Consider the following 72,089-nt stretch of genomic DNA (forward strand, 5'->3'; position numbering starts at 1 on the left):
GCTGCGATACCATAATATAAAACAAATTCAAATTTGGGCGGTTTGTTTAAATTTTGCATGCATATTAAAATCCAATCTAATTTGAAACTTAGTGTTTTGGATAACATCAAACCAATGAAATGCTCCAATGTTTTCAGACATGAAAACCGCCCGTTCAAACAGTTCGGGGGAGAAGAATAAAGTACTGCCAAGCACCAACATAATAACCAGCAAAATAACTCAATGAATAGCCTATAGAAATCTACAGAGAAACTTCGAAATCCAAAGATTATAAAGTCATATGCCATCAATTAAATAGAGAACTGATCGAACCAGTATTGTAGTGTACACAGGAAACTGTACTTTCAAGAGAATGGAACTGTATAAAGTTGTTGTTTAAAGTTATCTTTTGGACCGAGAGAATATGTTCGTTTTTCTTTAATATATCGTGTCAGGGATAGTTTCTTTTTGCCACTTGAAAGTTAACACAATTTCAGAGCGAGATGCATTTGTCTGGGTAGCTCGTTCAAATTAGCAGAGTGTTTTACCCCATGTCATCATAGTTCGCCAGAGTGAAAATAACTGCCACTTATCACGAGACTGCTATTCAAAACACACTCTATCAAAGGTACCCCTTTCATATGAAACACCTTTTCAGCAAAAGAGCAAAGCTGAACAAGGGAGAGTTATATCAAGAGAAATACTGGCACGGGAGATGACAGCCATTGCATGGCTTTAGATCATAGAAAACGGAGCAATACCGCGCAGAACAGGCCCTGCGGCTCTTGAGGTTGCGCCGACGTGTGAATTAATATAAGCTCATCCCACTACACGATCCCATCACCAGCCGTATGCTTATCCAAGGATTGTTTAAATCTGCCTAATGTGCTTGAGTTAACGACATTGGCAGGGAGGGCAGTCTACGCACTTCTCACACTCTAAAAACGAACCTACCTCTGGCATCTGTCTCAAACCTAGCGGCAATTTGTAGTTATGTCCCCTCGTACAAGATGACATCATCATCAGAGGAGAAAGACTTTCATTGTCTTCGCTATCTATCCCTGTGATCATCTTGTATGTCTCTATCAAATCCCTTCTTAGCCTTCTTCTTTTCAATGAAAACAGACCCAAATCTCTCAGCCTTCCCTCATAAGTCATTTGCTCCAGACCAGGCAAAATCCTGGTAAATTTCCACATCCTCCTTGTAATTGGGCGACCAGAACTGTACACAAAATTCCAAGTGCGGTTGCACCACCGTTTTGTGTAACATGACATTACGTCTCCAGAACGAAATCCCACTGTCAATGAAACTTAATAGAACGTATGCCTTCTTAACAGCACGATCAACGTGGGTGGCAACTTTCAGCGATCGATGAATAATGGCTCCAGCATCCCGCTGCATATCCACATGTCCAAACATCTTTCCAGTATTCTGTTACCCTGTTATTTTGCCCAAAGTGCACCATCTCAGGATTAGCTGCATTGAACTCCAGTTGCTACCTCTCAGCCCAGATAGGCAGTTTATCCAATTCCCTCTGCAACCTGCAACGTTCCTCCACACTGTTCACGATTACACCGACTTTACTGTCATCTCCAACATTATGAATCGATCTATGAATCTAAGTCATCTATAAAAATTACAAACCACAGTGGTCAAAAAACAGAACCTTGTGGCACACCTCTCGTAACCGGACTCCAGTCTGAATACTTTCCGTCATCCAACATTGGCTGCTACCTTACAGAAAACTAGTTCCAAAGCCAAGATGGTAAATCATCCTCAATCCCATGTATTTTTCCAATTGCCTACCACATGGAAACTTATCAAAGGCATTACTGAAGTCCATGAGCATCACGTCAACTGCATCACCCACATCTACATGCTTGGTCATCTTCTCAAAATACTCAATGAGATTTATGAAGCATGACCTGCCCTTGACGAAACCATGGTGACTGTCTGTAATCAAATCGTTGCTTACTGGATGATTATAAATCCTATCTCTTATAATCCTTTCCAAAACGTTTTCGAAAACAGACATAATGCTCGCCGGACTATACTTACCTGGGACATCTCTACTGCCCTTCTTGAACAAGGGGACAACATTTGCAATCCTCCAGTACTCTGGTACTAAACATGTGGATAATGACAACTCAAAGAACAAAGCCCAAATGCTCCGCCATCTCCTCATTAGCTTCCTCGAGAATCGTCGGATAAATCCCATCGGGACCAGGGGACTTGTCTACCTTCACTCTATCTAGAATTGATGTCAACTCTTCCTTACTAATCTCGATAATTTCTAGTCTGATATTTCGTGTCTCATTCTTCTCCTCAACAATATTCTCATTTTACCTTAGTGAAATCAGATAAGAAATATTCGTTTAACACCGCTCTAATCTTCACAGAGTTCCACACCCAACTTGCCACTTCTGCCCTTGACTGCCTATATTGCTACGCTCGTCATTTTTTTTTATTATCACTCACATACCAATAGAAAGCTTTCAGGTTATCCTTTACTCTAACTACTAAAGACTGCTCATGTCCTCGGTTTGCTCTTCTCAACTAAATCCGTCTGAGCTAATCTGTAACTCTCTATCGCCTCAAGTGAACCACCTCGTCTTATCATCACATAAGCCTCCTTCTTCTACTTAACAAAAGCTGCAATTTCTGTGGTAAACCACTGTTCCCTTACCTTATCACTTCCTCCCTGCCTGACAGGGACATACCTGTCATAGACACGCAAAACCTATTCCTTAGCTCAGCTCAACATTTCCATTGTCCCTATCCCCTTCTTTTGCTACCCCATTGTGTTCATTCTATGTCTTGTCTAATCGTGTATAATTACCCTTGCCCCATCGACAACTCTTGTCTTGTGGCATGTTCCTAAAACTTTTCATCCCTAAACTCAATGTTACTGAATTCTGTGAACTTAGTTGGTGCAATTTTAATACGGGCTTGTATTGCAACAGTGTATTGTCATAGACTTGGAGATATAAACAAACCTTGAAGAGAGAGGAGGATTTGAGATGTAAATAGTCGTTGATTCATGGTCACATTTACTGTAAAAGAATGAGTTCATTTCTTTTCTTTAAATTGTGAAATTTGCACGTTGTCTGTCACTCATACTTTAAGGGATTACAAGGCGAGGTGAACCTTGTGAGGTTGTCGTTTCAATTCGCAGAACCGTTTACACTCGTGTCTTAGTACCTGGATATTTTTCCCTCCCCACTTCGGTCCGCAGCTCCGTTTCTCTCTTCATTGACAGGCACCCTGCCCTACTCTGTCGTTGGTATCACTCGCTACCTCTGTGTCTCCTTTCCAGGCTCACTCGCTCACTCTCTTGCTCCCGATATCTGTTGCACCATCCTTCGCTCCATCCTGGTCTCACACGCTCACTCCCTTCAATGATACCAGTCTTGCTGGCTTGCTCCCTGCCTCCAGGTTGCGTTCACTCCCTTCCTCCATGCCTCGTGAACAGTCTTGATCGATGCGTCCCTCCCTAATTGTCTCGCTCACTCGCTACCTCCATTTTATATCAATACCATTCTCGTTCGTCATGTCCCTCCCTCAATGCCGGTTTCATTCGATTTCTCCCTTAATTGATATCAGTCTTGTTGATGCCCCCCTCCATATTAATCTCTCTCACTTTCTCCCTCACTTCTAGTCTCTCTCTCTTCATCCCTTCCATCATCTCGGTCTCCTTCACTCCCTTCATTCCTTCATCGTGGCCTTGTTTGACTCCCTCCTAGTCTTTGAGGATGAAGTGATGACTGCAGATGCTGGAGATCAGAGCTTAAAATGTGTTGCTGGAAAAACGCAGCAGGTCAGACAGCATCCAAGGAGCAGGAGAATAGACGTTTCGGGCATAAGCCTTCCTGAAGAAGGGCTTATGCCCGAAGCGTCGATTCTCCTGTTTCTTGGATGCTGCCTGACCTGCTGCGCTTTTCCAGCAACGCAATTTCAGCTCCCTCCCAGTCTTGCTTTCTCCCTCATTCTATCCTCGTCTCACTCGCTCCCTCCTTCTCTTAATCCTAGTCTTGCTCCCTCCCGATCTTCCTCTTGGTATCGATTGCACGCTCCTTCCCACCTTCCTTACTCACTTCCTCGCTCCTTTGCGCCCTGCCTCCTACTTTCACTCACTTTCTCCCTCCAAGTCTCTTTTGCTCCCACCCTCCCTTATTGTTGTGCTTTATTCCCTCCTTCGATCCCAGTCTCATTTACTCTCACCCTCCCTCGACCCTGGTCTAGTTTGATTCCTTCCTCTCTTGATCAATGTCTCACCTGTTCCCATCCTCCCAGTCCGATTGCTTCCTGACTCCCTCCATGCCAGTCTCTCTCGAACATTTGCTTACTCCACAGCGGTCATGCTTGCTCCCTCATTCAATTGATCCTGGTCTCCCTTGGTTCTTGCTTCCATTCCTTCAAATCTCCTTTCTCCCTCCTTCTGTTTCCCGACCGCTCGCTCCCTTAATCCAGCAAACATTGGCTCACTCGTTGCCTACGTCCCAGTCACACTTTCTCGCTGTCTCCCGATCTCGATCTTTGCCTTTTTCCATCAATCCTGGTCTCGTTTGCTCCCTTCCTCTATCCATACTAGTCTCACGTGTTTCGTCTATCCCTGCCCCTTATACACGCTTGCTCCCTCCCTCCCTCCAGGTCAGCTTCGTGCCTTCTCTCCCACATGGTCTCGCTGACGACATAGATCCGTTCACTGTCACTCCCACCCGGTCTTGTTCGCTCCCCTGTGCCCGGACTTGCTCACTCCTGTGGTCGAACCCAATCTTGTTCGCTCCCTTCATCCCTAGAGTTTGGTCTTCCTCCCTCTCTCCCTTGATCATGTGCTCGCTCTATTCCTTCATCCTGAACTCGCTTAACCTATCCCTCCCTCGATCCGTCCTGTTCTCACTCACTCACTTCCTTCATTGTTCTCTGTGTTGCTCGCTGTCTCCGTCCCTGGCTTGCGTTCACTCTCTTTCCCTCCCTGTATTGTTCAAGGTCAATATCGCTTCCTCCCTTCTGCTTTCCCAACCATTGCCGCTCAATCCCTGCGTACCTTCGCTTGATACCTCCATCTCTCTTTCAATATCATTCTCTCACGTCAGATCTCCGTCAATCCCAGTATTAATCGATCTATTCCTTCCCCCATCCCAATCTTGCACGTTCCATCCATGAGTTCCCGTCTCACTTGCTTCTTCGCTGCCATGAATACAGTCATTTTCGCTGCCCTTTCCCCTCCATTATTGTCTCATTCAGTGGTCTCATTCGCTCTCTCCCTCCTTTGATCCCGGTCTTGTTCCCACCCTCCTTCCATCCTGGTCGCTTTCATGCTTTCCTCTCTTCTGGTCTCACTCGCTGCCTGAAACTCACTCTCTCCCTCGCTCTATCATGGCCTCATTCACAGCCACCCTGTCGGTCTTGTACACCACCCGTCTCCCTTTTGTGTCACTCGCTCCTTCCTTGATTCAGGCATCGCTCCCTGCTAAGCACCCTACTGGTGTCAATCACACCCTCCCGCACTTTCACGCTCACTCCCTCCCTCATAGTCGTGTTAGCTCCCTCTCTCGACTCTGGTCTTATTTGCTCCCACCAATTTAGTCTCACTCGCTCGTCCCTCCTTTGCACCCCCTTCCCTCCCTCAATACGAGTCTTGTTTGCAACCTCCCTCACTCGATCATGGGCTTGCTCACTCCCTTCCTTCCTATCAGACTTGCTCGCCCCTTTTTAATCCCTGCTGGTCACATTCACTCCCTTCATATTGTTCACGCTTGCTCGTTCCCTCCACTTTCTTGGACGTGCTCACACTCTCACTCCATTGATGCTGACCTCACTTCCCACCATTCACGTCTCGCTCTATCCCTCCATTCCAATCTCGATCACTTGCTCCATTTCACTCTTGATCCCAGTGACATGCGCTCGAACCCTTTATCCCGCTCTCGAGCACTCCCTTTTTCTCCCTTCAGTCCCAATGATTGCCTCCCACTATCCCGGTTTCGTTTGGTCCATCCATCCTATTGGGTCTCACCTGCTCCCTCTGTCTTGTATTCGTGGTCTCACTCGCCTGCTCCCTCCAGCAATCTAATTCTCTTTCGTTTTATCCCTCTTTCAATCCCAGTTTTATTTGCTCTCTCTCTTGACCCCTGATTCAGTACCACCCTCGATCACAGGCTTACTCTCTACCTTCCCCCCGGTCATATTTGCTCCATCCCTCGAAGTCTCACTTCCTCCTGCTCACTTCCTCACTTCCCAGTTTCGCTCGCCCATTTGCTCCATTGATCCCAAACTTGTTCACACCCTCCCTCCCTCTATCACTGTCTCACTCGCTCCCTCAATCCCTACCTGTTGATCCCCATCTCGCACACATTCTGTCCCAGTCACGCTCACTCCCTCCATTCCACATGGTCTCGCTCACTCGCTCAATCCCGGTCATGCTTCCTCACCCCAGTCTCGTTTACTCCCCCATTAATTTCGCTCACTCGGTCCCTTGATCCTGACTTGCTCCCTCCCTGCCTCGACAATCCAGGCATCTCTCGCTCCTTCCTGGTCTCATGCACCCCTTCCATTCCTCAATCTTGGTATTACTTACTCACTCCCTTCCTCTGTCATGTTCTCGCTGACTCTCACCCTCCCTTATAACCTGTCTCAATTGCTCCCTTCCAAGCACCCTCTCGCTCTCTCTCGCTCACACCCTCCAACCAATCCAGTTGCTTTTTACATCTTTCCCTCCCTGTCCCCCTTGTTTCATCTCTCCCTCTCGTTGTCACTTGCTACCTCACTCCTTTCCACTAGATCGCTTTTGTTCGCTCCCTCCACCCCTCTTGATCTCTCTTGCTTAATTGCTTCCTCCTTCCAGATCACCCATTCTCTCTCTTTGCCTGCGTTGGCCTGACAAGCACTGCCAGTCTCACTACCTCCCTGCAGCCCGGTCTCACTCACTCCTGACAATCCTGATTTTCCTCCCTTCTGCTCTCTCGGTTTTGCTCACAACCCAGCTCCCTCCCTCTCAGTCTATTTCACTCTCCCCCACCCATCGTGGTCTCCCTCGCTCCCTTCTTCACACTATCCCTCCCTCCCTTCCCGTCTCAAGCTTTCCCACCTTCCCTTGATGCCTTGTTTCACTCACTCCCTCTTTCAATTAGATCTTTCTCGATTTCTCTCTCTCGGTCCCACAGCCTCTACTCTTGCAGTTTCGTTCACTGCCTCCATCCATACTGGTTTCACACACTTCCATCTTCCATCGTGGTCACGCTCCCCCCTCCCTTGAGATCTCACCCTCACTCTATACCTGCCTCCTTGTCTCACTCTTTCCCTCACTCCCTCCTCGTTTTGCCTTTGTTTTCTATCTCCAATCCTGCTGGTCTCCATCTCTGTCTTCCGCTCTCATTTGCTGTCTTCCGGTCGTGCTCATTTCCTCCAACCCAGTCCCCTTCTCTCCTTCTCGGTCTCGCTCACTCCGTCATGTTCTCACTCCCTCCTAGCCTCAGTCCCGACTATTTTCGCTTCTGCCCTCTCTCCCATCCAGTCTCTCTCCCTGCCTCTGTCCTGCTCACACTCGCTTCCTTCCTCCACGCTCGAACTGTGCCTCTCTCCAACCCAGTGGTGTTCTCTTCTTCCTTCCATCCTTTTTTTTTCTCGATCCTTGTCTCCCGACCACCTTCACTCTCACTGTGTTCGTCCGTCCCTCCATACTGGTTTCTCTCGCTGTGATCCGGGTCTTGCTCTCTTTCTGCATCCTTCACTCACTTCCTTCCTTCCTCCCAGTCTCACTTGCTCCCTCCATCCATCCTCCCTTCCCTCCCACTCTGGCACCTCACTCCTTCATTTCCAATTCCACTCCTTCTTTGCATCACTCCATCTCTTCCGGTCTCGCTTGCTTCCTCTCTTCACTCCATCCCGGTCTCACTTGCTCCCTTCATCCTGGCTTTACTCACTCCCCGCCTTTATCGATCTTCGTGTTATACCCGTCCTGCAGCTAACCCGGTGTCACTGGCTCTGTCCCTCCCACAACCGCGATCTTGCTCCGTCCTCTCCTCTTTCAATTTTGGTCTCGCTCGCTCCCATTCAGACTTCCTTTTTCGCTTTATTTCCCAATCCCGGTTTCAGATCCTCCCACAAAGTCTCGATCACTCCTTTCCTCCCTCCCGCAGTCCTAATCGTGCTCGGACACTCCTTCGTTACTGGTCTTGTTCGGCCACTCTAGGCTTGCCTTGCTTCTTTCACATCTCAATCCCTTCATCCCTCTCATCTTATCTCGCCCACTGCCTCACTCAATCCCAGTTTTGCTTCCTCTCTTCCTCTCTCCATCACTGTGTCGTGCGCTGTCTCCCTCCCTACATTCTGGTGTTGCTCACTACCCTGCTTCCTCCTTCGCTTCTGGTCACATTCCTCCCTTCCCTCCCGCCCACCCTTTTGGTCTTGCTTGCTCCTTCCCTTCTTCACTTTCAGTCTCACCCGTTTGCGCATTCCCCCAGTCCTGGTCTCCCCTGCTCCTTGTTGCCCTGTCTTGCCCTTCCCCCTTCATCCATCCCTGTTTTTTCACGAGCCCAATCACTCCCTCTATCCTGGTCTTGTACCATCCCACCCTATCACATTCACTGTTTTCCGCTATCCCCCCTACAGTTCACACAGACTCTCTTCTCCCTGCCCATACTGTCTTGCTCATCACTGCCCATCACCTATCACCGTCTTGCTCGCTTCCTCAATTCCTATCGGTCTTGCTCTTCCACACCTTATCTCAATTCCAGTCTTGCTCGCTCACTCACCCCCTTGATTCTGGTCTTGAACGCTCCCACCCTCAATTGCTCCAGGTCCCCTTCCCTCCCTTCTAGTCTCACTCGACAATTCCTCCTTCACTTCTGATCTTTCTCTTTCCCTCCCTCCTCGTTCCCGCACTTGGTTATTCCCGCCCTCCCTCGATCCTGGTCTTGCTTCTTCCCTCCTGCCTTTGCTTGCTACCTTATCCTTCATTGCAGACTTTCTCACTCCTCCCTCCCTCCTAATCTCGCTTGCACTCTCCCCACCTCGATGACAGTCACACTCGCTCATTCTCTGTATCAGTCTTTCCCTTGATCAGGTCTCTTTCCCTCCCTCCCTTTTTCCTGGTCACACTCGCTCCCACTTCCCTCTATCCTGGATTCGTTCCCTCCCTCTCTGAACATAGTTCTCTCTCCCTGTGTTGATCACTGCCTTCCTCCCTCCACGTCACGCACACTCCCCCTCCATCCCGTGCTCACTCATTCCCTCCTTCCATCAGTCCCGGTCATATTGCTGTCTCACACCCTAATCTTCTTGCTCGTCCACTCACTTCATCAATCCAGGTCTTGCTCACTCCCTCATTCTCTCGATCTCACTCACCTTCCCTCCCTCCCTGTCTCGCTTGTACACTCGTCATTCATTCCCGGTCTCCCTCCCTTCTTCTCTCAATGCGGAATTGGTCGGTCCCTCCAACCTTCGATCCTGATTTGCTCTCTCCCTCCCGCCTTTGCTCGTTCCCTCCGTCCCTCAGTCGCCATCCCACTCGCTCCTTTCCTCCTTCCTTGCCAGTCTCGCTCACTCATTCCATCCGTCGATGACTGTGTCTCTCAATCCCTTAGTCCCTCGATCCCAGTCTCACATGCGCCATCCTGGTCTCGCTCCAAACCTCTTTCCCTTGACCCAGTCTCCCACCCACCCTCCATCCCAGTCACGCTGGCTGACCATTCCCTCTATCATGGTTTCGCTAACTCCCTTTCACAATCCCTGTCTCACTCTCACGCTTCCTTCAAACCGATCTCATTCACTCCTCCCTCCATAACCTCTTGTTAAACTCGGTTCCTTCCACCCTGATTCCCAATCTTGGACGTTCCCACCCTCACTCTATGGCGCTCTAGAACCCTCCCTCCCACTCATGTTTGCTCCCTCCCTCCTCGATTCCAATCTTGCTCCCTCCTTCCCTCGATCGTTGTCTCACTCACTCACACGCTTTACCGTCGTTCTCACTTACTCTCTCCCTGTTTTTCTCATGCCCTCCTTCTCAGTATTGCTCATTCCCTCATGCTTTCTCTCCCAACTGATCACTCTCACTCACTCCTTCCCACTCAGTCTCACAATGTCAGTAACACCAATTCTGTCTCAGTCACTCGTTCGTAGTCTCTGTCCTTCCCTCGTTTCCCACTTACTTCGTTAGTGTCATGTCACCACTGTTATTTTGATTCTCTCCCACTTACAGGTCGTTCTCCATATACCCTCGCCATGTCTGCCTCACTTCTTCACAGTTCCCTACATTCCATTACCGTCACAATCAGTTCCCCACCATCAGGCTCAGCCCAATGCACACTCCCGCACCGTCACGCTCACGCTCCCGTACACATTCCCACGATTACACTTGCTTCCTCACACACGGGCCGAATCACGGTTAGTGCTCTGTAAAATTTTTCACTTTCACGTTTACTCCCCGAACCCTTCCTCACTTTCACGATCACTTTCCAGCACACAGTACCAAAAAGTCCCTACATCGAACACTGGCATGCAAACCCCTCCATCGTTGATAAGTGGGAAAGAGCCTCTCACCATATACCCACTGGGTTCACTGTATAAAAGACAGTGGATCGCACACAATGTGTTTCATGTGGTATAGCCTGTTGTCCAGACCCACTCTTTCGCCCTCGCCTTAGTCTATGGTACCAATCCCAGATTTACCCCGTAGTAAGGGGCTGTATTCTCACTTCTACACTGTCCACAAGCAATGACATTTGGCCAAGATCTATATTGTTACCCTTGTAACGGCTGAACCTCCACACCCACACCCGGTTCAACTGGGAAAGAACAGTGATGTAGAATTCAAGGAAAACTGTATTGGAGAGTGGGAAATTGGAAGTTAGAGGATGCAAAATGTAGAAATATTGAGGGGAAACGTGTAAGAGAGGGACAGTGGAATGGACAGTGAAAACGTGAGGACGAGAGAGAGGCAGATTGACATGTAGCAGTGGGAGGTAGATATAGACTTCGAGGGACTACAGGACAGAGCTGAATTGTGGTGAGACCTGGTAGAATTGGATGAACCAGAGGTGACAGCAAGGATACCGAGACTAAAACCCAACAGCCCAGCTCGGCCCCAGTCTCCTCCCGTTCATTGAGGATCAGGACTTCGGACGAGTCTGTCTCTCTCCAGCTCAGCTTTTTCGGAACAAAGACAGACTCGAATATGGCTCACTCTGCTGTTTTTTGGTTTTCAATGAACTATTTTATTGTTTAAAAGTTGAAGTGATAGAAGCAATCACAGGGATGGTACCTTTTCTCTTTGTTCCCTGAGTTGAGAGAAACATTAAAACCTGTAAACTTTTATCTGATAATTTTGGGCAAACCAGCATTGCCCTCAATCTGTTCTGTTACCATAGCGGCAGGCTCCTTCGTCGGTGAAACACCGAACTGAAATATCAAATTCCGGGATGGATTAATTACTGAGTGAATTTGGTTGAGTTCTGAATTTGGGTAAAGGGAAATTTCAGGAAATTCTTCATCTGCTCTCTGAACTTAGTCTGGGTCACGACATAAATCACCGTGTTTGGACAGCAACCGAGGAGCTGCAGCATGAAGCCCAACCTCTGCACAAAGGACTCTAGGTACACATGGGAATTCACAATATACCACATGCGGAACCAGATAGAATAAACTATAAATGGTGACCATAACAGAATGAAATTGGACGAGATCACAAACAGTAAGACAATGGATTTCTTTCGATTTCTCCTTTCTGTGTCAGGTTGAGCTTCCCACTGGTGTGAGCCCAGAGTCTCCTGTGGGCTCTACTGTTCACTAAAATGTGTCTGACGGTAAACGCATTGAGCAGCAGAATCAGGACAAATGGGACAGCTGGGGTTAGAATGTGATGGAGGAACTCGAAAGTGATCCAGACACCTGAGTAACAAACATCGATTTTTACTGCACAAAAGCAGGGTTGGTTCGCCAGCGCATACTGAGCTGTGAGCATAAAATACCAGAAAAAGTTGTTTAACCCGCTTAGCACAGTCACTGTTCCCAGAACCACAACGGCCGTCATTCTTACTGCTATATTTATCTTTTAGCTTTTGACAGCAAATAGCAACAAATCGATCAAAGGTGAACGCGGCAGTAAACCACACAGAACAGCCAGTGGCTGCATAGAGCAGGCTACTGTGAATATTACACACGGGGATGTACAAAAGGAAATTGAACTGTCACCAATATAAAAAATGGGAATGTGTCTCAGTATCAGGTCGAGGATAATGACGAGAAGATCCGCCACTGCCATGGCTCCCAGGTAGCGTCTGACACATGGCAACAATCCACAATCTTTATGAAACAGGACGTAGATCGTCGCCACATTTACTGTGCGTGAGGAAAGCAAACAAATTATATTTCAGGCAATGGAAATGTTACCACTTTGATTGAGAACAGGTTTTCGAACATGTTACCATATTCATAGACTTATTTACGAAATTAGACTGCATGAAAAACTGAGAATTCTGAATTACTGACAAAAAAGTGACATTAAAGACAAGAAATCCTACCCAAACACGCACAGACGCACCTCTGTAAGAACGTATGTTTCTCGAACACTCGATCACTCGAGAGCAGATGCAGGTCACCTGTTTACAGTTCTTAATACTGGGGGTGAAAACGTTGTTGTCCTGAATGAGTCGCCCCCAGTTCTTTGAAGACAAACAGAGTTTTGAAATTTCTAACCTTTTGTCTCATTTATGGTCAGTCCTCTTCCGTAAACAAAGGTAAAGGCATGGAAAACGTTTCCTCCTCATTTACTTGCAAAAGGTACTTCGAAGCAGTGATATTTTCCCCTGGAACGGGATCTCTTCCCTCGGAATGTTATCTTTTTTCCAATTTACTGAGGTTCGGCCGTTCATAAATAATATTGCTTAAAAAATGTGCCTGGGAATGTCAGATGTAGCATGTTCGGGAGAAAGTCGTTTATGGAATGTTCTGGAGAATGTGGCATATCGAATGTTCTGCTGAATGTCGGGTACAGAATACTCCAAATAATGTCAGCTATAGAAAACTCCGGAGAAAGTCGGGTACAGAATGATCTGGAGAATGTCAGTTGTCGCATGCTACGAAACATGTCGTGTACTGATTGGTCCGGAGAATGTTAGGAATACAATATTAGGGGAAATGATATGTTCGAGTGTTCTGCACAATGTTTGTATAGAATGTCACACGGACTATCGGTACAATATGTTCTGGGGAATGTCGCATGTTGAATATTCTTGGGAAAATTGGATATGGAATGCTCCAGAGAATGTTGGATGTGGAATGCTGTCGAGAATCTTGAATATAGGATGTTACCAGGAATGTAAGCTACAGAATGTCGGTTGCAGAGTGTTCCAGGCAATGTCGAGTATAGAATGTTCCGGAGAATGTCGGCTACGGATTGTTCTGGGGAATGTCAGCTTCGTGATTTCAGGGTGAATAATCTGAATAGAATGTTCCAGATAATGTCGGGTACAGAATGCTACCGAGAACGTCGGGTATGGAATACTCGAGGGAATGTCGGGTAGAGATATTCCGGTGAATGATTGTTTTCGAAAGTTACTTGGAATGTCGGCTGCAGAATTTTCCAGGGAATGTCCTGAATGGAATGTTCCAGAGAATGTCGGGTACAGTATGTTCCAGGGAATGTTGAGTATAGAATACTCTATGGAATGTCGGGAAAAGAATATTCCAGGGCATAATGATATAGAATGTTCGGTGAAAGCCCAAGTGAAATTTTCCTGTAATTGTCAGTCACACAATGAACTTGAGTATGTCGTGCACAGAATGCTCCAGGAAATGTCGGTATCGACTGTGTTAGAATCAGAAAGACACACCAGCCCTACTTACCATTACGTTTGGTGAGATTCACCAGCCTGTCTGTGGGAATCTCTCTTGGCACTCTTCTCAACTTGCTTTTTGTAGAATAAATATGAGAAGTTCAAGCATTATCTTGATCATTTGATAAAGATCATCTTTGACAGTCATACAAATGCCATCCTTTTTTTGCGAGATCTCTCTTACCCTTCCTCTCAGTTTTGAATAACAGTCTGAAGTGTAAACGCTTCTGAATATTTAGTTCCCAATATCGGTCCCCCGTAAACATATGTCTCTAATGCCATTACATCATATCCATTTACTTCAATGTATGAATTGAGTTCCATCATCTATTTTGAGAACAGAACACACATTCTGACATAATGCCTTTAATTCCGCTTTTTAAACCATTTTCCTCTGCTCTATTGAGCAGCCAGAAAACAGTCGGACATCATGGTACTCACAGAATAAGTCCTGTTGCACAATGTTTCCTGCAGCCCCTTCACCATCCCTGAGTATATCATTTACCATCAGCCGAAAAGGCTCACCAATGGTTAGGACACCGTGATATACAGTCAGAAAAGGGTTTAACCTGCGATTCCCCAAATTTGAGTCCAGAAGGCAAGAAATCTCATGGCAGCAAGTCAAAATTGGTCAAGGAAATAACTGATTATATATATATCCATTGCCCTCCAGGGAACTCCTCGTTGATAACTCAGTTGCCCTCGATGTTTAAATCAAATCGTAAGAAACACGGAGAGTGACATTGACACTGAAAGTACTCTGGATGTGCTTATTCACTGCCCATCTCCAAGAGTGTCGCAACAGGCCAGTATTGACGGAGCAGTGTGTGTTCTCAAAAAAAGCAGCCGGCCTCTGGGAAAACATGGGTGAAACAACAATAGGAAAACATGCTCACCAATCTACCTCTCACAGATGTATCTGTCCCTAACAGTACTTATAAGAGCACCCACAAACAATGTGCGCAAGTAACTTCTCAGCATAATTTTTGAGATACATCCCACTGCGTTATGTCGCACAGTGGCACAGTGGTTAGCATTGCTGCCTCACAGCGCCAGAGACCCGGGTTCAATTCCCGCCTTAGGCGACTGACTGTGTGGAGTTTGCACATTCTCACCGTGTCTGCGTGGGTTTCCTCCAGTTGCTCCGATTTCCACCCACAGTCTAAAGATGTGCAGGTCAGGTGAATTGGCCATGCTAAATTGTCCGTAGGGTTAGGTAAGGGGTAAATATATGGTTATGGATGAGTTGCGTGTCGATGTGGACTTGTTGGGCTGCAGGGCCTGTTTTCACACTGTAAAGTAATCTCATCTAATCTACCTGCCGGACATATTTCTACAGAACGGAGCAAATACAAATGAGGCACTGTGGGAGTGTGTAATTTGAATAGTGTACGGAGGGAGCTTTTTTTAATCAAAGAGGCCATTGTTTCCTTCTCTGTGGATGCCCAAACACATAGGAATGACTAACTGCTTCTGAATGAAGAGACGATGGATGCTGCAAGGAGAGTGGGTATTCACCAACAGGCTGTACTATGCATTGGCAAGATTAATGGTCTGTGCGTTTGGCAGTTCCGATTATAAGAATGAGAAAATATAGTCATTACCAGATCAGCTAACACACACACACACACCCAGAGGAGATATCTACGCATCACAGAATACTGTGTAGATGAAGTGCACTTCGATCCAATCCAGCAATTTGCTGAGAGTGTAAAACTGTGCCAACAACACCAGTGCATTAATCTATAAACCTGATAAGATATCTCTCTAGCATCAGGAACTATGAGGACCACTACAGTGCATTGCTCTGTAAACACAGACGAGATATCTGTACAGCACAGGGATCTATGCAGATAACAGCAGGTAACTGTACCTAGGCTACTGTGAGTGAACCACTTTGGAAGATGTTGAGATGAATATTAGTTAACTTTCTCTATGTTGCAATGTTTTTTGATGTTCACTTCCAAATTATAGCAGGAAAGAATAGTCAAGTTCTTAAATAAGCTCAATATCAGCACATGGGCCAACAATGGGCATGCTTATCTCTTTCTGTTAATATTTCAGGAACATCAGTGTAATGAATCGGACAAACCTGGTCTGAGTCACCAAAGTCATTCTTTGTAGAAGAAAACAGGCGTGAAATGTCCGAGAAATGGCGACAGAGCTGGGATTTCTCAACTGATACTCCTCTGCTCCACCCGCTCTGTTTCTTGTTTTGCTTCTAATTCTATTTTCTGGAGTGCAATTTTCCCTAAACCTTGAACGTTTTAAATTATCTGGAGGAGATTGGAAGAGATCAGTCTCAGAAAAGAGGCAGGCTTTGGAGGCAAGCACTGAAGGTGAGTCCCAGCCCAGTGTCTAGGAAGGTAAGGCGAATCCTCGAGGTTAATTCCAAATTGACAGCTGTCGTTGAAGTGAAAACCCGGAGTTTCGAATTCAGTACGGTTTGGAGTCTCGGCCTGCTTTGGTCTGGAGGCTGGGCCCGGTACAGTGTCGAGGCTGACCCTGATGCACTCTTGAGACTCGGCTTGGTGTGTGGTGGAGACTCGGAATTGTGCGGTCTGGTGAAGTAGCCCAGCATGGTTTTGGAAATTCAGCTGAAAGCGGTTTGGTGACTCAGCCTTATCCTGTGGGGAGACAGCCTGTGCGTTCTGTCGTCTCCACTTGGAGAAGTCTGGAGACTTCGTGTCAATACAGACTGGGGCGTAAGAACTGTAAATATAATCTATTATTTTATTCCCTTTTATTTTTGTTCAAGGCTTCCATTTAGTAGTCTTTCAAATCTGTACCAAATACTTAAAACTCTTTAGCTCTGTAATTTGTAGCTAGGATTTTGCCATTAGCGTGGAAATTGCAATTGTTTCACTGCACCAATTAGAGTAAATGTTACGATGAAGACGCTACAGTTCAAATGTGAGACTCAATGCTCTTGATGCCTTTTTCAAACAACGATGCTCCTTGTGAAGTGGCGTCGTGCACCACTTCAGACACAAGAAGGAGAGACAGACGGAGTCAGTGTAAATCGTGAAGAGGGACATTCTGATCCCCATTTCAATGGATTCAGTAGCAAATCAAAAGAAAGACAGTTGCGCAGTGATGCAGATGCAGAGACATACGCATTAATACACTGAAGCATACACAAAATAAAGGCAAACACAAATACATGCACACATGCATAAACACGCAGACATATGCAGATATTCGGCCACTCAAGCCTGCCTTGCCATTCATCTAAGCTCGGCCTCAACATTACTTCCACTTTGGAAATAATGCAGGGGAAGTGACGGAGTTCTTAGAGTGAGAGCACTTTGGGAGCAGTGACTGTAATTTTATTCTTTTCTGGGAAGCTGTGGAAGGAATTGCCGGGCCATTGCTGCGATGTGTGAATCATTCCTTATAAGACTCATTGCAACTGAAACGTTAAGGCTGATATCTCTGCACCGATCCTGCTGACATTATCCAACAAATTTGGTTTTGTTTATTTTCCTCATTAATAGCATCCGCAGTTCTGTCAATTTTTCTTTAAATGACTGGAAGCCACGGCTTTGGTGCTGGAGGATTGGAAGACAGGCAATGTTGCAATGTTATTTTTAAACGGGCTGGAACGAAAATCAGGGGTTTACAGTCTGATTGCAATCATAAGTGAGAGTTAGAGGTGATTTTGAGCAACAGGATTTGCATGCATTTGGAAAAGCAAGAAATCACTTGGCAGAGCCAGCACGGCTGCGTGCATGGGAAAACGTATCTCACAATCTTGACTGAATATTTTCAGGGTGTGACCAATTAGATAGATGAATGTAAGGCAGCATATATTGTCCAAGTGAACGTTAGTGCGGACCAAAAATTCTGCATTGTCGACTGGTTAGTATAGATAGAACAAAGGAGATCAGAGAGAGCTAGCCAATTGCATAAAGGTTTGGCTTAACAGTAGGAGATAGATGAAGGTGGGAGAGATATTTTATTCCAATTGGAAGCCTGTGACCATTGGTGTGCAACAAGATCCAGCGATGAGCATGCAGTTGTTCATTATTTTTAATAAATGATTTTGATGGAATATATAAAAAAAATACTAAAATTGCAGGGAGAGTGAAGAGTAAAGAATTTTATCTGAGAGATCAATGCGATCTTGATGTTTTGGGCCAAAGGGGTGAGGAAATGGCAGATGGAGTTCATACAGTAAATGCAATATGTTGCATGTTGTTAGGCAAACCAGTGCAGTTTATATACATTTAACGATATGGCCCTGTCACACTGGCAAGCCCAGGGGTGCAGGTGCATAGTTCCTTGAAAGTGGCATTACAGTTAGACAGGGTGGTGATGAAGGCGTCAGGCATACTTGCGTTCATCTACAACAGAAAATGAGGAGTGCAGATGCTGGAGATCAGTGTCAAAAATGTGGTCATTTATGGGTCAATGACGTGTGTGTGAACATGACATGTTCAGAATCGTTTGTAACGAAAACTGATGAGAACCCGTTACACTTACCGTACTGGACTGCTTAGCAGAAGTAACATGTGCTTGAGAGGGTCAAATGATTCCAAGATCAACAAATCAAATCGAAGCTCTGCAGTCCTTCCAAATCCTATCATAAATGGCGGTGGACTATTAAAAAAAAACTCACTGCAGGATCGGGCTGTTCAAATATCCCCATCCTTAATAATGCAACAGTCCGGTACATAAGTGGAAAACACAAAGATGTAGTATCTGAACGATCCTCACCCAGAAGTGTTCGGTGGATGTTCTAACTCACCCTAACAGCGTTTTTCACGGAATCACAGATGCCAGTCGTCAATCAATTCGATTCACTGCATGACACGTAGAAACATCTCAACAGAGAAGAAAAGACAAAAACAATGGATTCTGAAACCATTCTGGCAATAGGAATGAAGGCTTGTGCTGCACAACCGGCCATACCCCTGGGTAGTTATTTCATTCCAGATCCAAATCTGGCATCTACCTGGCTATGTAGAAAAGTGCTCAACTATGATCAGCCCCATAACAGGAGAATAATTGCATAAATGACCCATCAGCCCACCACCAGTCTCATCGTGGCAAGGAATTTGGTGAAAGTTATTTTTGACAGAGTTTCAAGCAGCACAGAAATTACCTGCTAAATGTGGTTTCCGATAGGTCTCCAAGTAGAGATTGTGTTGTTTTAGAATTGTGACAGGATTTCTAAACCAGACTAGATTAATGTTCTGAAGCTGGTAGACGTTAGAAATAATTTTTAAAATATCAAGAAATAAACCTGATTTCAGTAATTGTGAGCTTGAAGCCAATGTTCAGTCTAAAGGCCAACTTGCTTCGCAAATGTACTTTTAGGAAGCAAACTTCCCACGTTTACCTCGTTTTGTCTAAATTGACTCAAGACACGCAGACATGTAATAAACTCTTCAATGGTCTCTGAAACAGCGAAGAAGGACAGTCCATTGTAACGAACTTATCTGAACTCTTAAAGAATAAAAATGGACATAACATCCAACCCCAGCCTTGGTATCAGAAAAGGGAATGGGAAACACGTTCTTGTCGAACCTGAAGAGGTCTCGTTCCTATCATCTGTGGGCTTGTGATAACATTCACAAAGCTTTCCCAAAGACTGCATAAAAACTGCGGGATAGGAGTGGGCCATTCAACACATTGAACTTCCTCCCTTCTCGATCACAGAAACATAGACACACTGAACGCAGAAGCATCAGGAGCCCATTCTGCACTCCGAGGCTGCTCCGCCATTCGTCACGATCACGGCTGGTTATCCAGCTAAATCACCTATTCCTGCTTTCTCTCCATATCCTTTGATCCTATTTCTTCCAAGTGATGTATCTAGCCGCCTCGTACATACAGTCAATGCTTTGGCATCAGCTACTTCCTGAGGTAATGAATTTCACAGGCTCCACACTCTTTGCGTGAAGAAATACCTCCTCATCCTCATCCTAAATTGTCCAATCCAACTCCCAGACTGCAAACTCTGTTTCTGTACACACCCACTGTCGGGCACAACCTCCCAACAATCACCTTGTTTCATTTTGTTAGAATTTTACAAGTCTCTATGCGATCCGTCCTCATCATCTAAATTGAAGCAAAGCAATTCTAACTAAGTCAATGCCATCTCATTCTTCAATCCCAACATCCATGGAATCAAGCTGGTAAACTTTCACTGCGCTCTCTGGAGAGCAAGAGAATCAACCCTCAGTAAAACAGACCAAAACGCCGGACAATATTCTTTGTCGACCAGTAGTATATCCATCTCAATTCACTCGTCCCATGTCTATGCACTGCAACCATGTACAACAATCTACTATGCATGTCTGTGTCAAACATTTTCTGCATGTCAAAAAATACGACATTGACTCGTTTCCCTATGTCAACTCTACTAGTTATATTTTCATAGAATTACAACTAAATTGTCACGCACGAGTTACCTTTCATATGTCCATGTTGACTCGATTTAATCCTGACACTTTTTTCTAAACTCTCCAGTATGAAGTCTGTGATAATGGATTTGAATTGATTCCCCACTATTAATGTGAGGCTTTTTGGTGGATATATTCCTGTTTTTTCCCTCTCCCTATATTTTGAATTATTCGAGTTTCAATATCTATCCTACAATTTGCAAGGAATATTGCAGAGTCTATCGAACCTTGGAAATTGAACGCCAATGAATAGATGATTTAGAGAGGCACTTTTTTGTACTCTGAGATGTAGGTTATCAGTTCCTGCAGATTTTGATAGGATGTTGAAGTGGTGTACTCTATGTTTAAGAGAGAGTGATAGCTGGCAAACACTTGTGATGTCACACACAATAGCGGACAATCTGAGGATGTAATATTTGAGATGTAACTTAGGTACTGAATTATTTTCACAGCACTTCGACTTTAACCAATCAGTTTAAATTATGCCCCAAAATACTAAAACCCATTAGAACCTGCATTTTACATTTTGAACAACATTGAAGCAATGATTCGATCTGATGTTTTTGTGATATATAAAAAAAAGATGCATTTTGGACAGATAAACAGAAAAAGAGAACCTTCTGCCATCGGAATACTGCACACGCACATTCTCTTTGAAGGGTGCCTTATTCATATGAGACATCTTTGCAGCAGAAGACCGAAGACGACCCAGGGAGATATGGAAACAGAGGACGTTCCACACTCGAAGGCGCCAACTGCGGTCTAGATTTGAAGTTTGATTTGCTGCCAATTTCGTAGAGACTTTATTGGATCCGTATATTGTTTAAAGTGGGATGTAGAGAAAATATCTTTGAGAGAATGGAGCTGAGAGTCGTAAAGGGTTGTTGTGTACTGTTCTTTCTTAGTGCTGAAGAGTAAAATGTTTATTTTTTTCTTTGAATAAAGTATTTTGAACAGTTCTGTATCACTCATATTTTAACAGATTACGGAACAAGATGAGCTTTTCTGCGGGTTTGGTTAAATTGGCAGGAGGGTTGACCGCATGTCATAACAATTTTTCCACCTTCAATTCCCTCCATTTTCTCAACAAAATTTCTCTAGTAACATCCGTTCTTCCCTTTCACCTCGTCTTGCGTTCTTCAACATTTCTGCTTTTTGACTAATTTCTTCTTTTGTGAAGTCAGATCCAAAGTATGTATTCTGTTGCTCAAACATTTCTTTGTCACATGTTTGACGTTACCCCTTTCTGTCACGAGGAGATCCACATTTGTCGTGACCAAATTCTTTGTCTCTTTCATCATGTGCTTAGCGAAGTTTTTTGTGTCAGTTTTTATGTTCCTTGCAGGCTTACTGTCATACTGTATTTTCTATTCTTAATCAATGCATTGATCCTTCTTTGATGAATTTTAAGCTGCTTTCAATCCTCAGATCATTTATTTTCCTTGAACAAAATGTATGCTTCTCCCTTGGATCGGATGCTATCTCTAATTTCCTTTGCAATCGATGAATTAGCACACTTACGTCTTTTGCTTTTTTGCCAAACAGTAATACACAGTTGTTGCAGATCCCCTATGCCTCCCATGAATGTTTGCCATTGCCGATCCACTGCCATGTATTAAAGTAACTCTCCAAACATTAAGTGCCAAGTCACGCCTCATATCTTCATAGTATCCTTTATTAGCATTCAGCACACTATTCTCTGAATCAGTTATCTCCTTCTGCATCTTGATAAAAAGGTCGGTCATGCTTTAGTCTGTCATCCCCAAAGGGTCGCACATAGCTAACTCAACAATGATTCCCTTCTCATTGCACAGTACCCAATCTGAGAAGGCTCTTCCCCATATTGATCAAGAATACCATCATGTTAATACTCCAGGAAATGCTTGCCTATGGATTTGTGGATAATTTAATTCGCTGAATCTATGTGCAGAGTAAGACCATCCATAATCCCTGATATTTCACTGTCACGTGCATCTCTAAGTTCCCATTCAATGCCATTGTCAACATTGCCACTTCTGTGTGGAGGGTCAAGATATGACAACTGCTGAGATATTTTGCCTCTTTGTATTTCTTAATTCTACCCATAAAGAGTCCACATTATTAGAGCTAATAACCTTTCTTGCATTTGTGTTACTTCCCTGTTTAACCAACAACGTCACTCCATCACATTTTCATTCTTGCCTGTCCTCCCTCAATGTTGAATACCCGGGGCATTCCATTCCCAATCCTGGCCACACCACGTCGGTGTCTCCGTAATCACAGTTATACTGTTCCAGTTTACATGTATCTGCAGAATTAGTTCAATCAATTTATTGAACATTCTCCGAATATTTCAACAATGCACCTTTCCCTCACACTTCACGTATCCCTGAAAGTGATTAGACATTGGAAACAACGAGTATAAAATAGCAATAACAATAGTCACTTCGAACCATCGTTTTCTCTCCCTCATTCGCACTATAATGATGGCTGATCTTCCAAATCTATATCATAGTTCAACTCGCTCCCCAATCCGTTGATCTCTGGAAATCCTTATTCATATTCAGTGTCTTCGATTGCACAGCTTTGTGTGGTAGAGAATTCCCCAACTTCAACAGTCTCTGAGAGCAGAGATCAATGCACATCTCAATGCAGATCCCTGCCTCCATTCTGCCTCATCCTTTCATAGTTTTATGTATTTCACTTCGAACTGCACTCATTTTGTGAAACCACATGGACCCACAGTCGACTCAAACGTTGTACACACCAAGCTTTTAATCTTGAGATCCGGTTGCTCATGCTTTGTGCACACCTTCAATTTTAGGCTTGTCCTTTATCAGAAGAATGTTAAGACATACCTTCTGCTATGTGAACCAAACACGCAGAAAAACTCGCTTTCCTCGTAATCTGTTAAACTATGAGTGACAGAGAACTTCCAAGTTTCACTAATAAAAAAAAAGTCAATTCATTCTTTATGTCTGTCGGTGAACTTTAAACAGTAAGTATTCACGTGTCTGCATCCTCTCTCTGAAAAGTTGGTTAGCCACGAGCATATCTGTAATAATCTACTCTCCCAATCAAAGTCCGTATTAAAATTACACCAAATTAATATTCAAAACCAGACAACAGCTGTCGTCTCCAGTGTCTATGTTCGTCGGGCTTTGATATCCCTGGTTCATCTTCACCCTTTTGCTGCAAAGATGTTTGCTGCAAGGTGGTGGGGAGCAGAGGGATGCTGATGGTTCGGAATTGACCGAGGTTTAGAGAGTACATTTGGATAGGCCCTGGCTTGGAGAACCAAAAGGCCTGTACCTGGGCGGTTAGCTTTCATTGTTCTTTGCTGTATGTTTCATACGAAATTGGAACCTTTGATTGGGACTGAACTGAATGGCAGTTTATTCATAGATGGTCGTGATATTCACTGGCTAACTCCTAAAACGCTGGTGGTCTCGTTAGTTCAATGTTGTCAAAACATTACATTTAAATTCGATTGAGTTTTTGTACCTTGGCGTCGATAGGCAGGTGCCGGAAAAGCACAGCAGGGCAAATACTACCGTGGAGCAGAAGAATCGACATTTCGGCCATCAACTTCATCACGAATCTGATGAAGACCTTATGCCCGAAACATCAATTCTCCTTCTAATTGAATGTTGGATGTCCTGATGTCTTGATGTGCTATTTTCAGCACCACACTCTGAACACTGATCTCCAGTATCGCTCATTTTCGCATTTGGAGCGTAATTTAAACTGACAGTTAAATTCGAATTGTTTTCAAGGTAGCAAACAAAATTTAAACACGTGTTTCACAGCCAAATGTAACATGTCTGGAATTTCCCAATGCACTCTGAGACTGGACGTCGACAACGTGAGATTAGCCTGCAATCTGTGAGTGGAAAACAGCATTTACTCTCCCTTAAAGGTACAGTACACGCCTTCAACCTAATAACGCTTGCCTCCTTGAAAAGAGAACATGAACTACCATAATGAAACTATTGTTTGTTGTTAATCTCATTTCAATGAAATGCAATGTATATTAATCTAAATAATACTTACAGATTTCTATACAAACGGGGATATAACTGTTCTCTGTTAAACCTTATATTTATTTTATCTGTAAGATCTGCCATCTGCAACATGTGGAGTTTGTAAACGAACAATCTGTAACACAAGCCTTCAACAAAATAATCGCATTTCTTTTCCTTTTACATTTTCATGTATGTAAGAGTATTGCGATCCGTGTACACAACTGTCTCCGACATATTGTTCATTACATAAAAAATGAAATGTTGCAAGTTCAGGACCAATCTCACTAATTCCTTGCCGATGATAGACCATTTTCTCTACTGGGTGTTACGTTTCTTTGAAAAGTAAGCAGCTGATCGTTCATCTTCAATCGTCATCTTCCTGCAGCAGTGCAGCTCCAACTCTTTTGTCGCTTCCATCCATTGCAACTTGCAAGGGCTTGAAAACGTTTGATGTACCTAAAGGACGTGCAGTGGTCAATACCAAATAATAATTGTCAAATGCCTCCTGGCATTGTTCGGTCCACCGAACTTTTGTGTTTTTCTTCAGCAAATCTGGTAACAGTGCCACCACACTGCTGAAGTTTTGAATACACTTCCGATGGAATCCGATTCGTAACAAAAATTGAAGCATCAGTTGCTTCGAGGTTCGCTGTGAAAATTTTGCAATGACGTACGTCTTTGCAATCCTTGAGATCTATCTCCATGACAATCCTAATTTCCAAGAATTTCACCTCTGCTTTCGTGAATTCTGTTTTCGTAACTGTATTACCTTGCCCAATCCTGGGCGCCGCATTATAGGAAGGACGCAATTGCACTTAGGGGCAGCAGAGCACTTTCACCAAGATGTTGCCTCAGATGAAGCGTTACCAGCGATGAACAGAAGCTGGATAATTGTGGGCTTCTCGCTTTGGAGCAGAGATGGTTGAGGGCGAAGTAATTACATTGTATAAGGTAACAAGATCCATGAATGTGTTTATATCAAATGGGAGAGATGGACAGAAATTTAGCTTTCCCTTTCGTAACAGGTCAGAAAGAGTGAAAATATTGTCCATTTCTTATTATTAGAGAGTGATCAGATCCTGTATCTCTCAGAATGACAACTTATTTCCCTTCTTTACCATTCTTTCTGAAATAACAAAATGTCTCGCATGAAGTTTAAAGATTCAGGACACTAATCAGCAAGAGTTGAAATCTGCTGAGATGTTTCCCGAAAAGAACTATTCAAGTATGTCCTAAACCCAGACTGGATCTGTGCAAAACCGCCCAAATCGCGGACCTGAGCCCCCAACCTGTTACGATATGCTAGTAAATCTTTCTGCTAATTAAACGAAAAACATACAAAAGCTCATGTCACCTTGTGATCCCTGAAAGTATGAGTGACATAGAACTCCCCACATTCCACTAATTAAACGAAAAAAAATGTCTATTTTATTCTTTAACGCTAAAAGTGACCATCAAACAACAACTTCTCGGCTTCCTTTATCTTAAAGGTTTAGTATCTACCTCAGACTCCACAACAACATATCGTTACGAATGACCATCAATAATAAAACTACATTAACATAATTTCAAACCAGACAGCAGCTATCATCACCATGTCATTCTTCCTCATGTCCGGGATTTCCCTTGTTCATTTTCGGTCTTTCGCTGCAGAGATGTTTCAAACGAAATAAAGGTAACTTGACAGAGAGTGTTTTGCTGGCAGTTAACCTGGCGATGACAGTTCATAGAGTGTCACAGAGATGTATAGCATGGAAACAGACCCTTCGCTACAACCCGTCCATGCTGATCAGATATCCCAACCCAATCTATTCCCACCTGCTCGCACCATTCCCATATCACTCCAAACCCTTCCTATTCATATACCCAGCCATATGTCTCTTAAATGTTGCAATTGTACCAGCCTCAACCACATGCTCTGCCAGCACATTCCATACATGTACCACCCTCTGTGTGAAACGGTTTCCCTTTAGGTCTCTTTTATATCTTTCCCCTCTCACCCTAAACCTATGCACTTTTGTTCTGGACTCTCCGATACAAGCGAAATGACTTTGCCTATTTACCCTATCCATGCCACTCATTATATTATGGACCTCCATAAGGTCACCCCTAAGCCTCTGATGCTCCAGGGAAAACAGCCTTAAACTGTTCATCCTCTCCCTATACCTAAAATCCTCCAACCCTGGCAACATCCTTGCAAATCTTTTCTGAACCCTTTCAAGTTTCACATCTTTCCAATAGGAAGGAATCCAGAATTGCATGCAATGTTCCAATAGTGGCCTAACTAATGACCTGTACAGCCGCAACATAACCTCCCAACTCCAGTACTCAACACTCTGGCCAATAAAGGAAAGCATACCAAATGTCTTCTTCATTATCCAATCTACCAGCGACTCCACTTGCAATGAGCTATGAACCTTCAGTCCAAGTTCTTTTTGTTCAGCTATACTCCCTAGGATCTTACCAATAAGTCTATAATTCCTGCAAAGATTTGCTTTCCCAAAATGCAGCACCTCGCAGTTATCTGAATTAATCTCAATCTGCCACTTCTCAACACATTGGCCCATCTGGTCAAGATCTTATTTCAATCTGAGGTAACCCTCTTCTCTTTTCACTGCACCTACAATTTTGATGTCATATGCAAACTTACTAACTGTACCTCTTATGCTCGCATGCAAACATTTATGTAAATGACAAAAAGAAGAGCACCCATCACCGATCCTTGTGGCACTCCACTGGTCTCAGGCCTCCAGTCTGAAAAACAACCCTCCTCCACCACCCTCTGTCTTTTACGTTTGAACCAGTTCTGTATCCAAATGGCTAGTTCTTGTATTCCGTGAGATCTAACCTTGCTAATCGGCCTCCCATGAGGAACCTTGTCGAACGCCTTACTGAAGTCCATATAGATCACATCTATCGCTCTCCCCTCAACAATCCTCTTTGTTACTTCCTCAAATACTCAATCAGTTTTGTGAGACATGATTTCCCACGCACAAAGCCATGTTGACTATCCCTAATCAGTCCTTGCCTTTCCAAATATATGTGCATCCTATCCCTCAGGATTCCGGCCAACAACTTGCCCACCACCGACGTCCGGCTCACTGGTCTATAGTTCCCTAGCTTGTCCTTACAGCCGTTCTTAAACAGCGGCACCAAGTGAGCCAACTTCCGGCGCCTCACCTGTGACTATCGATGATACAAATATTTCAGCAAGAGGCCCAGCAATCACTTCTCTAGCTTCCCACAGAGTTCTAGGGTACACCTGATTAGGTCCTGGGGATTTATAAAGCTTTACCCGTATCAAGACATCCAGCACTTCCTCCTAGAGTCATACAGTGATCGAGATGTACTGCATGGAAACAGACCCTTCCGTCCAACCCATTCATGCCGACCAGATATCCCAACCCAATCTCGTCCCACCTGCCAGCACCCGGTCCATATCCCTCCAAACCCCTCCTATTCATATACCCATCCAAATGCCTCTTAAAATTTGCAATTTTACCAGCCTCCACCACATCCTCTGGCACTTGTTCGAGGTCATTTGTTAACTCTCAAATGGCCGATTCTTCATCTACCAAACATAGGATTGCCTCAATGGTTCAGGTTGTCCAAATAGTAAATTCAAACTTGACTGATTTATAGAGTCCTGCAGCATTATTTAAACTAATTGGTTAAATTCGAAGTGTTGTGAAAACATAGCAACCGAAACTCAGACATTTGTTTCGCAGCCAAGCATTACATAATTTCAATTTTCCAGTGCACTGTGGTACTGCCAGTAACTGACACGACAGTGCCTGCAATACATCACTACAAAAACAAGCTTTCACTCTCTCTTAAATGTACATTACACGCCATCAACTTCATATCAATAATCGTTTCTATCAGATTCCTTCCTGTGGATGATAAGTTAACCAGTCTGTAAGTCGCCACTCTTTCTCTTGTTCCCTTCTCAAATCACTGTATTGTGTCGATTATTCGATGTAGGTTTGCCCGGTTAGCTGAAGCTTCATCTGGAGGCTCACTGCAAATGTTACCTAGTATCGTGGTGAAACATCTGGAAATGAGCCGTCTAACTCAGTGAGCAATCCGAGATCGAGAACCTCAACCTGAGTTCCAAATATTCTCTAATCTGGTTTACTTGGGGAATGCTTCAGTTATCCAGAATTGCTTCCTGCATTTGCAGATTGTCTATGAAAAAATACAATGATCCCCAGTGCAATTAATCTATCTAATTTGCTCCTCCAAAGTTCTAATATGAAGTATTAGAACCTCGCTTACCAATGGTCAATCCAGCAATGATTTCAAATACTGCTCCATTTCTGATATGAATATTTTTAGTCCTTAAATACACAAGTCCCATGATCACTTGGTAATTCTGGGGGAGTTGTGGATCGACCTCGATGAAGATAGACACAAGCAACTGTTTGTTTTCCCAGTAATTTCCCTATTCTGTGCAATAAATGATCCTCTCCACACATTCATTGATACACTTTTGACCTTGACCTTGCTTTTTTTTTCATTTAAAATATCGATCGACACTTTTCTGCAGGCCTGGTGTTTGTTAACAGTGTGCATTCTTGTTCACGTTTTGATTATCGTATCAGTTTCTTAGTCCTCCTTTTTTGTGTTCTGGATTTCACTGAATACACAATTCCTGGGATTTTTTCTGAGCCGCTTCCTTTGATCTAATGCGACCTTTAACTTCTTTTCTTAACCATCATTCACTTAAATTTCCCTGTGCTGTCTGCAATTCGAATGACTTATGCAAATTGGTCGACTCAAGTGTTTCTGTAAATAACTGTTATTTTCGGTCTTTAATAACGTCTTTTTCATGTACTTTTCAAAATCAACGAAGCCAACTTACCCTTCACACTTTGTGGCTTGTATGACTAAGATTTATGACCGTAATTTAAGAAAAAAAAAACACATCAAAAGGCTTTTTTATTCAGATGTCATCCAGAATCCAATATACTATGATCATTACAACTAAACTCTCCTTAACCACAAGCTCTTTCTTCAATTAGCTCTTCTGTTCACCCAACACCAAACCAAACGGCTTGATCTTCAGCTCAGTGCTCAACCTACTGTTAAAGGAAATCATCTCATACACGTTCAGAAAATCCATTGTCACCAAAATTATCATTCACTGTGATTAATGCAGCTGAGGTGTTACTTGAATCGTTCCCTTGTTTCTGCTGTACTCACAAATTTATAAACATAGTTTCCTGTTATTAACATGCGCAACATTTGAATTGTAGTTTTTACTTTGATATATAACTCCTATCAATGTTTGCTTCCTTTGCTGTTTCTAAGCTCCACCTTCGCAGACTCAGTACATTAAGAAGATATTTTTGGCGACGTCGATTTAGACTTTGAGATCGTCTCGACGTAACTTATTTGTTCTCCTCAAACATCTTTGTGACAATTTCATTATGCCGGTGCAGTAAACAATTACTTTCTGACAGGAAATTATGATCTTTCAACAATGCTGTGCATTCCTCCAGATAGTTGAGGCTGCTCTTACCTGGGGGTAACGTAACAGTAGGCTGGCAAAGTATTACTGCTGCTGTACCGGATCTGGGTGAGATCACACGTGGACGAGTGTGCACAGGTTTATTCTCCTCACTGAAGAAAGGATGTTGTTACATCTGAAGCAGCTTAGATGCGGGTCCCTCAACTGGTTTCTGCAAAAAAGGTGTTACCTTATCAGAAAATGACGATCACGTTGATCCAATTACCACTGGATTTCAGAAGAAAGAAAAATGATCTTGTTTTTTACGGAGAACAACTGAAGGAGTTAGCAGCAGAAACCTATTAACAGGAGATGGAGGAATCAATTCCGCTTCTACAGCCCGCCCAGTACACACGAACAGCAGAAGACTATTCAGGCCTTCAGTATCTCTGGACATCCACAAGGCATTGAATAAAATGAAGCACAAAATATTAATCCGCAAAATGAGAGCACTTGGCATTGGGGTGAAGTATTAACTTAGATTGTTTTATGGTGAAACGACAAAATGCGGTGAGCTATAATGAGGATACGCAGCTTTGTGGCTGAATACTTCTGATGTGTGTTATGGACCAAGCCCGAGCCCCTCAAAACATCTTAAGAAAGCAGTACACCCAATAACTTTAGTTGTAATATCAGCAGATGTGGAATGGATATTACAGGAGTGAAGCAGCTGGTCAAACCACTTGGCTTGCAGCAAACTAGAGTTTATTGACAGTTGAAACACCAAAAAAAGAAAACAGAGTTCAAAATAAATTGACGATTTAAAAACCCAACCAAAATGATATTGCAACATAACGAAGCTGGTCCAATCCCTTCTGCATGCCATAAACACTAACCCTTGGCAAAATCTAAATTCAAACACAAGTCCTTACTGGAAGTAGTGTTCAGACAACAGAACCAGACAAGGAAGTTGAAGTATGGAAGCTGTATTCACTGTAACTGCTTCTCTCTTACCAGAGATTGCCTCACTCCCTGCTTAAAACAAAACTGAAAAGAAAACCTGAACTCGGAGAGTGGCTCCTCTCCTGTAATTGCACAAATGTTAAGAAAAAAAAAATCCTAAAAGCCTCCTCTGTTTGTGAACTCAGGCAGTATTTTTTAGCGACTTCTAGAAACATAAGCACCTTGGCATTTACACCCACTCTTGAAAAACAAAACAACGATGCCATAATCCTTTTAAACGGGCAGCATCACCACATGTGTTATAAATTCTAGACATCAGGGCACAACTAATTGAAATTGCACATTACTATAAAACAAATGTGAAAAGCCGTTGCAGTGAAGACGCATGACATTTCTGAATGCATGTGGAGAGGTTTGTTGAATAGGCTAAAGCATGGCAGTGACACCTAACATGTATAATGATGAGGTTATCGACTTTGGTCAGAGTAATAGAAAGGCATTTTTTTTTATCAAAATGGAGAAAAACCTCAGAGTGCCTAAATGCCAAAGGATTTGGGGATTCAAGTACAAATCCCAGCAAACAGCATGCTCATGCAGCAGGGAATGAGGAAGGCAGGTGATATCTTAACGTTTAGTTCAAAAATAATCGAGTGTATAGGTTGGGAAGTGTTGCTGGAAAGACGGAAGCTATGAGTGAGACACAACTGGAGTAATGTGGATAGACTTAGTGCCTTAATAATGGAGGGATGTAGTTGCAAAGGAGTCAGTTCAGAAGAGGTTTTGTAGATTTGTTCCAGACATGAGCTTGATTTATGAAGAGAAGCTGAGCAGTTCAGATCTATACTCTCCAGAGTTTAGAAGAATGAGTGCAGATCACATTGAGGTCTGTAAGATGCTTAAGGAGATTGAAAATATAGTTGTTGAATTAACTGCCCAGACAAAGGGACATTGAGTAAATGAAGGACTTATGGAGTGCTGACATGAAAGTAGAAATGAGGCCGAGCTGAGATCAGCAATGGTTGTATTAAATAGAAGAGCAGGTTCGAGGGGATGAATTGCCGACTGATGCTCCTCGTTCGGACTCGTCCATTCGAAAGTGCTGCACAGGAATGGGGAGGACAGTTTATCAAACAGGATACAGACTCTCGGACTAAGTCAATCTCGATGACAGATCGTAATTAGTGGAGTCACAGAGTGAGCAGTGCTGATTACTCAGCAATTTGTAATCCATATCAATGATTTTGAGGAGTGGAATAAATGTACTGAAATTATGTTTGGTGATGTTTCAAATATAAGCAAGCAGTGAAATCCTCAATAGAAGGTAGAAACACTCCAAAGTAATGCACATAGTTAAAGTTGTTGGATGGTAATTTGGCAAATGGAGCATAATCAATGGGGACCTGTGAAATTGTTCAGGGAAATTGGAAGGAAGCATGTTGCTGAAATGGAGAGAGATTACAGGGCTTAATGATACCTGTGTACAGGAAGGTTCTTTCAGACTCGTACACAGAATCGAAAGTGGGGCTCCATCTCTCTGAAGGTCTGCTCCATATTGTTTGCAGTGACCCTCTTTGGTCTCAGACTATCACGGATATTTTGATGTGGTTGTTTGGTGGTGGGGTGTGTTGAGGGGCAGGTGTTTTTAAGTGACTAGCAAGAGGGCGGCCTTGATCCAAAAGCCCATCCTTTCTTACGATTTGGATACACAAAAATAAGGGGAATGGCTAACTGTTTCTGAATGAAGAGGCTTTAGCAGCTGCCAGGACACTGGCATGATGAACCGTGCATGGTCGCAGTGCAACCTTAATGGTGTGATCGTTCCTTCAGTTTCTCAACATCTCCCCGTTGACACGGAGACCACACAGATCCGTGGACACCATCGGAAATCCCACAATATGGAGAAAACAAGCAACCAATAGTCAGGTCCCTGCTGATCGAGAAACAAAAAACATTGTATTGACCTCATCCACAACATAAATCTTCCATTCCCCAATTAGTGACATTGGTGTCGAAATACTGGGAGTGAGGGAAATCTATCCCACTCCTGGCTGGGAAGTAGCAGATCATAGATGCTGAATAAAACTGTGATCCTAATGGTCATTGGCAACACCGTTCTGTCTCTTGTGTTAAGCTGCAGTCGTGTTGAAGGACGTCACACCGCTCCTTGCCCAGCGGCTGGTTCAGTAAGGGTCCCCTCACACCCTGCTCTTGTGTTAAGTGTGTCTTTGGAAGTGGTTCCTGTAAGACCCTGCGTGACTCATGTAGAACCCTACTCCACAGACCGAGCCCGCACCCACACATGCTCTGTAGTTTCAGAACTTTCCCTTTCTGCAGCCTCTGCTCCATATGCTGTTCATGTTGCAGACCCAGATGCTGTAACTTCAATCCCAATGCTTCGTCTGGTGTTGCATCACCGAATCCTCAAGAATCCCTCAATGTCCGAGGAAGCTCACAATGCAATCTCCAGCGAACCATCCGCAGCAATTCCATTAAATTTGCAAAATAAGAGTCCGTCAGAAGCCCCTCAACTACAATTTTTATGACTGGTAGGTCTGGTGTCGTGGCTTCCATTGCAAGCCTTGGAGGAAGATAAATTCCCTCTTCAGCTCCATAAAATCCGCCAGAACCTGAAAGTGGAGCAATTGTGTTATCTCCTCTGCCACGACCAGGACGACTTCACAATCCGAGAGTTTAATGACATTTTTTATCAGATGACAGCTGCAACAGGTAAGACATTTCATTTCGGCATATCCAAGCTGTGTGCAGTTGTTATGAAGAATGGAAAAAAAAAATCATCGGCCTTATGTCAGATGAGAAATTGACCACGCGGACAGGGAAGGGACTTAATGAGGCAGATTGGGGTGGTGTTATGAGAAAATGCACTTAATTCTGTGGAGAGAAACTTCAATGAAACTCGACTTAAAATGAGTCTTGACCAAATCATAGTGAGATGTTTGAGGATTGGAGGCGATTAGTGATGTTGGTAATGGTGTGGACTGCAGGTGATTGCAAAGATTGGGAGTCTTCTATGGATAGAATAGTTATAGAGAAAGGGAGAGTTGTAAGGACTTGAGGAATATTATATGGAACATAGAACATAGCATATAGAAGAATACAGCGAAGTACAGGCCCTTTGGCACTCGATGTTGCACCAATCCAAGCCCACCTAACCTACACTAGCCCACTATCCTCCATATGCATATCCAATGCCAGCTTAAATGCCGATAAAGAGGGAGAGTCCACCACTGCTACTGGCAGGGCATTCCATGAACTCACGACTCGCTGAGTAAAGAACCTTCCCCTAACATCTGTCCTATACCTACCACCCCTTAATTTAAAGCTATGCCCCCTCGTTAGAGCTGACTGCTTACGTGGAAAACGGTTCTCATGGTCAACCCTATCTAATCCCCTAATCATCTTGTACACCTCTATCAAGTCACCCCTAAACCTTCTTTTCTCCAATGAAAACAACCCCAAGTGCCTCAGACTTTCCTAATACGATCTTCCTACCATAACAGGCAACATCCTGGTAAACCTCCTCTGCACCCGTTCCAGTTCCTCCACATCGTTCCTAAAGTATGGCGACCAAATATGCACACAATACTCCAGATGCAGCCGCACCAGAGTCTTATACAACTGCAACATGACCTCAGGACTCCTCTACCAATAAAAGACAGTACGCCTTATGCCTTCTTCATTGCACTATTTACCTAGGTGGCAACTTTCAAAGATCTGTGTACATGGACACCAAGATCCCTCAGCTCAGCCACACTACCAAGTATCCGACCATTAGCCTACTACTCCATCTTCTTGTTACTCATACCAAAGTCAATCACCTTACACTTACCCACATTGAACTCCATTTGCCACTTTTCTGCCCAGCTCTGCAGCTTATCTATATCCCGCTGTAACCTGCCACATCCGTCCTCACTGTCAACAACTCCTCCGACTTTTGTTTCATCGGCAAACTTGCTCACCCTACCTTCTATCCCCTCCTCCAGGTCATTTATAAAAATGAGAAACAGCAATGGTCCCAAAACGGATCCGTGCGGAACACCGCTAGTAACGGCACTCCAAGATGCACTTACACCATCAACGACAACTCTCTGTCTTCTTCCAGCCAGCCAATTCCTAATCCAGACCTCCAACTCACCCTTAATGCCATACCTCCATATTTTCCGCAGTAGCCTACCATGGGGAACCTTATGAAACGTCTTACTATTATCCATATACACCACATCTACCGCTTTCCCCTCGTCACCACCTTAGTTTCTTTCTCAAAGAATTCAATAACGTTTGTGAGGTACGACCTGCCCTTCACAAAACCATGCTGACTATCCTTGATCACATTATTCCTATCCAGATGTTCATAAATCCTATCCCTTACAATTCTCTCTAATACTTTGCCCACAACAGAAGTGAGACTTACCGGCCTATAGTTACGAGGGTTATCCCTACTCCCCTTCTCGAACAAGGGAACCACATTTGCTAGCCTCCAGTCATATGGCACTACTGCCGGAGACAACGGGGACATAAAAATCGAGGCCAATGGCTCTGCAATTTCCTCCCTTGCTTCCCAGAGAATCCTGGGATAACTGCCATCAGGCCCTGTGGACTTATCTATTTTCACCCTTTCCAGAATTTCCAACACCTCTTCCCTACATACCTCAAAGCTATCCATTCTACTTAATTGTGACTCAGTATTCACATCGGCAACAATGTCCTGTTCCTGAGTGAATACTGACGAAAAGTATTCATTTAGTGTCTCCGCAATCTCTTCAGCCTCCACACGTAACTTCCCACTACTATGCTTGACTGGACCTATTCCTACATTAGTCATTCTTTTAATCCTGACATACCTATAGAAAGCCTTCGGATTTTCCCTAATCGTACAAACTAAGGACCTTTCATGTCCCCTCCTTGCTCCTCTTAGCTCTCTCTTCAGGTCTTTCCTGGCTAACTTATAACTCTCAATCGCCCCAATTGAACCTTCACGCCGCATCTTTACATAGGCCGCCCTCTTCCATTTAACAAGATACCAATTCCTTATTAAACCACGGCTCCCTTACACGACCCTTTCCTCCCTGCCTGATAGGTACATACTTATCAAGGACACTCAATAGTTGCTCCTTGAACAAGCTCCACTTATCAATTACTCCCTTGCCTTGAAGCCTACTTATCCAAGCCACGCATCCTAAGTCATGCCTCACCGCATCATAATTTCCCTGTCCCCAGCTATAACTATTACCCTGCAGTGCACACTTATCCCTCTCCATCACTAAAGTAAAAGTCACCGAATTGTGGTCACTGTCCCCAAAGTGCTCACCTAACTCTAATAATTCTAACTCCTGGCCTGGTTCGTTACCCAGAACCAAATCCAGTATGGCCTCACCTCTTGTTGGCCTAGCTACATATTGTGTCAGGAAACCCTCCTGCACACATTGGATAAACACCGACCCATCTAACGAACTTGAGCTATAGCTTTCCCAATCAATATCAGGAAAGTTATGGTCCCCATAACAACCATCCTATTACTTTCACTCTCCTCCTGAATCATCCTCGCAATCATTTTTTCTACGTTTCTAGGACTGTTAGGAGGCCTTTAAAAGACTCCTAACAGGGTGACCTCACCTTTCCTATTCCTAACCTCAGCCCAAACTTCCTCAGATGGCAAGTCGACATCCATCGTCCTTTCCACCGCTGTAATACCATCTTTGACAAGCAATGCCACACCTCCCCCTCTTTTACCCCACTTCTGACCCTACTAAAACATTTAAACCCTGCAACCTGCAACAGCCAATCCTGTCCCTGCTCTACCCAAGTGTCCGTAATAGCCACAACATCGAAATCCCAGGTACCAACACACGCTGCAAGTTATCCTACCTTATTTCATATACTTCTTGCATTGAAGTATACACACTTCAAGCCACCTCACTCACAACTCACTGGCTGGAATCCAGAGCGCCCAGCGAAAATCCACAGACGTTGGACGAATGTGCAACCTCCACACAGCCAACTGCCCGAGGCTGAAATCGAAGTTGCATTCCTGCTGCGGCAAGACAGCAGTGCCAACCACTGACACACCACACAACTGTGTGACGTTCTCAATATATCGTACAGGATCGATGTGGTTTCAGAGGAAAGTATACTATTGGATTGGAGAACTTCCAAGATATCTCACTGAACGACATAGACGACTTTTGGCATTGAAAGGCATCACTTGGCCCGTTCATGGTTACACCAGCTCTTCAACTGAACTCATTGTTGAACAATGATCTCCTTCTTCCCCCACATCCTCACGCAGTACCTTTGTATCAATATTCATTCAATCGCTTCCTGAATGTTGCCATTGAACATGCATCGACAACACATCCACGTGCAGTCTAACTACTCGAAAGAACTTTTGAAAGGTATGAGTCGTCTCCATATTTTTGCACCGGCCTGACTCAACTTTAACATGCTCAGTATAAGGTCTCCACAGCGGCTTCGAGGAATGTTCAAAGTTGACTCTCAGAACTCCACCCTGCTCTACTATCTCCCCTCTGAACCTTCATCATTCCTTCTGGTACGCATTTGGATTCGATTGCTCTTAACCGTTGGATTTGTTTACCCTGCCTTGCCGATTTGAGGAACCATTTCTCGTTGGGACACAAAGAGTCTCCTCTTTGAAAGGACCCCATTATTTAGATTTTCTTTTTCTGACACACTTGGTGTTCCAGTCAAGCCAAACCAGATTTAATCTTACTGCTTTGAAGGCCGCTCTCAGTCATCTAATTTCTCTCACTCCAGTTATTGCATACCATTTTCTAACATTAAACTGAAGTTTGCAATAAAATGATCTCGGTGCCCAAAACGTTACCTGACTGACACTGGATCCACTTCCCGCAACTCTTTGCAAAGTCCACTGCCAGCAGTACATGATCTCTTGGGTTGGACACAAACTCCTGCAGTAAACTCTCGTCCATGCAATCCCGGAACACTCGCCCTGGGGCCCTGTCCGAGCAGTATTCCTGTCTATATCTGGGTAATTTATATTTCTCAATATGACTACTCTGTAATATTGCAATCACTGTCAAATGTCCTTGCATACTTATTCTCCCTATCCTTTACATTGTTGCTGGCTGACAGACGGTATCTCAAAGTGTAATTGTATACATTTTCTTTCTGTAATGCAAGGCGAATTTATTCTGTCTTTCTCTTGGTCTCCTTAACTAACACCAATCTAAACCAATACTTCTAGTCTTTATCACATTCCCTTCCCTTATATCGTTTCTGAATTTTGTTTTACTCAGGTATATTTAAGGCAAAGTCCTGGGATTTCTTCAGCAGGCTCTCGGTAAGTAGAGTAACTAAGATTTCGACCTCTTTTTATTCCACCTTCCATTGTAAAACTTTTTGCTGGTAATGGGTATCAGCTGCATTTCCAAGTATTTTGTTAATCCTGTTTGTATCCTCTGCCATGCTTGATTGGATACCATATACACACCGCGTTATTCTCAATCCTTCACAAATACCCAACAAGGAATTCAGTCAAACCTCTCTTACATATTACCAAACTAGCCTGTACAGTTGCTGCATTCCTCAGAAACAGCCCCAATTTCCCAGCAATCTCAAGCCCTTCCTGCTGCATCATCGTTCCAGTCACGATCTCATCTACCTAAAACTCCTAGTTCTGTTCTCAGATGTACAAGGCACTGGCAGTATTCCAGAGTTTAATGCATTTCAGATCCACTAAATTCTGATTGTCGTATCTCTTCACCCTTCCTACCAATGTCATTCCTAACAACATGGACCTGACCTCTGACAGTTCACTACCCACCAGACAAACGTCCTGCAGACACAGTGACATTCTTGACCCTACCATCCTGGAATTACATTGACAGTCACAGAAATGCTTACATCTTCTTCAATGTATGATTCCCCAGTGCCTATTGCTCCTCCTTTTTCTCCATCACCTTCTGTAGAGTTACGACAATTGCGTTGCCACAAACAAGGGTCTGTCTGAACACCTCCGAGCAGCCAGTAATTTCACCCGCTTCCAAACTGAAGAACTGAATTGTGAGTGAGGTATCAGGCTGTTTCTGTATTCCAAGTTATTTCACTTCACTTGTATGGGAGCTCATTCTCTTCTTTCTTCCAATGCTGTTGTGCCTGCAGGGTTATCCTCTCTCTGTTTGATTTGCCTACTTAACTCTCAGGATCACAAATGATCCACAAGGTTCCAAGTCTTACTTATTAAAATGCTTGGTTTAAAGTTAATATTGCAGCAATAACATTAGGGTTAAGTCCCTAGTCCAGCTGTGGTTTCCAGTGATGACTTCATTATATTGGCTTGGACTTACACATGTCACTCTGAGTTCAAACCTTCTTTCAGAAGTTCAAAAATAAAATTGCTAAGTTTTAGCAATTTTCACACATGAGCTAAATAACGGAGCGTTATCTCCCAAATAACATGCAGCGTTTGCTCTGGTGTCTCCTGCACTTAGAACATAGAAGAATACAGCGCAGTACAGGCCCTTCGGCCCTCGATGTTGCGCTGATCAAAGCCCACCTAACCTGCACTAACCCACTATCCTACATATACCTACCCAATGCCCGCGTAAAAACCCATAAAGATGGAGAGTCCACCACTGCTAGTGGCAGGGCATTCAATGAACTTACGACTCGCTGAGTGAAGACCCTACCCCTAACATCAGTCCTATATCTACCCCCCCCTTAATTTAAAGCTATGCCCCCTTGTAATAGCTGACTCCATACGTGGTAAAAGGTTCTCACTGTCAACCCTATCTAACCCCCTAATCATCTTGTACACCTCTATCAAGTCACCCCTAAACCTTCTTTTCTCCAATGAAAACAACCACAAGTGCCTCAGCCTTTCCTCATAGGATCTTCCTACCATACCAGGCAACATCCTGGTAAACTTCCTCTGCACCCGTTCCAGTGCCTCCACATCCTTCCTATAGTATGGCGACCAAAACTGCACACAATATTCCAGATGCGGCCGCACCAGAGTCTTATACAACTGCAGCATGACCTCAGGACTCCGGAACTCAATTCCTCTACCAATAAAAGCCAGTACGCCATATGCCTTCTTCACTGCACTATTTACCTGGGTGGCAACTTTCAGAGATCTGTGTACATGGACACCAAGATCCCTCTGCTCTTCCACACTACCAAGTATCCGATCATTAGCCCAGTACCCCATCTTTTTGTTACTCTTACCAAAGTGAATCACCTCACCCTTAGCGACATTGAACTCCATTTGCCACCTTTCTGCCCAGCTCTGCAGCTTCTTTATATCCCGCTGTAACCTGTCACATCCTTCCTCAGTGTCTACAACTCCTCCGACTTTCGTATCATCCGCAAACTTGCTCACCCAACCTTCTAACCCTTCCTCCAGGTCATTTATAAAAATGACAAACAGCAATGGTCCCAAAACAGATCATTGCGGAACACTGCTAGTGACGGCACTCCGAGATGAACCTTTGCCATCAACTACAACCCTCTGTCTTCTTCCAGCCAGCCAATTCCTAATCCAAACCCCCAACTCACCCTCAATGCCATATATGTATTTTCTGCAGTAGCCTCCCATGGGGGACCTTATCAAACGCCTTACTAAAGTCCATATATACCACATCTTGAAAACTCAGAACAGGCAAGTCCAAGTAGCAGCAACTTGACTCTGTGAGTCCCATTTACGTGTAATTCTCCAGTGTCCGCTCCACTCTGCTCCCACATAGGGTCACCTTCTCTTGACGCCGAGGTAAGTGTACTCCTCCAGCACACACTCCACTCTGCTCCCCCACTGGACCACCGTGCCTCTGACTCCCAGGTGCATGTTACCCCCAGGTTACATTCCATTCTGCTCCCTCAGAGGGGCACCGTATCTTTGACTACCAGATACGAGTAATCGTCCAGTTCACATACTCACTGCTCCCTCATAGGGTGAACGTCTCTGTGACTCTCAGGTACGTGTAATCATCCAGCTACCACTGCACTCAACTCGCTCATAGTTTCACGGTCTCTGTTTTTACCAGATAAGTGCAATCCACACGCTCCCACTCCCTCTGCTCCCTCACTGCGTCACTGTCTCTGTGACTCCGAGGTACGACTCGACCTCGATCATCAATACTGATTATATCGACCAACTATACTGTGTCTATAACTCACACAATTGATTTATCCGCAAGCTCCTGTTCTGAGTAGTTCCCTCACACGTTTACGCCTTTTCTGATTTGGGAGGGATTTAAAGCTTCCCACATTGCTGCTTCTCCAACTCCAACTCCCAGTAGGCATCTATCTTCGCTCTTGATTAAAACACTGCGCGTTGTGCTGCTCACTGTTAAGTTCTATGTCTTTGGGAATCCCAGGCACTAACGGGTCTCAAGCATCAGCTGAGATTTATATCAGCATATTCGCACCGTTGCCTCACAAGTCCACCATTGTGCCTGGAAGACAATGGAAAAGAGTAAGATTCGAGAGGATGGAGAGTGCTATTGTGATTTAACGAACTGAGGGGCGTGGATTAATATCTTGAGAGCTCGGCAGACTTGCAGTGCCTAAAGCAGTTTAATGAAAGAGACAGGGAGAGTTGCAGGTACTGAAGAAGTTAAAAGGAATAACAAGATGGCATATTTTTTGATGACAGAACTTTGTCGAGACTAAAGGACTTTTCGTGAGCTGTTTATAGAGGTATGAAGGCTTTAGCAATTAGCTTCTGACACTGGGGATAATTACAGGCTCTGCAGACTGTTTATATTCGAGAGTATGAAGACTAGCAATAACTGTGAGGAACATAGCTGTTAAAAGAGACGCAGTACACAAGGAGAACAGAGAATGGGAACATTGTCGAGGGCTTGAAGAGATTATCAAAATAGTGTAATTGTAGAGGCTGGAAGAGGGGAGATTGATAAGTAGGTTGAAATTGTTAAATTATCTTTTCTCGCCGCTGTAATTCATGGAGACATAAGGTAGCATAACTGTGTGGTAATGGTTAAAGTGATATGGAGAGTTAATGATACTGACAGCTAGCAAATTTAGAAAAGAAGTTATAGGTGATCAGACGTTTAAACAATAGTAAAGAAATTTGAGTGATCAATCGCACAGAAGCGATTGAAGGAGGTGAGATACTATGAAAAACTAGGTGAGTTGTATTTAGGGGAGGATGACGCATGCAATTGCAGACTTGAGGAGTGTCGGTTACACAGATAACAACAGTTCAAATGGTAGGTGCAGTGGTTCAAGAAGGCAGCTTACCACCATTTTCTCAAGGTCAAGTCAAAATCAAAAGTAAATACGGATCCAGCTAGGAAAGCTCATATCATGAATGAATGAATGCGCTCAAAATAGATCAACGAGCAAAGCTGTTGTCTCTTAGGAAGGCTCTTTCAACAAAACTTCACAAACCAGGAACAACTGTTACCTGAAAGCACAGGGGTGACAGGTGTATAGAAATACCAGTATTTCCAAGATCTCCTCCAAGCCACGCTCTATCCAACAGTACTGTGTCTGCACCTACGCCCAAAGGATTGTGGTGGGTTAGGAAGGCAGTTCACCATCAACCTCTTCACCTCCTCCATCCAATAAAGTCAGCAATACTTTTTGTGAATCGTTGTGGCTCCGTCACTCAATATATTTATTCCCACTTAGATTGTTTTTTTAAATTCTCCATCCATATCAGTTCATTCCCTCCAATTCCACATGTGCCAAGTTTACTTATCCACATATTCAGTGGGATCTTTTTGAAAGGTTTATGAAAATCCCACAAAACCATCCGCCCTTTTATCCATTATGCTGTCTGCAATCAGACAAAGAGACAAAGAAGGAAAGTGGGCTTTGCGAAATAAAATCATGCATCCTTAATGACATGCTTGGCATTGTCATAAGACGGAGAACGGGCAGAAAGGATTGAGTGTTGCTACCTTACTGTGCACACTATGTCTTAACAGTCTGGACAAAGGATGTGAGTGGGTACAAGAAAGAGATTTCCAAGAACGACTCCAGTGATGAAATATTTGTCATACGAGCAACGGTTAAATATCCTGGCTCGGTACTCGAGGAAGTTTAGGAGGCGGCGGGATCTTATTCAGTCTTTCAGAACACTGATGGGTCTGATTGGAATGGACGTGGGAAGACGTTTTCACGAGTAGGAGAGATTAGAGCCCAAGAACACACGTTCAGAGTGAAGGGATGACATTTAAGAATGGAGATGTGGAGGAATTTAATCAGCAGAAGGGTGATGAATCGATGGAACTCATTATCTCAGAACAAAGTGGAGGCTAAGTAAATCACGTCATTTAACTCAGAAAATGATAGGTTCTTGATGAGTAAGGGGATCAAGGGTTGCAGAGAGCGTGTATGTGAATATGTGTTGAGAAACAATTCAGCCAGACAAGAAAGGTAGAATGGACTCGATTGCCTGAGTGGCCTAATTCTACTCCTGTATATGATGGTGCTATGAACTGGACTTATTGGATTGGTTCGTCAGTGTGCAGGTATCATTTTGGCATATCGTTTATTATACATTCCAGCACTTTCTTGATTATTACTGCCACATCTTGGTATCATATGGATTGCAGAAAGCCACGCCACGTAGTTACCTTGGGAGTCCTTGTGTATAAATCACAGAAAGGTGCCATATAGGTTCAGCAGATCACAGAGAAGGCAAATTGAATGCTAGCATAATTTGAAAGGCGATAAAGAATAAAGATAGTGAAGGCTCGCAATACTATTGATGGCTCCAGTCAGCCCATAATGAGATCGTTGTGAGCAGGCTTGGTCACCTACTGAGAGGGAAAATGTTCTTGCATTGGAGACGGTCCAGGGAAGATTCACTGGAATAGTCCTCAAAATGAAGGCATTATAGCAGCTGGTGCTGTTAAGAGAATTAAATGTTGTCGTCATTTCTGCAGGATGCAATAGACAAACGCTTCTAATGTCTCCAGGAATTTACATGCAGAGGGAGGCGTGTATGCAATATAAGATGTACGGAGAGGTGGACTGGGTTGTCAAGATAGAACTACTCGACTGGAGTCATGAGTGTTGTGGAGATGAAATGATGTGATAAGGGGTGTAAAAGGTACAGAATGGTGCACAGTTAGGGAGGGGCTGGAAGAAGTTACTGCCTTAATTAGGTTTGTGGTAATGTTTTTTCTAGATTCAATGAAGTTACTAATACAGAGGGTGGAGACAATGGTTAGTTTTTCACACTAAAGTAGGTTATAGAAATTGATGGCTGCGAGGACTGGGGTTGGAGACCAACGATAAAGAGGTTGTGCCGGAGCATTGACCGTTTTCCTGGCTTGAGGAGCTTTAGAGTTATGAAGGTTATTCCTGATGGAGATGGTAGAGTTATGGAGCATTGTATTGACAACAGTAGATCCAGCGATAGAGGAGATTGCAGAGACTGGTTAATGTGGCAGTTACATGTAGGGTTAATGTGGATTCAGAACACGATACAAAGGGATGGTCGTAGGGATTGGAGCAGGTTACGCAGGCAGGAAAGGCTGAAGGGATGGAGGAGTTCGTACAGGTAGGGATGTATGTTGGGATAATAGACCTTACAGAGGCTGTGCGGTGCTTTATGATGGGAGGCATTTGTGTTACTGGGATTGAGGTTTGCAGTGATATCATGTGCTTTCAGGGGTGGAGGAAGGCACATGCAAGGGGAGGTAGTAAGCACTGGAGGATTTCACCGAAACAGTGTTGAATGTTGGCATTGAGCAAGATGACAGAAATGAGGATCATTGTCGTGACTGGAGGAGGAGATTGGAGAGACGTGGCCTGCTATCCAATCTGGAGCAGTTTGCAAAGGTAGGGAGAGTCATCGGCTTTCGAGTTATTTTCAAATATAAAGTGGGATTGTTGGTGAGGAGGAGGTTACAGAGGTAGGAACTATTCTTGGTGTTTGAGGCTTTCAAGGCACTAGTGCAAATGAGGTGCACTGAAAGATATGTTTCCTGACTGTATGACTCTATGACATGGTAACAATGAGTAATGGATTGGGAGTAGAGAACAGAAAGGTCCCAGAAGTCATTATCACCCTCTCCTGGGAGAGCTGTCTTTCACCTTTGTTGGACTGATGCTCACTACCACCGAAGAGGACTGGATTGATAACGGTGAACCCCCTATACTGTCTCAGGAATACTCAGTGCAGCGGAGGTTGGTCATTGAGCCTGGGACCTTTATGCTTTGGGCATCCCTTCAGCACTACAGTTCCATGGGATGTTTGAGACGATTTCTAACTCAAATTATGATTCAGGTTGTTAGTTTGCTTCCTGATCATCTGGACTTGTTCTCAGACGTTTCATCCCTATGCAAGTAAACATAGGGAGTGTCCTGACCAATCACAGCAACATATTGATGGGCATGGCTTTAAACTCAGAGAGTGAAGGGGGTAGTGTAATTTTTAAAAGGTTAGCTGCCTTTTAGTCTTTTCTACCTTATAGTAAACACAATCAGACACTCGAAACTGTTGCCGGACCTCCCCCACGTTTATATGAATGAAACAGTTGTAACAGCTTTCCTCGATAGTTGAGAGACCGCCCTTAACCACAGTTGTACAACATCATCCATATAAGGAAAGAACGGGAAGCTCGAACACTGATTGGCCAAGTGAATAAGGAAGTTTGGATTGAAGAGTGAGGCTTCAGCTCAGGTGTCTTGCACAAGGCGGTTGAGTGAAGTGATTATGCCACAGTTGAAGAGGGTGAAGACATGACTGCCAAGCTGGTTCAATGCGCTACGTGCTTGATGTGGGAGGTCAATGACTCTGGTGTGTCTGGCTGGCATATGTGTGGAAAGTGTGAGCACATTCATCTGTTGACCGAGCATATTGCAGCACTGATGAAAGAACTCGAGGACCTTAGGCTCATCGAGAGAACGAGATCTTTCTGGACAAGCCCTTCAGTGAGGTTGTTATACCAAACATGCCAGAAGAGAGCAGAAGAGAGCAGACGATGAGGAACGCAGAGAGGAGACAGGTGCAAGAGACCCCGGGAGGAGTACCTGTCAGGAATAAGTTGAAGCTTTTGGAAACAGTAGAGACTGATGACACTGTCATGTCGCAAGGCGGCCAGGTCTGTCAATCAAAAGTTGGCGCAGAGGCAGAGCCGAAGAGTCGGACATCGCACAGAGCCGTGGGAATAGGGGACTCCATCGTGAGAGGAACTGACAGGGGTTTTTGTGGCAGCAGGATGGTGTGTTGTCTTCCTGGTGCCTTGGTGTGTGGCAGCAGAATTTAAGGATGGTGTGTTGTCTTCCTGGTGCCAGGGTGAAAGACATCGCGGACATAGTGCAGGAAATCCTCAAGGACGAGGGTGAAGAGCCAGAGGTGGTGGTTGCACCTTAATAGGTTAGGGACCAGCATTCTGGCAGGCAGGTTTTCGACTGCAACACTCAACCTTTCCGAGTTTTCTGCCTCATTGATACAGTTGTCTTTCTTGACTTCTCTTGTTCTAACTTTCCCTTCAATTTCCTTTTTAAACATCCAGTTTATACCCCCCCCACCCCCCCCCCCCCTCCCGCTACGAAGTTCAAATGTAGTGGTTTTTTTTAGATTAGATTAGATTACTTACAGTATGGAAACAGGCCCTTTGGTCCAACAAGTCCACTCCACCCCGCCGAAGCGCAACCCACACATACCCCTACATCTACCCGTTACCTAACACTAAGGGCAATTTAGCATTGCCAATTCACCTGACCTGCACATCTTTCGACTGGGGGAGGAAACCGGAGCACTCGGAGGAAACCCACGCAGACACGGGGAGAACGTGCAAACTCCATACAGTCAGTCGCCTGAGGCGGGAATATGAACCCGGGTCTCTGGCGCTGTGAGGCAGCAGTGCTAACCACTGTGCCACCGTGCCGCCCACAAATTTATTTGCCAGGATTTGGTGTTGGAGAGACTGTTAGGTCAGAAGGTTGATAAGTCTCCGGGGCCTGATGGTCTCCATCCCAGGGTACTGAAGGAGGTGGCTCGGGAAATCGTGGATGCGTTGGTGACTATTTTCCAGAGTTTGATAGATTCGGGGTCGGTTCCTGAGGATTGGAGGGTGGCTAAAGTTATACCACTTTTTAAGAAAGGTGGGAGAGAGAAAGCAGGAATTTATACACCAGTTAGTCTGACCTCAGTGGTGGGAAAGATGCTGGAGTCTATTATAAAGGATGAAATTATGGCGCATCTGGATAGTAGTAACAGGATAGGTCAGAGTCAGCAAGGGAAATCATGCTTGACTAATCTTCTTGAAATTTTTCAGCATGTCACTCTGAAGATGGACGAGGGAGATCTAGTAGATGTAGTATACCTGGACTTTCAGAAAGCTTTTGATAAAGTCCCACACAGGAGGTTAGTGAGTAAAATTAGGGCGCATGGAATTGGTGGCAAAGTACTAGATTGGATTAAAAATTTGTTGGCTGATAGGAAACAAAGGGTGGTGATAAACGGCTCCATTTCGGAATGACCAGTGGGGTACTGCAGGGATCCGTGCTGGGACCGGAACTTTTTACGATTAATGTTAATGATAAGGAAGATGGTATCAGCAATAATATTAGCAAATTTGCTGATGATACAAAGCCGTGTGGCAGGGTGAAATGTGACGAGGATGTTGGGAGACTACAGGGTGACCTGGACAAGTAAGGTGAGTGGGCAGATGCATGGCAGATGCAGTTTAATGTGGATAAATGTATGGTTATCCGCTTTGGTGGCAAGAACAGGAAGGCGGATTACTACCTATTGGAATCAATTTAGGTGAATGGGCAGTACAAAGAGCTCTGGGTGATCTTGTATAACAGTCAATAAAGGCAAGCATGCAGGTACAGCAGGTAGTGAAGAAGGCTAATAGCATGCTGGCCTACATAACAAGAGGGATTGAGTATAGAAGCAAAGAGGTGCTTCTGCAGCTGTACATGGTCCTGGTGGGACCACACCCGGAGTACTGTGTGCAGTTCTGGTCTCCAAATTTAAGGAAAGACATGCTGGCTATTGAGGGAGTGCAGCGTCGGTTCACAAGGTCAATTCCTGGAATGGCGGGATTACCTTACACAGAAAGACTGAAGAGAGTGCGCTTGCATACCCTTGAGTTTAGAAGACTGAGAGGGGATCTGATTGAGACATATAAGTTTATGAATGGATTGGACACTCTGGCAGCAGGAAACATGTTTCTGCTGATGGGGGAGTGCCGAACTAGAGGACACAGCTTAAAAATACGTGGTAGACCATTTAGGACAGAGATGAGGAGAAACTTCTTCACCCAGAGAGTGGTGGCTTTATGGTATGCTCTGCCCCAGAGGGCAGTGGAGGCCCAGCCTCTGGATTCATTTAAGAAGGAGTTGTATAGAGCTCTCAAAGATAGTGGAATCAAGGGTTATGGAGATAAGGCAAGAAGAGGATACTGATTAAGAATGATCAGCCATGATCATATAGAGTGGTGGTGCAGGATCGAAGGGCTGAAAGGCCTACTCCTGCACCTATTGTTTATTTTCTATTGTCATCTTGGTATACGAGCTAATTGAGCTCCAAGCCATTCCCTCCCCTTCCTCCAGATCATTGATACAGATTATTGATCATTGATGACCCCACAGTGATCTCTGAGGCACTCCATCAGTGAGAGCTTTGCAGCCTAAAATTAAACATTTCTCTCTACTCTCTATTTCCTGCTAGCGACATATTCCCTCTTCCTGTGTAGCCGCTCAGGCGGGTTGAATGGCCTCGTCCTCGGCTGTGTAATGTACTCAATGATCTGAATTACTTAATTCTATATTCCTGTGTAATTTCTTAGAGGGGAAGAATGGTCTCCTCCTGTCTCATTGTAACGATCCTGTCTGACGGATTGCGGTGGTCCCCTACCCAGTAACAGATCGAGGGATAGATTGACGGAACAACACCGTGATTAGGGGCGGCAGTATATCTCTGTAACAGCCTCGATGGTGGATTGAGGTAACAACACATGGGGAAGGGGCATCAGTATATCTCTGTAACGGCACTGTGAGACGGATTGAGGGAAGAACACATTGGGTAGGGACAGCAGTATATCCCTGTAACAGCTTCGAGTGGTGGATTGAGGGAACAACATATTGGTTCGGGACAGCAGTATATCTCTATAACAGCATCGAGGGTGGATTGAGATAACAACACATTCAGAATGCTCATGGCTGGTCCAATTGTCTCTGATCATCCCTCTCCTGTCTGTTCCCGATAAACATTGACTCTCCTGTACAGCAAAGATCAGTCGCGCTCAGCCTAGAATATCCTCAATAACAGAGTCTTCCCTATTCCCTGAGCATGAGGATACCACAGACCGCACAGCACAAAATGGAAAGGGTCATCTTTATTTAATTGTCGGACCCATTGCATTAAAACTGTGCTAATCTCACATCAAATCACCACCTCTTTTCATACCTAAGGATAAAATAATTATGAATATCCATAAACCATTCTGCCCTCCAAACCTGTCCCACATTCCCATTGACTCTTTCAAATTGAAATATGTATCAAATCCAGCCTCTGCTGCAATCTCAGAAAGTGAATACTTGACAGCATAACACCACATGAGCATGAAAAAAGGAGCAGAATGAGGCCATTCGGCCCATCAACTCTGATATGCCATTCAATAATTTCTTGCATGTACACCAAACTCAATCTCCTGCCTTCTCCCTAGAATCCTTGATCCCGTTATAAACCAAAAAAAGGTCGATTTGTGTCTTAATGACACTAGTGCTTGTGTCTCTGTGTGTATGTGTGTGTATATATATATATATATATATATATATATATATATATGTGTGTGTGTGTGTGTGTGTGTGTGTGTGTGTGTGTGTGTCCGTATGTGTGTGTCCATGTGCTTGTTTTTTTGTGTATTTGTGTGTCTACATCTGAGTACCTATGTGTCAGCCTCGGTGTTTCTATGTGTGTTTGTGTCTATTTGTGTGCAATTGTATATGTCTCTCTGTGTTGCAATGTGTGTGTATGCCCATCTCCTTATATTTGTTGTGCATGTTAGTATGTTGGGGTGTTTACCAATACATCTGTGCATTTCAGTGTCTGCATCTCTGTGCAGTGAGGTATCTGTTTTTGTTTGGGGATGAATGGACTGACGTTGGAACTGACAGTAGGTTTAAAGTGAAAACTGAATGTTGCTCTTTACTCCGTTGATGGGAAGTGGATGTTTCAGAAGCTCCACATGAGCCATCTTGTTTCTGTCTGGCTCATGCCAGGTTCCTCCCCACATGGCGGGAGAAGGGCGTGTGAGGGAACAGATATCAGGCACAGCACCACCCGGCTCGGCCCTTTCTGTCCCATTCCAGACCATTTCTCCTGGAACAGGAGAAAGGGAGAGAGGGAGGGAGAGTGGAAATGAGTGACCCTGCTGTTAGTGCTGATGGATGTGGGGCTGGGGGGAATGGTGAGGTGCCCGGAATGAGTCAGTCGACAGTTGGAAATCAATTTAGCATTGTTAATTTGGGGGTATTGTGTAGATGACAGAGAAAGTGAGGAAGAAATTTGCTGAATTCAATACTGAGTTTGGAAATGCCTGAGCCTTATTTGGAAATAGAGTGTGAGCCTTGTTCGGGGGTCAGTGCTATAACAGGTATACAGGGAGTGTGAAGGAGCAGATAGAATATGGTGACCCTTATCCTGACAGAGCGGAGAAGGTTATTGACGCTTGGTCTGTATCACAAGGTGACCCTTCCGGAATGTCTTGTCCAAGTTTATCACCAATGACGCCACAGACCATGTCCCTCAGATTCCGTTTAAGGGGAGCTTAAAAATAACAAGTAGAAGCAAACATTGGTGTATTATATATCGAAACTAAAACTGTTGCAGAAATTCTGAGCGTCATATGCTCTGAAAATTAGACATGCAAATATCATGAATACTGCATTCTTATTGGATGGTCTCAAGCGGCATCTCAACTGCGTTAACTAAGTGACTGTGAAAAATAAATTCTCTAAATGTATATCAGGTGTGTTGAACAGTATGTATTGAACCAAACTAGAGATCAAGTTTTTTTCAGATTTGGGTGTTGTGTGGTCAGGAGTACTAATCAATGCCTTTGCTCTGAAGCAGCTTTGGAGGAGTAGTGACATTAATATGTTGTATTTTACACGGCGTCTGCATACAATATAGAATGTTTGTACATTTTAGTCAATGATGGAAGCATGGAGCCGAGAAGGTCAAGTTTGTTCTAGTGAATTTGGAAAAAAACAAAATAACATTCAGTGGGAGATAAGCAATGGTTGTTAGAGTCATAGAGTCCTATAGGTCCTTCGATTCAAACTGATCCATTCCAACCAAAATGTCAATTCACACTAACCCCATGTCTCAGCCATTGCCCCGCATCCTTCTAGTCCTTTCTTATCCTGTATTTGTCAAAATGCATTTTAAATGTTGTGAATGTACCCACCTTAACTACTTCTGCTGGTAGCTCATTCCATATGCGTATCACCCTGAGTGTAAAAAAGTTGCTTCTCAGGTCCCCTTTTATTCTTAGCCCTCTGACCTTAAACTGATGCCCTCTAGTCCGTGATTGTCCTACACCAGAAAGTAAAGACTGAGTGCGTTCATTCTATCCATGCCTGTTATGACCTTATACCCTTCAATAAGATCCTCTCCCCAGTCACATACACGCAAAAGTAAAAAGTCCTAGCTTTTCCAACCTCTCCCTATAACTCAGACCCTTGAGTCCTTGGCAACATCCTTGTAAATTTCTTCTGCACTCATTCCAGTTTAATAACATCATTCCTAGAGCAAAGTAAACAAAACTGAACATAACGCTATAAGCATGGCCTCATCAGTGCGGCGTATTCTACAGCATAGCTCCCCAAATTCGCGACTTAGTGCCCTGACTGATGAATGCCACTGTGCCAAAAGTCTCCTTCATTGCCTTGTCTACCTATGAATCAACTTTCAAAGAACCATGTACCTGAATTCCAAGGTCCCTCTGTTCCACTACATTCCTTAAGGCCCAGCCATTAACCATAAAATTCCGATATTGATTTGAGTTTCTAAAATGCAAGAACTTACACTGATCTGCATTAAAATCCATTTACCATTTCCCGGCCCACTTCCCCAGCTGATCAAGGGACTGCTGTAAGTTCTGAAATTTCTGATTACCTTTGTCATTCTCCATGTAACCGCCTATATTATTGTCACCTTCAAACTTACAAACGATGCACGTACATTCTCATCTAAATTATAGATATATGTAATATATAGTGGTGCCAGAATCGTCCCGATGCATTCTATTAGTCCCAGGCCTCCAGTCTCACAAGCATCCTTCCACTATTACTCTTTGTTTCCTACCATCAAGCCAATTTTGTATCTAATTTGGCAGGTCCTCCTCAATTTTCATGCAATCGAACCTTCCAGAGCTGCGCACCATGTGGAAGCTTATTGAAAGCCTTACTTGAATCCATATAGACTACGCATACCACCCTGACCTCCTCAACGTTGCTGGTCACTTCGTCATAGAATTCGAACAGATTTGTGAGCTATGGTGTCCGATGCACAAAGCCGTGCTGACTTTGATGATAGACTTTTGCCCGAAACATTGATTTTCCTCTTCCTCGGATGCTGCTTGCTCTGCTGTACATTTCTAGCAACACTCTAATCTTGCTCAGAATCACACCCTGTCTTTCCTAATGCACGTATATCTTATCTCTCAGAACCTTTTCCAGTAAGTTACCTGCTACAGGTTTTAGGTTCAGTCGTCCATAGTTCCCAAGATTTTCTTTGTAGCCCTTCTTGAATAAGGGCACAGCATTCGCAACCCTCCAGTTCTCCGGGACCTCACATGTTGGCCAGCAATGATGCAACAATATCAGCCAGGGTTCCCGCAATTACTTCTCTGTCCCTCTGCAGTGTTCCTGAATATATCTGGTGCGGACGAGGGGATTTATAGAAATAATGCAAAATCTGAATAATACGTCTATTTATTTCAGGTATAAACACCAAAGAAAGGGAAAATAACACAATGATATTTAACATAACAAATTAGAAAACGTATTAATCATAGGAAGTGGCTTCGGAAGAATTTCAGTCATTGTGGAAACCTGAGAATTCTCACAAATTCACGATCTAGAAACAAGGCCATGAAATTAAGAAGTTAATCAAAAACAGAACACGAATGCTAACAAACAAGAACAAAAACACAGCATAAATCTACAATCTGTATTTCAAAGGAAACAAAGTAAAAGCAAGGTCAAAAATGGAAATTGGTAATCGGGAGAGGAGAGTTTATTGTGAAAAACAGGGAAATTGCCAAGAAAATAACCAGTCACTTTGCATCTGTCTTCATGGAGGAAGATCCACAAAATCACCCAGTAATACCCAGTGATCATGTTGGGTTTGTGCAACTGAAGACATAAAGTCAACTTATATCAATAACAAGGTGGTAATTGAGAATGTAACTGGATTGAGCATTGCTAAGTCTGACAAACCTAATGTACTTCATATTAAAATGTCAGACATAAATCGGCAATAGAAATATGAATTGCACAGTCGATGACTGTGTTTTATTTTCCTGTGCATTCTGCAGAGGCTGGAAGCCATTGTGGATAAATGGAAGTTAGCAAACGTGGTCCAAGCACTATAGATTAATGGAAGGAATCCAAGGATCTATAAAGGGAAGAAGACATAGTTTGGAGAACTGCCGAATAATTAACTTGACATCTGCAAGTTGGAAACTGTTGGAATCTATGAAACAGCATGTGATACTAGATATTTAGGAATTAAGAGCAACAATGGAGAAAATCCGTCTGTATTTCTGACAGATGTCAAACTCGATGTGCTAATAGTTTTTAGACCCTATCAACCACCCTCTGAGAAAAGGAACAGGAAGTGACTTCACCACAGGAAATAGCATTACCAACACAAAGAAATCCAAACATATAAATGGAAAGCAGGAAGTTTCAGCATTGTTTCGCATGAGGTCCACTGAAGATGTTAACTAGTAAGATAATGAAACGTCTGGAAACGTAGCGAGCAAACCTACATCCATTGTGTAAAGTTTTGGTGACCTAATCTGAGAAAGAATATACTGACCACAAAAAAGTGCAATGGACATTGTCCAGATTAATCCCTCAGATGGCGAGATTGCCTGATGAGGAAACTCGGCCTGTGTTCTTTAGAGTTTGAAAGAATGAGAAAAGGGTCACAATGAAACTTGGAAACTTCACAAAACATATGCCAACTTGGAAATAAACAGGACGTTTCCCTGCCTGTCAGTTCCACATTCAAGGCAAATAATTGCAGTTTAAGGGACAGACCATTTAAGACCACAATAATGAGGAAATTCTTCACTCGGTGAGAACTGCCTAAAACAGGGGCATAGAAACCTGCTGGTAGGACAAGATTAGGGAGAATTCCCAGATATTCTGCAAATGTGTCAAACGGAAAAGAATAACAAAGGAACAGGTCGGAGTCATTCGTGACTAGCCAAGTTGCATCCAAATCACCTTACTGTTAGGAGACAGAGGGTAGTGGTTGAAGGCTGTTACTGTGACTGAGACCGGTGTCCAATGGTGTATCACAGGGATTAGTACTCTGTCCCTTATTATTTGTGATACGGAGGTGTTGGTGTTGGACTGGGGTGGACAAACTTAAAAATCACATAACACCAGGTGATAGTCCAGCAGGATTATTCAGAGGCACGAGATTTCAAAGCGCACAACCACTTGATGAAGAAGCAGCTCTTCGAATTTAGTGCCTCTGAATAATCCTGTTGGACTATAACCTGGTGTTGTGTCATCTTTAACCTGATTATTTGTGGTATTCATCAATGATGCAGCTGTGAATATAGATTGGGGTGGGGGTGGGGGTAGTGTGACAACTAAGTTTGTGTTTGATACAAAGTTTGGCCGGGTGGTTGGCAGTGAGGAGGAAGGTCTTATGTTGCAGGAAGATACAGATGGAATGGTCAGATGGGTGGCTCAATGGCAGATGGAATGTAACCCTAATGAATATGAAATGATGCACTTTGGAAGAAGGAACTGGACAGGGGAGAACTCAATGAATGGCAGCACACGAAGAAGCTCAGAGGGTGCTTCTCCACAAATCCCTGAATGGGACTTAAACTGGTTAATGCACAATTTGAGAAAGCATAGGGACCGTAGATATAACCTTTATTCATCAAGGCATAGATTATAAGAGCTATGCGGAAGTTTGCTTTTGCCAAGATGGAATACTGATTGTAGTTCTGGGAGCCACATTACAGGAAGAATGTGATTGTAGTGGAGAAGGCTCAGAGGAGCTTCACCAGGATGTTCACTCGGATGTAGCATATGAACTATGGAGATAGGCTGGATAAGCTCGGGCTGTTTGGTTTGGAGGAGAGAAGGCTGAGTGGGCCGATATTCAGAAGGATAGGATTACGAGGGACATGGACAGGATGAATAGATAGCAGCTGTTCCTTTTAGTCAAAGGGCCAAGAAAAATGGAGCACATTATAAAGTGAAGGATTTGAGATGTGGAGAGGAATTGAGGACTGTTTTTCACTCAGAGGGTGCTGGGGTCAGGAATGCACTTCCTGAGAGAAGAATTGTCATTGTAACTTCACAATCATTAGAATATACACGGTTGTGAACTTGAAATGCCATAAGGTTCACCGCTACGTTCTTGTGTCAGAAAGTGGGGCTAATGTCGACCGTGCTGTATTGTTGATGGGACAAAGTCTGTGCTTCTGGGTTTGTATGGCCTTGGAAGATCAATCAGTGACTAGCTTCATATAGGAATTGATGTGTTTCTGAAGAGTATATGAACAAGGGTTTTAAGATTGAACTTGTAATATCTTCTGAAAATATGTCAATGGCAAAATTACGGGAAAAAAGTGCAGCTTTCTTACAGTCTGATACCAGAGAATTGAGGACAGGGAAAAGGCAGAACTGTGGACCAAATACTTCAGTTATGTCGTCACGTCAGAAAACGAAACAAAAAAGAACACTTCCCAAGAAAACTAGTGAACATTTGTCTGTTTAGAAAAAGGGAATACAATGAAATTAGCACCTGAACAGTTTTAGAGGAATTATTGGAACTGAAAGTAATGAGCACAGACAAAGTCAACAGAGATTGATCAAATGGGAATCATATTTGAGAAAGTGCCTTTAGCATAATTATGGAGAAGCAATCAGTGAAATATGTGCATTTTCAGAAAGATTTTTAATAAAGCCTATTATGCAAATTCAAATCCTATTGGACTGGGAATAATATGGTTTTAGAATGGGAGAGCTGTCAGGAAGCAGTGAGTAGAAACAAAACAATGTATTTTTGAATGGAAGGCTTGGAGGATATAGCAAGGGTTGGGGTTTGGGCAAGGGTTGGGGTATGATTGAGTGGATCAAGTACAATATTTTCAAGTTTGCAGATGGCACTAAACAATATCAGATTGTGAGTGGGTGAGCAGGATGTGAAAATGCTCCAAGGTGATTTGCACAAGTGAAGTGTCTGGGCAAATACGTGGAACATGAAGAGCAATGGGGAAGGGAGGAGGGGGATATGTGATATTGTGACCTTTGATGGGAAAAACAGAACTGGAGCCTATCATTTGAAAAGGGATTGGTTGAAAAATGTTGATGTATAAAGGAACTTAAGCTGCATTTTTGTTTCTTCTGTGCAGCCCTCCGAGGTCAGTGTAGGGCAATGAGATCTGAATCATGAAGTCAATACTGGTAATGGCATTGGCACGCTGACCAGTGTACACAGACCCAACAAGTGGGGAGCGGTAACATTGAAAAGGATCTGGATCTCCCTGTACACCAGTCACTGAAAGAATACTGCAGGAGCAGAAAGCAGATAGGCAGATAAATCGTGTATTCACCTTCGTTTCAGTGGGATTTGAATACAAGAGTAAGGGTGTTTTACTGAAGCTGTGCAGAGCGTTGATGAGACCTCATCTCGAACTCTGTGTAGTATTATGTACAGTTTTGATCTTCTTACCTGATTAAGGACAAAGCTGACATTGAGGGAGAGCAGCGAAGATGACCAGACTGATCGTTGTTCTGGGAGCAGAATCTGGGGTGGCTGGGCCTAAATTCCATGGGCCTTAGGAAAATGAGTGGAGATATCAGTGAAATATATAAAACTCTGTCAGGACAAGACAGATTGGAAGCAGGGGTGACAATTCCCCTGGCTGGGACATCAAAACAAGGGGCCACAGTATTAGGTACAGACAGACCACTCTGCATTAAGATGAGAATAAATGTCTGCACTCAGAGACTGGTGAACCTGGGGAATTATCTCCCAGATCAGGCTGTTGAAACCAAGGCACTGAATATAAATAAGGTTTTCTGGAAACTAAAGGGATAGGGAGAGTGTAGGGTATGGTATGAAGATAGAGGATCAGATATCATTACAGGTTGCTATTCAATAACGTGGTAGCTGTGTTCCTGTGCATCACTGTGTTGCAGAAAATAATGTAATATTAATAATGTGGTCTATGGGGAAAAGAGAATAATGGGAAAACCGCAGAATATCAGTAAAAAACCAAAATTAATGTTCGTCTAACACACATACACTAGCACAGTCTAATTAAACCCATAAGTCATATATGGTAATGAAATAGTGCTGTAAATGCAACACTTTCACAATACAGTCACTGACTACAGCCCTGTACCTTTCACCAAACTCTTCACCTGAAAGCACATAGGGCTGACTGACCACGTGATACCAACATGGAATTCCATTTCTCCTCAAGATTCTCCTCCAGTTTGAAATAAAGTTCCTTCTAATTGGAGAGAACACTTCCTCGTTTCAGGCTCAGGTTCAAGGCTTTACAGTGCGGATTGCATTTCTGTTTTAGCTGAACACTCATAGGGTGCATTTGGCAGACAGAGGATCCTGAAGCTGGGTTTTGTTGTTCATCTGGTGTCTGGCAAGGAATCGCGTCACAGTGAGTGGGAGCTCACTTTGTAGAAAAAAGGTGCACAATTCACGAATCGCCCTGCAGTCAAATCACGTTTCATAAACCAGCGTTATCAGAAAACTGCTTGTATATTGAATCGAGGAGCAAGATTGATGGACTGAATGGACTACAACAGTTCTTATTTTATATTTCACAATGTTTAAACATATTAATGGATATGATCACTGTGTCAGGAAAATTGCATTGAGGAAATTTTCTCAATGAACTAGAATGGGGAAGGCTCAATGTGTTGAATGGCCTACTCCTTTCCCGATGTTTCCCTGCAGCCTGTGGGAAAGCTCTGTAAATGTCACAAGCTCTCAGATGTTAGGAAGGAGGACTCTGCAGGGTACACAGGACTGTGATTCCCGTTCCCTTTTCTGATATCGAGGCTGGTGCAGGGTATTCTGTCCGGTTTTATCCTTTAAGACCTTGGACCAGTGTGATACAATAGAGTATCTTGCTTGGCCGTTTCTGAGACCATTGCAGAGTTTATCACATGTCTCTGTGTGTCTGGAGTCACGTTGAGGCCAGACCAGGAAAGCACGGGAGATTCACTTCCTGAACGTACATTGGGGAAAGAGATCGATGTACACAATCAACATTGGACACAAGATCACTGGTGCAATCACCAGATTCTAGATCATGATATTTTATTTATTTTTTTAACTTCCACCAGCTGCCCAGAGCATTATCCTGTATTGGATTAGTAATCCAGTGACATTTCCACAACAGCACCATGTCCACATAGGAACCGATCGGAAATCACACTGAGCGGGTTCTTTCTGCACTGCTTGATAGCTCTGTCAAAATGAACTCCCACCAATGTGATTATCGTGAAGGCACTGAGGGAGTGTTTTATGGTCAGAATGTAATTATTAATCTATTAGGGGACAGGACATAGTGTAAGTAATTTTCCACATTGCCAGGGAGTTATCAGATTTGGAGCTGGAATGGAAAAGCTTCCCCAGGGACACGGCTTGTTGTGCAGCACAAGTCTTCAGTAGCATTGCGGGAATGGTGTCAGAACCCATTGCCTTTGTTGTATCTACGTGTCCAACTGTTTCTTCATGTCAAGTGCAGCGAATCGAATTCGTTGAAGACTGGCATCTGTGATTCTGTGGCATCATGACGAGGGTGACGTGGATCATCGATTCAACACTCTGGCTGAGGATGGTGCAGATACGACATCCTTGTCGTTTTCATTCATGTGCAGGGCTGTTCCATTACTTAAAATGGGGATATTTATGGAGTCCTTTCCTCCAGTAAGTTTTTTAATAGTACACCGACATTTATGTCTGGATGTGGCAGGACTGCAGAGCTTAGATCTGATCTGTTGGTCTTAGGATTTTTTCGTTCTCTCTATCAGATGTTCGTTCTGCTGTTTGGAATGAAACCACTCAAGTGCGGTAGCTTTAATGGTTTGTCATCAGCTTAAGGTACACATGGTCCTGACCCTGGCATATTCACCCACACACATCACTGAACCATCACTCGGCTTGGTGGTAATTGTAGACTGATGAAATATCCTGGGGAAAATGATACAGATTATGTTTGAATACAATCCTGCTTTCATTGCTGCTGTTGTCAACAGCATCACGAGATAGCCCAGTTTGAGCTGCAATATCTGTAATTCAATTCTACTGACTATCCCCCAGTTAACATCGAGACCCAATCACCGATCAGCCGTGAACTCAGTGACATCACCTGGTTTCTGATGCGGTAATACTTCCATTTTCCTACTCTCATTCTGCTGAGGGTCTCTCCTTGGTGTCATGTTTCCAAATTGTTACATTACTCAAACCCTTCAACATATTCATCTGAATCTTCTCCTTTATCTTAATGTCATCTTATGCGGTTGAATTGAATGTGTTTCTCTCTGGTTTTCTCCCTGACTATGATGAAGAGCTCTGTAGTGTCAGTGATGTCAGCCATATGAAGTTTCAGAGCCAATGAATGTGTGCTCTTTTCATTATCGTTCAGTTCCCAGGGTACGACGCTCCGTGTTGGACAGGGCGTTTGAGAAGATTTCACAAATTGGAGCTTGTTCAAAAAATGCTGAATAAACAAAGCAGGTCTGCGGGCGTCTTTTGTCGTGAATGCAGAGTTAATCTTTCGGGTCAAGTGACCCTTTTACGAAGCTCTCAGTTTCTCCAGCAATTTTTTTGTGTTTTTAGTTCCAGTATCCTTCTCTATTTCTTTAATTGAAAATTTGTGCCGTGCCTATTCGTTTCTGGAGAAACCCGGCATGTCTGGCAGCATCTGCAGAGACAGAGAAACAGAGTTTGCCTAACAAGTCCGTGTGACTTGTTCAAAACTGAAAACGGTTGGAAACTGGGCTTTTTAATCCCTTGCCGGAGATGGGGATGCATGACTTTGAAAAGAGGACATGGCAAAACATAAACGGGCTATGAGCAGTTGTGAACGAGAAGATGATGCAAAATGGGTTTAAATTAAGATGTGAATGGGGGAAAGGCGTTCTCTGTAACTGAGTGTAAGATAAAGAAAGCACAACCACATAAGGTCACAGAGAGAAGAGGAGAGAGAATGTTGACCATGTGGTATTATATAGATCTAGCAAGAGATAGGATTTCACTCAAGAGATCATCACCTCCTTCACACTAAGGAATTCAGGTGCTTGACACCTTATTGGCACTAGGTAGAGTTTCATGCTGCCTTAGTTTTGTAACATTGAGCAAAACTGACAGTATGAAGTTTGGGCTGCTTTCTTTACCTGTCATCTTTATAATTCTTTCAAATTTAAAGTGCTTATTGTTAAATATTTTATCTCGAAGTTAGTATCAGATGGATTGTAGGAGGTTGAGGGGTGAGATTCCCGAAGTTTATAATGTCATGGGAGGCATGGACAGGGTGAATAGCCAAGGTCTTTTCTGCAGGATCGGGGAGTTCAAACATAGATGCACAACTTTAAAGTAAAAAAGGGAAAACTTGAAAGGGACAAAGGGGCAACTTTATTTACACAGAGGGTGATGTAAATATAGAATGAGCTGCCAGAGCAACAGTGGTAGATGCAAGTGCAGCTACAATATTTCAAAGACATTTGGAGAAACATATGAATGGGAAACGTTTAGAGGCATATGGGCAAGCAAATGAGACGAGTTTAGTTTATAAAACCTGGCCAGCATGGACAATTTGGACCAAATGGTCTGTTTGTGCCCAATATGGCTGTATGAATCTAGAAGGCGAGGAAGATGTATGAAAAGATGTGATGTAATAAATTTGCAAGAAATATAAAAGCAAGTATCACGAGCTTTTCCGTCTGTATAAAAAAAAGCTTAAAAATATGTTTTTGAGCTGAGGCAGAAGTGCAGTCAGGAAAGTACATTGAGGCCATATGGAGGGTGTAACTAGGGAACTGGCCACAGGAGACAGGCAAATAACTTACACCAGTATTTTAAATTGTTCCTCATGGGGAAAGTACTGTAAGCAAGTCAATGGTATAAACAAAATGGTAACAGGAGGGAATTTCTTGAACTGTCTGGAACAAAAGTAACGAGGTTTTTAACTAACAGGTAAGAATAAGGGTAAGCAGGTCAGCAGTAATTCGTAGTTAATTTTAAAAGAAGTGGTTACAGAGTGACGAGCAGCACTGTGTGAAATATTCCATAACTCTCTGGATTACAGGAGTGTTCCAGCGAAACTGGAAAACCTCCAGTGTGGCACTTGTCTTCATGAAAGGAAAGAGACAGAAAGCAGGAACCATTCATCCTAACCATTATTGCTGGGAATCTGCTTGAGTCTACTATGAAGGGAGGAATCGCAGGGCATTTAGAAAAGCTTAATACAGAGTTGGCATGGTTCTGTGAAAGGAAAACTATTTTTGTCCTGTAAAGTCATGCACATTTTTTTCTGGAGATCCCTGAGAATGTCAAGATTAGAGTCATGCTGGAAAAGCACAACAGGACAGGCAGCATCCAAGGAGCAGGAAAATCAATGTTTCGGGCAGGAGCCTTTCATCAGGAACTCCTGAGAATGTGACAAGCAGACTTGATAAAGGGAACTGGTCAACATGAGGCTTTCCAGAGATTTTTCACAAGGTATCACAAAATAAACGTGCTGGCACAAGACAGAGGCTTTGAGTTTGATGGATAATATATTACCAGAGGATGACGGTTAGTGAACACATAGATATCGGAGAGTCAGGATTATTGGATCTTCATGATAAAGGTGTATCTGTTGGATTAACAAAAATATCAAGCCGATGGCATCAGTTATTTACAATCTATACTGACAGCCTGACGAAGGGAGCTGAGTGCAATATACCTCCCAGTTTGTAGATGACACTGGAAACCAAAATGCAGGCTGTTATATAACGGAGAGGACTCCCAAAAAAAGAAGCACCACGATGGGATTGGAGTGTTCCTGTGTATGAAACGTAACGTCAGCATACTGATGTTTCAAGTAACTAGGTTGGTTCATGAGGCGGATTCCTGGGATTAAAGGGTTGATTTATTGAGTGTATCTAAAATGGTGAGGCGATTATTCATTGTGGGTGAAATGAATGATGGTGATATCACTGAAATGTACAAGATACAGGGGGGGCTTGACAATTAGATGCTGAGAAGGTGTTTTCCCTGAGTCTCGAACTCGAGGCAGTGACAGCTTTTAGGGTGACCTATGAGCATCCCAGCTCACAGTAAGGTCTGCCAGACCCAGGGACTCACAAAGACCGTGCAGGTGATAAAGCCAACAAGCAACAAGACAGAAACCCTTCTGGTACACAGAGTCTATAAGCATAAACAGTCTCTTCAGAATGCAGAATCCATTCCCAGAAACAGAGTCAAGTCCAGTGTACAGAGTGCATTGTCAGAGATAGAGTCTAAAACCAAAGGCAGAGTCCACTCTCGAAGGCAGCAAATGCATACTCCACAGCATGCAAACACATGGCTCAGTTTCCATAGAGGTCTGGTGTGTCCGGAGAGAACCAGGACCAAGCATAAGAATACAGTTCACTGTAAAAGGTGCAGTTAACTCACAGAGGATGGTCCACTCAACAGGCTGAGGCAGATGCAGCAAATGCTCACCTCCCAGCACACTCACAGGTGTTCAATCTTTACAAAGGCCTAGCCTACCCAGAGAAACTGTAGGGGTTCTGTGACAATGACAACAAGTTTAGACTATGAAAACACCCAGTGGGTATCTAGTTGATCCACTCACCTCAAGGCTTTGTATGTTTCAATAAGATCAGCTCTCATCCCAAGATCAACCTGTTAAAGTCTCCACATTGTCAGAATCTCATCCATGGAATAACTGAAGCGAAACACCTCTGTACTGCTTCCAATGTTACTATATCCTTTTTCAGATAAGGATACAAAAATAAAACAATTCTCACACACCGCTGAGTCTGTTTATTTTTGTTTACTCAGGGTGTAGTGAGTCTTTGAAACACTCTTCCCTGCAAACCATTCGAGGCAGAAATATTGAATATTTTCGAGGCAAGGTTCACGAATCACAGAGGAGTCAAGGATTATCGAGGAGTGGGTAGCAATGTGCAGTGTTGGGGAAAAGGTAGACAGTGGTACCGAATGATACGGCTCCAGAATATCCAGGAATTAAACGAAATGATAACATCGATAAAGCTTTAAGGGGAAACAAGATGGCAGCGATCTGAAAGGTGTGCTTTGCTGGGTTCTGCATCACAGTAATGCTCTAAAGCACTCCACCACAGTCATTTACTTAAAATTCAACACTAAAAGAGCTACAGAATCCTTACTTATCCCGTTTTGTCAATTGGAAATGACAAAACACGGGAAAGGATCGATTAAGCCCCAACACACGGGGCACCCTTCAGAAGCATCAGCATGCCTGTGGCCGCACCAATAACCCCCTCTGCTCGTTGGACGGACTCAGTTTCTCACCAGTCACCGAGTTCACCAAGTTACGTGAAATGATTGAAACCATGATTGAAGAAAAGTTCAGCAGGAGGATGGAACCACTCTCAGCAGTGCTCCAAAAACATGAACAGCAACTTGAAAGCCTTGGAAACAGAACTAATGAGGTTGAGCGCCAAACTGCAGGGGCAGAGACTGCGATCGATTCCTGTAAGGAGCGGATCCTCACCCTTGAAAAACAGACCCGTACGTTAACTGATCAAGGTGACGACCTCGGTAACAGGGGAAGGATGAAGAATGTTCATATCATCGGTCTGCTGGACCGGACATAAGGTGATCAGCCAGTGAGTTTTTTGCGAGAACTGGTTGCCATGATTCCTTCACTTCGAAGCTGAACAGGGACGGGTGAAGAGTGAGGCAGTTCATCGGGTTACGGTGCACAGGTCAGGCTCAGACCAACGCCCTCACCCTGCCCTTGTGCGATTACATAGTTGCAGGGACAAACAAAGACTTATGGAAACTTCCAGAACACAGGGAAAAGACCCGACGAGGGCTCCAGGATTATGTTCTTCCAGATCTTTTCAGCGGCAGTGATTCATGAAAGAAAATATTTTGATGATATCAAGAGAAGTTTAAGGGAACTTGAGATTCAGCATTCCTGAATAAACTCAGCGGTGCTCCATATGTTTTTAATAGGTCCACGTACTCTTGGATCTTTCAATATATCCACTGACTCTCCAGAGGATGCAAAAACTTTGTGGACACTTTAAAGTAGGCTGGATGCTTTAATGGAAAGCGATAATCTTGTTTCTGTTTTTTAAAAGAAAGTTTGTTGAACGTTTCTGGTATTAAGCAGTGTCAACTTATAGACGGGGATGGGTAGAGTACATACTTTTAACTTCTTCATTAGTAATACTACTCGTTTTTCTCTTGAATGCCTACATAAGGACAGTTCAATCCCGATGTTTGTGATTGATTGCCCTGGATGCAGTATTGATAATGGGGCAGAAGATAAGTATTTGTGACGTGCAAATGCCCCCAGTGGGCGGGGGTAAATGCCCCTCCTGAGTGCCATTGGCACTTTGTATCCTTTTGTTTGTTTTTGTATGCATTTAGTTTTGAAACGTTTTGAGAACTTGTTATTTGTCGTAGCTTTAGTTTTTATGTTTGTTTAAGCTCTATGATTCTGTTTTCATTGATGCTCAGCGATTTGTAATTCGAGTTCTTCCTCTCTGGAGTTCAAATATTGTTTCAGTCTGTAATGGCTAATGTCGTGCTTAAATGGTGTATCTGGAACATTAAGGGGAGCCATTCGCCAGTTAAGAGGGAAAAGGTACTTTTTCGTCTTAAAAAGGTGAGGGTGGATATTGTCCTATTGCAGGAGATGCACTTTGATGACAAGGAACATTTGATATTACAGCAAGGTGGGTTTGATCGGGTTTATTTCTCGTCTTTTTTTACTAGGAGTAGGGGAGAAACCATATTGGTGAGGAACAATCTTTCATTTAAATTGGTAGATTGTATTAGACACCCACAGGAGGATCATAAACCTCAAAGATATATGGGAAAGAAAGCGGTATTTTGAATGTTTATTGCCCCCTGGCTCACTGCCTTAAACTCCTGATAGATGCATTTTCCAAATTAAAAATTCTTTCTTCACAGCACAATATTGTAGGAGGAGATTTCAATTGTCTTTTGCACCCACGATGGACAGAATGCCCAAAGGCTCCCAGCACCATCTTTCCAATCTAAGCAATTAGTGGATTTTTGTGTGGAACTGGGGCTGGTGGATGTATGGAGGTAGATCCACCTCATAAGTAGGGATTTTACTTTCTTCTTTAACCAGCAGAAATGCCACGCTAGTGTTGATCTCTTCCTCACCTTGCAGCAATCTTCAATTCAGTGGTGTTCTGTACAATTGCGAATATTACCATTTCTGACCATGCAACAGCATACTTATTGATTAAGATTAAGGGCAATATAGCAGGTTGAAGACACTGGCGAGTGGTTCCCCTTATTCTTAAGGGTAGTAAGTACATTGAGTATTTCTGTAATGAATTCAGATCTTTCTTAGCCATTAATTCAGATTCAACAAGTAACCCATCCATTCTGTGGAAAATTGCTAAGGCTTATGCCAAAGGAATAATTATTCTTTAGGATGCGGGAAGCTGGAGCAGGAACGCTTGCTCCAGGCACGGTTGAAGGCAGCCGAGAGGGCATACTGTGATAGACCCTCGGTGGCTAGACTGCAGAGGATCACAACGCTTCAGTCTGCAGTGAATTCGATGCTCACACAGACAGCTAAGAAGGAACTTACTTTTGCAAAACAAAGCCTTTTTGAGCATGGTGATACGCCGGGTAAGTATGTAGCCTATCTTGCGAGGGAAAAGAGAGCCCCAAAGCCACTACCCCAATTAGGGAAGGTACTAGGACCCTTACCTGCGATCCCATAAAGATAAAAATTGCATTTTGGAGATTTTACTCCGAATTATATCAGACTGAGCATTATGTGGATAAATGGATTAAGATGGAATCTTTTTTCAAGAATTGGATCTTCCAGGGGTAACTCCCAAATAAGTGTCTTGCCTTAATGCACCATTGTCAGTGCAGGAGGGCGTAAACCAGCTTCCAGGCGGAAAGGCGCCCGGTCCTGACGGATATCCAAGTGAATTTTATGAGGAACTTATAAACCAATTGTAAGTGCTGATGCTTACCATTTTAGTCACTCTCACACTCACGACTGCCTCCCACTATCCTTAAGAGAGGCTCGTATCTCTCTTATTCTTAAGAAAAGGAAAACACCAAAAGATTGTGCTTCTCGTAGGCCCATCTCACTTCTAAATATTGATTTCAAAATTCTGTCTGAGTCCCTTGCATTAAGCATGGAAACTATTTATCCTTCCATTGTCAAAGTGCACCACACCAGCTTATCAAAGGCTGTAGATATTCCAACAATGTTAGGAGATTGCTCAATATGATCCAAGCGTGTCAACAGCAAATTATACAGGTATTAATGATCTCTTCAAATGCAGAGAAGTAATTTGCTTGGGTTGAGTGGCCGTATCTCTTCTATATGTCAGAATGTTTTGGTACAGCCAAAGTTTTTATCACATGGGTGAGCGTCCTGGAAAGTGATCCTCTGTGTGTGATCCTGTAAAATTAATATTTCTAAAGGCAATCGACAAGGTTAACTCCTTTCGCCAGTGTTGTTTAAGTTGGTGATTGAGCCACTGGCGAAGGCCATCTGCAGAAACCCCAACATATCTGCCCCAGAAGTGGGATAGAAGTCACGTAAGTTTACATTGTTTACAGATGATGGTCTTAAATTTTCGTTAAATCCCACAGTTTTGGTACCTTACCACATGCAATGCATCAACTCGTTTGGTGCCTTTTCCTGCTATACCATTGATTGTATAAAGTCGGAGGCCATGTTTATGGGCGAACTCAGGGAAATAACTAATGCTGTGGGAGAATCCTGATTTCATTTTCAATGGTCCCAGGGGATAATGGGCATGTTTCCTATTTATGTATATTAGAACATAGAATATAGAACATAAAACAATACAGCACAGAACAGGCCCTTCAGCCCACGATGTTGTGCCGACCACTAATCCTCATTTATGCACCCTCAAATGTCTGTGACAGTATGCATGTCCAGTAGTCTCTTAAATGTCCCCAATGACCTTGCTTCCACAACTGCTGCTGGCAGTGCCTTCCATGCTCTCACGAACTCTCTGTGTAAAGAATCCGCCCCTGACATACCCTCTATACCTTCCTCCAATCAGCTTAAAACTATGAACCCTCGTGTTAGTAATTTCTGCCCTGAGAAATGGTCTCTGGTTAACGACGTTATCGATGCTTCTCATTATCTTGTATACCTCAATTAGGTCCCCTCTCTCGTCCTTTTCTCTAATTAAAAAAGTCAGAGCTCAGTCAACCTCTCCTCATAAGATAAGCCCTCCCAGTCCAGGCAGCATCCTGGTAAACCTCCTCTGAACCCTCTCCAAAGCATCCACATCTTTCCTACAATTGAGCTTCCAGAATTGGACGCAGGATTCAATTGCAGTCTAACCAAAGTTTTATAGAGATGCAGCAAGATCCCACGACTGTTAAACTCTATATCCTTGTTAATGAAAGCCAAAACACCACATGCTTTCTTAACAACACTGTCCACTTGGGTGACCATTTTAAGGGATCTATGATCCTGCACACCAAGATCCCTCTGTTCCTCCACACTGCCAAGAATCATATCCGCAATCCTGTACTCAGCTTTCAAATTCGACCTTCCAAAATGCATCACTTCGCATTTATCCAGGTTGAACTCCATCTGCCACCTCTCAGCCCATCTCTGCATCCTGTCAATGTCCTGCTGCAGCCTACAACAGCCCTCTATAATGTCAACAACACCTCCAACCTTTGTGTCGTCTGGAAACTTGCTGACCCATCCTTCAATCCCCTCATCCAAGTCATTAATAAAAATTACAAACAGTAGAGGCCGAAGGACAGAGCCCTGTGAAACACCACTCTCCACAGACTTCCAGGCAGAATATCTTCCTTCTACTACTACTCGCTGTCTTCTGTTGGCCAGCCAATTCTGCATCCAGACAGCTAAGTTCCCCTGTATCCCATTCCTCCTGACCTTCTCAATGAGCCTACCATGGGGAACCTTATCAAACACCTTACTGAAGTCCATATACACCACATCCACAGCTCGACCCTCATCAACCTTTCTAGTCACATCCTCAAAGAATTCGATAAGGTTTGTGAGGCATGACTTGCCCATCACAAAGTCGTGTTGACTGCATTTAAACAAGCCATGCTTTTTCCAGATGGCCATAACTCCTATCCCTCAGAATCCTTTCTAACACCTTGCAGACGACAGACGTGAGACTTACTGATCGGGGATTTCCCTATTTCCTTTCTTGAGTGGAGGAATTACATTTTTCCTCTCTCCCGTCCTCAGGTACGACTCCAGTGGAGAGCGAGGATGCAAAGATCTTCGCAAGTGGCGAAGCAATTGCATTTCTCGTTTCCCAATGCAGCCGATGACAAATTTGGTCCGGGCTTGGCGACTTGTCAACCTTAATGTTTGACAAAATGTTCAGTAAATCAGCTTCCTCTATCTCTATCCTTTTCAGGATGCACACCTGCGCTTCAAAGGTTTCATTCACTACAAAGTTCATTTCTTTCGTAAAGACAGAAGCACAAAAACTCATTTAGGGCTTCCCCTACCTCCTCAGACTCCACACACAAATTCCATATGCTATCCTTGATCGGCCCTACTCTTTCTTTGACCATTCTCTTATTCCTCACGTAAGTGTAAAATGCCTTTGCGTTCTCCCTAATCCGTTCTGCCAAGCGTTTCTCGTGCCCCCTCCTGGCTCTCCTCAGACCATTTTTGATCTCCTTCCTCGCCTGCCTGTAATCCTCTAGAGCTGAGCTTGACCCTAGCTTTCTCCACCTTATGTAAGCTACCTTTTTCCTTTTGACGAGAAATCCACTGTTCTCGTCATCCAAGCTCCCTTTATCTTATCACTTATTGACTGACTTAGTGGGACATGTTTATTCATCACTTGCAACAACTGCTCCTTAAACAGTCTCCACATGTCTATAGTGCCTGTACCATGGTACAATTGCTCCCAATCCATGCTTCCTAACTCATGTCTAATTGCATCATGATTTCCTCTTTCCCAATTAAATATCCTCCCATTTTGCCTAATCTTCTCCTTCTCCATAACTATGTAGAATGTGAGGCAGTTGTGGTCACTATCACCAAAATGCTCTCCCACCGCATGATCTGATAGCTGCCGCGGCTTGTTTCCGAGCACCAAGTCTAGAATGGCCTCTATCCTCGTCGGCCTGTCAACGCACTGAGTTAGGAAACCCTCCTGAATACTCCTTACAAAAACAGCTCCATTCAAATCTTCTGCTCGAAGTAGGTTCCAATCAATAGTGCGAATGTTAAGTCACCCATTACAACAACCCTACGATATCCACACTTTTCCAAAATCTGCCAACCTATGCTTTCTTCCATCTCCCTGCTGCTGTTGGGGGGCTTGTAGTAAACCCCTAACGAGCTGCCTGCTCCCTAGCTGTTCCTAATTTCCACCCATACTGACTCGGGAGGCAGATATTCCTCGACAATGGAAGCTTCTGTAGCTGTGATACCCTCTCTGATTAGTAGTGCTACACCCCCTCCTCTTTTCCCCCCTCCCTATTCTTTTTAAATGCTATAAACCATGGAACATACAGCAACTATTCCTGCCCCTGGGAAACCCATGTCTCTGTTATGGCCACAGCATCAGAGCACCAGGTACTGATCCATGCTCTAAGTTCATCACTTTTATTCCTGATACTCATTGCATTAAAGCAAACATACTTTAACTGATCCCTTGGTCCCTTCCCAGGAAAATCCTTCCCATCAGCTGGTCTACCTCTTGCTATTACCTCATCTGCATCGACTCTCACCTCTGGTATACAGCTCAGGTTCCCACCCCCCGCCATACTAGTTAAAACCTCTCGAATTACTCAAGCAAACGTTCCACCCAGGACATTGGTCCCCTTCCAGTTCAGAAGCAACCCGTCCTTCTTGTACAGGTCCCAACTTCCCCAGAAGGCATCCCAATTATCTACATATCTGAAGCCCTCGCTCCTATACCAGTTGCACAGCCACGTGATAAGCTGCACCCGCTCTCTGCTCCTTGCCTCGCTATCTCGTGGCACCGGTAGTAAACTAGAGAACATTACTCTGTTCGTCCTGCTTTGCAGCTTCCATCCTAACTCCCTGAAATCACTTTTTATATCCTCGATCCTTTTTCTGGATATATCATTAGTGCTAATATGTAACACGATTTCTGGCTGAACGCCCTCCCCTTTTAGAACCTTATACACCCGATTGGAGACATCCCGGACGCTGGCACCAGGGAGGCAACTTACCTTCCGGGAATCCTGATCCTGACCACAAAATCTCCTGTCGATTCCCCTAACTATCGAGTCCCCTACCACGAGTACTTTTCTATTCTGCCCCCTTCCCTTCTTTGCCACAGTGTCAGGCTCAGTGCCTGAGAACTGACTGCTATGGCTTTCCTCTGGAAGGTCATCCCCCCAGGGAGTCTCCAAAATGGTATACTTATTGCTGAGGGGAATGTCCACAGGGGATCTCTGAACTGTCTGTCTGTTCCCTTTCTTTCCCCCTAACTGCACCCCATCTATCATTGTCCTGAGCCTTAGGAGTGACCAACTCCCGGTAACTCCTCTTAATCACCCCCTCAATCTCCCGAATGAGCCGTAGTTCATCCAGCTCCAGCTCCAATTCACTAACACGGTTTTCAAAGAGCTGGAGTTGGGTGCACTTCCCGCAGATGTTGCCAGCGGAGACGTGTTCCATGTCTTCCACCTGCCACATTCTGCAGGAGGAGCAAGCAACTGCCCGAGCATCCATACCCGACTTATCTGAACACCCACTCAGTACTAAAGTAGAAAGCTTAGTTCAAGTTGCTATAAAATTAATAACAAATTTATATTCAATAGAGGAACGTTAGAATGAGCGTTACCTTATTAACTAGGTTAGAGGAGGAGGGCGGGTGGCTGCCTTGCTGATATATGTGGTCACTGCATTCCTTCCCGGCTGCCCCTCTGGTCCTTGTCACTTCCTCCGCTCTCCCGCTCCTTCTGTGAAAGGGAAAATACCGCTGTCCGCTACCGGTAAGTAATTTTTAAAAACTGCCTTACCTTAGCTGCAGTCTTCCGCGATCGTCTTACTCCGGTGATGCTCGCACTTAAAAAAAATCATTAATCCTTTCTTTGAACTTATATTTAATGTGGGATTTGTCCATTTATTTGACAAAATTAAACAAGACCTTCGAAGATGGGATACACTTCCAATATCCTGTCTCGGTTGGATAGCTCATATGAACATGAATTCCCTCCCTTGTTTGCTATACCCCATGTGAATTTTTTTTTTTGATGTTTCCCAGACAAACATTTAGGCGACTAAATGGATGATGTAGCTCTTTGATTTGTCACCATAAGCGACTCCTTATCAAGTTAACCAAATTACAACGACCCCACAATTTGTGGGGAGTAGATCTCCCGGATATTAAAAGCTATCAATTAAGCTCTTCTTCACACGATGTTATGACAATAGACAATAGACAATAGATGCAGGAGTAGGCCATTCAGCCCTTCGATCCTGCACCGACATTCAATATGATCATGGCTGATCATTCCCAATCAGTATCCTGTTCCAGCCTTATCTCCATAACCCTTGACTCCACTATCTTTAAGAGCTCTATCCAATTCTTTCTTAAATGAATCCAGAGACTGGGCCTCCACTGCCCTCTGGGGCAGAGCATTCCACACAGCCACCACTCTCTGGGTGAAGTAGTTTCTCCTCATCTCTGTCCTAAATGGTCTACCCCGTATTTTTAAGTTGTGTCCTCTGGTTCAGCACTCCCCCATCAGCGGAAATATGTTTCCTCCTGCCAGAGTGTCCAATCCTTTCATAAACCTATACGTTTCAATCAGATCCCCTCTCAGGCTTCTAAACTTAAGGGTATACAAGCCCAGTCGCTTCAGTCTTTCCGTGTAAGACAATCCTGCCATTCCAGGAATTGACCTCTTGAACCTACGCTGCACTCCCTCAATAGCCAGAATGTCTTTCCTCAAATTTGGAGACCAGAACTGTACACAGTACTCCAGTT

This window comes from Chiloscyllium punctatum, chromosome 19 (assembly GCF_047496795.1).
Source record: "Chiloscyllium punctatum isolate Juve2018m chromosome 19, sChiPun1.3, whole genome shotgun sequence".
Classification (NCBI taxonomy): Eukaryota; Metazoa; Chordata; class Chondrichthyes; order Orectolobiformes; family Hemiscylliidae; genus Chiloscyllium; species Chiloscyllium punctatum.